The sequence below is a fragment of the Lactuca sativa genome, chromosome 2 (genome assembly GCF_002870075.4).
Source record: "Lactuca sativa cultivar Salinas chromosome 2, Lsat_Salinas_v11, whole genome shotgun sequence".
Lineage (NCBI taxonomy): Eukaryota > Viridiplantae > Streptophyta > Magnoliopsida > Asterales > Asteraceae > Lactuca > Lactuca sativa.
Window position 1 is genome coordinate 103,264,237 of NC_056624.2, and position 72,089 is coordinate 103,336,325.

The 72,089-nt window shown below is 37.6% G+C and overlaps 3 protein-coding genes across 3 annotated transcripts; 2 read left to right on the forward strand and 1 right to left on the reverse strand.

Moving 5' to 3' along the window:
* Positions 1–32,695: 32,695 nt before the first annotated feature.
* Positions 32,696–37,497, forward strand: LOC111886298 (uncharacterized). The gene is made up of 12 exons (XM_023882532.3): positions 32,696–33,092; positions 33,713–33,859; positions 33,972–34,086; positions 34,192–34,286; positions 34,372–34,475; positions 34,618–34,655; positions 35,203–35,438; positions 36,045–36,138; positions 36,225–36,415; positions 36,499–36,718; positions 36,815–36,982; positions 37,064–37,497. The coding sequence occupies exons 1-12, from the start codon at positions 32,874–32,876 to the stop codon at positions 37,213–37,215; spliced, it is 1,779 nt and encodes a 592-aa protein (XP_023738300.1). The 5' UTR covers positions 32,696–32,873; the 3' UTR covers positions 37,216–37,497.
* A 3,622-nt stretch (positions 37,498–41,119) lies between these two features.
* Positions 41,120–42,034, forward strand: LOC111886282 (protein RTF1 homolog). The gene has a single exon (XM_023882518.1). The coding sequence runs from the start codon at positions 41,120–41,122 to the stop codon at positions 42,032–42,034; it is 915 nt and encodes a 304-aa protein (XP_023738286.1).
* A 1,713-nt stretch (positions 42,035–43,747) lies between these two features.
* On the reverse strand, positions 43,748–44,221 carry LOC111886281 (uncharacterized). Its single transcript, XM_023882517.1, has one exon. It carries the CDS (start codon positions 44,219–44,221, stop codon positions 43,748–43,750), a length of 474 nt encoding a protein of 157 aa, XP_023738285.1.
* Between the last annotated feature and the right edge of the window lie 27,868 nt (positions 44,222–72,089).

The following is a 72,089-nucleotide window of genomic DNA, read 5'->3' on the forward strand; positions in this document are numbered from 1 at the left end:
CAAATAGAAATATTATGACGATGTTATAGTACGAAACTGGTAAAGTGTCATGTTTTATTATGAATTGCATCACATACGCTTCGGATATACAATCAATTGCATATGCTATAATATTCAACCGTTCTAAAATTTTCCAAATGTCTGGGGAATTTAGAGGGAAAAAGGAAATAGAACCGGTTTTGACTAAAATAATTAAACAACTGCCAAGGACAATTTAAGGTTCGCCAAGGATTAATCGCTTGTGGACAGTTGAAAGTATAGTCATGGATGGACCATATTGACATTATTATGAATGGATAAGATTCTATTTAGAATGAGTTGTCATATGGAAAATATGGAAATATTTCCATATTGAGAGTTGGATATCGAAAATAAATGTCTAGATTAGAAACTTTTATGCAAGAAGGATGTTCAAAGGAATGTACTTTGAATATGAGACTTCATGACTATGAAATTGTCTTGTAACAATCTCCAATAGAGCATTTTGTAATTTTGTTGGCCGAGTCATGGTGACTTTTGTGTCGTGACATTACGAAATGACCGTTGCATAAAATGTTAGAATCTAACATATTCTAGTAGTGGCGAGAATTTTATATTCTTAAATTAACGGATTAGGAATTGTGAAATGAGTGTGATTGAAAATGTTATTCAATTATACTATTTCACAAAGTAAGGACCATAGGTAAAGATAGTGTGCATGCTAAGAGCATGGGACAATTGTTGTTATAATTCAAGTAAGAAGTTGATTACCCGAAACAACAAATAATGAGTAATCAATATGATGATTAAATAAAATGTTTTATTTATACCCAGAGTTTGGGGCTATATGAGATTAGTATTATTCTTGTGTTTCACTTTGCATGTTTTGACTTCCTGAATAATCAAATTATTTCAGAATAATCAAATTATTCAAACGGTCCACAGTCGTTCATATGTTGGAAGTAGGTATGAATGAAGATTGTCGTGAATTGGTGTGTGGATTGTCTAAAGTGTATTAGACATAAGCAAATGTTTGCTGCAACGTTCATGAGTGCTTATGAATATGATTTGAGCATTGGATTAAACCCACGCTCACTTGGATCACTTCATGGATTTTATCACGAGTGATTAGTGAGACGATAACATCTTATATTCTTGAAACCGAGATATGTGAGTTGTATCTTGCAAGTCGGTTACACATTGATAATATGTAAACGCACCAGTAACTTGGTGTTATAAAACATATTGTTGTGTGTGATTCGGTGAGTGAGTGCAAGCAAGCATTGAATCAAAGTTTATTCGTTCCTTTTATCCAAAGTGGGATGAAAGCGATATCTGTGGGCCCCTCGATGATTTAGTGATGACACCTAAGCGCTTGGCCAAGTCGAGACTAATTTGATGTGTTCAATTGTAGTCTATTGTCAGTCGTCATAAATCGGAAATCAGGAAACAACGCATAGACAGAGAGAATGATTTAGATCCATGTCTCAGTCTATACGATATCTAGAATGGAGGAATATATGATCCCTTATCTAAAGAATGAGCTTCTGATAGGATCAGAGTTGACAACGGCTTTTGAAAGCTACGATTGCGGATTAGGATCTGAAGTCATATGCATAATAGTTACTAGACTTATCCAAGTGGGAGACAGTTTGATTAGTGTCTAAGTCCATAACTACTTTGGTATGTACTTGACCCGATGGTTCATGGTCCTTTTGGGTTGCCTTCACCAAACCAACTTGATAGGATGAATTATTGAGAGAGAGGATTAATTATGATTTATTAATATATTATGAGAATAATATATTAAAGGAGAAATCATATTGTTTAATTAATATTAGTCAATAATTAATTTTGTGGCTAAAAGACATTAATTAAACAAAGGGGACTGGAACTATTAATTGTGTGATAGTTGAATATTGGGCTAATGGACTCCATAGAGGATGGAGTGGACGAATTCTATGGGGAAACCCATTAGAAATCGTCCAAGCCTCTAAGGAAGGAGTCCATGGGTTGCTTAGGGCCTAAGCAGTCAAATTAGGGTTTCCTTGTTAGATAACCCTAATAGCCTCGCTATTTTAAGGACCCTTGAGACTAAAAAATGGGATGAACTGATTCCTTAGGGTTTCAACACATTTTTGGGTGCCTCCTCTCTTCTCATTCTTCATCCTCTTGCTCTTGGTGTTTGTGAGCCACTAGAGGAGTGACACTTGTGACTCTATGCTTTCTAAAGCCATTATAAGGAGGATTTGAGATTGTTATTGCTACATAACAATCAAGGTAAGATCTAAACCCCATTCTTATGTTAATATTGATTATCACATGCTAGATCTAGGGTTTAAAGTCTTGGATGAATTGCATGTACAGTAGAGAAACCTAGATCCAAGCATTAGGGTTTGCATGAGCACATAGGATGTTCTTATGGCCAAAACCCATCAGCATCATCATCTGATCCTGAAGACTAGATTTGATACACACCTTCTTCCTCCTGGTCTCATTTGGCAACCAATGACATACCTTTCGCTTTCGCTTTAACTTCCTCCAGCTTCTCTGAATAATATGCTTCATCCTTCACCTTGTTCTTCTTCTCATCTTTCTTACAAAGCATACAATCATTCGCAAGATGATTGGCCCGTTACAATAGTGACAATCTATTCCAGAATCTCCTTTCAATTTTTTCTCTCTCTTCTCCTCAAAAACTTTCATTTCCTTCTTTTCTATCTTCTTCTTCTCCTCACCACCAGCCTTGATCAGAAAATTTCCTCTTCCTTCACTCTGCCTTGTCTTCGAAGTAAATGGTTTCTTAAAGAACTTTTTGACTTTACTATTGGAGTAGAATGCAATTGCTTCATCATCCGAATTCATTAAAAGTCCTTCTTCAGCATATGAATGACCACTTTCAACAGTTTCTTTTTCAGTAACTTTCGAGACAAGAGCCAAAGGACTACCTATAGTAAGCTTCGACTCCTCATCCATCTCATTGACCTCACTTTCGTGAGTTTTGAGTTGATTATACAAATCATTCAATGAAGATGTATTGAAACTTTGCTGATTTTTAATCATCATACTAACGCTTCTCCACTCTTTTTGGAGTCCCATCACAAACGTAAGATTGAATTCCATTGTATAACGAGTGATACCATATCGATTGCATCGATATATCAACTCATTGAAGCGATCATAGTAGACTTCGATTGTCTCGTTTTCCTTCTGTCAAAATTCCTTCTACTCCCCCAAACATTGCTTCACTGAGTTAATTTTCGTCTTTTCGCTTCCTTGATACTTTTCCTTAAGAGTGTTCCATATCTCCTTTGCACTTTTTCTACCACGAACATAGTTGTAAACCACTGGTGGCAATGCACCTCTCAGCTCCCTCAGACATCGTTTCTCATTTTTCTTCATTATGTCAGCACGTTCATCAACAACATCAGTTGAATTTGACGAACCAATGTTTTGAACATTTGCAAGAGGTTGTGTTGTTCCGGAGATGCAACTCCATAATTCTTCATCTTGACCGTTTAGATAATCCTCCATTCTGTCAGCCCTTTGATCGTAATATTCTGGAATCAACATAGGAATTTTTGTAGAAGATCCTAAGAGATGCGAGAAAGAGGTCATCGTGTTCATATATGAAGAAATTTGATTTTGACTGAATGAATTAAACAGAATTTCAAGAACAAACACTCGATTAAGCAGATTCAATGTAGAATCGAATCAAAACTTTTGATCCTTGATGATTTTCTGAATCTAATTGTCCGGAAACTTTTGAATCAAATTTTTCGATTCAAATACAACAGATTCAATAGAAAATCAGATCGCAGTTATGAATATTGCTCTGATACCAATTGATGAATCGTTAATCATGTAAATGTGAATAAAATCAGAGTGAAAATGATATGAAAGAACATGAGATGTAAATATGATCTTGTTTCAGCTCTATTATACTTTCACAGTTTTATAAAGAGTACAAAGACAAGTTATGTAAAGACTTCTTATCTAACTCTAAGTAAATTTCCTATTTATAGGAAACAGGAAAGTATACAAAAAATACTAAGACATTACATTTAAGCTTCGAACATACAGACGTCTTAGTAAATACATTACAAGTACACGAAGAGTATAGTCTTCGACTCATTACAAAATGTCTTCGACCCTAACAGGATGGGAACTGTTCAGGTACAAATCAGAAATGGATCGTGCTTCAGAACTACCTCCAAAGTTGGAATCGTCACCCCGTGCTTCGAAACACAAACTGGATAACTAGGGGCCATGTCGTGGTAATGGTCAATCCACAGGTTGGTTCCTGCAATTCAGCTTGTTCTTGTTCTACATCTGACCCTTCTGCCAATAACCTTTCCATCTCCTCCAAATATCTTTCTGGATTAAATTCTTCATCTTGTAACTTTAGCTCTTGTGACTCATATTGTTCATGTTCGTTAGACAAGATGTTATCTAACCATCTTCCAAATTTCTTCAAATCATCATCTGAGTCATACTCCTCATCGTCTTGCTCCATTTCTTGTACTACTTACTCAAGAAAAGCATCAAAAGCATCGAGATTTGGAAAATACATAATAAATAAAAATTAAACTAAATTAAAAAAATACAATAAATTAAAAACGATAACAATTAGCAAATAAAATTAACTATTAGAACCGTTCCTCGACAACGGCGCCAAACACTTGATGTGTGTGAAATGCACTAGTTTTAATCCTACTTTTTTATATAAATTAGACACACAAAAGGCAGTGTACCTGTCGATTGGTGGTATAGTTTATAAAGTAGGGTATCAAAGACAAGGAACGACAATTAAGCTAATTACTAATATTATCTAAAAAACAAGCAATAAAAGAAAGGGTTTTCTCTAGTTTTGCAAGACTAGAAACTTAAATACTTAACTAATACTCAACTAAGCAACTAACAGCTAAGCAAACGAAAATCAACTAAATTCAATAATGGAAAAGACTTTTGTTTAGGTTTTGAATCATTTATTCCTATGGTTGATTTTATGACAGGTGCAACGGATTAATTAGCATTAGCTACCGATTAATGTGATTAGGTTCACGTTCGCTATTACTAATCCTTAGAAAACATTTAAATTTAAACAATGTCCAAGTGATTAAACTAATAGATTTCCTAGTTTATTTATTCGGGTTAAGTAAGACTTGTAGTAGCTAATTAAATTGCTAATTCAATTAACCTCTTGTTGATGGTTCGTCACACAAGCTCACACATTAATTTATCTATTTTCTAGTTAACCCTAGTTTCACGTTCGCTATTCCTAGGCATATAACAATGTTTTCACATAAATCATATGAGATTAGCAATTAAGAGATGTTCATGCAACTTAATATGTTGGTTAATTAATAGAAAATAGTTGTAATTAACACATAAGGTTCTTTAGCAAGCTTAACAAAACAAAATCACCAAATTAAATTAATCCAATCATAAAATCAAACCATATTCATAAAGTTATCTATCCTAAATAGAAGTTATGAGTTTTTAGCTCATAATTAAAGTAGAAAACAACTCAAAAACGAAATCAATTGGTGCAAACATAGTTTAGACAAAATATTAAGTAAAGAGTACACTTGAATTGCCTTGATCTCCCCAAAATCGAATGCTTGGACTTGATCTTCAGGTTCCAGAGCCCTAGCAGCAACTTGATTTGCAAATTAACCTTCAAGGGTTCCAGAGAGAAGTTCCAAATTCATGAATTAAAGTCCTTTATATAGTTTCTGAAAACAAGGGCTACTCGTCGAGTCCATAGACCGACTCGACGAGTCCCCCACTTAAAATCCGTATGCAGCAAGGATTCTTACTTGTTCACGAATCTTCGAACCTACTCGGCGAGTAGGCACCCAACTCGTCGAGTCTTTAGGTTTTTTTTCTTTCTTTCTTCTTTCTTCAATTCCCGAGCTTCCTATCGCTTTTTCTGCTTCCTTTTGCTCCCCAGCTCATCTTTTAGGCTACAAATACATTTTAAACATATTTAAGTACCTTTTGTTCATAATTTGCAATAAAATAGCCAAAAAGTATTAAGATTTAACACAAAATATATGACTAATTATGCACATATCAGTATCAGAGCCTTGGTTTGAGGGATTCGGATGCACCTCCGGGTGTGTTTGGACTCAAACTGAGGATTTGAGAAAAAATTTTCAAAAAAGAGATAATTTTTCTAAAATGAGAAAGAGTTTAAGAGAAAACAAGTTGGAGCAGTGTGTGCAATCAGCCAGAGCCCGAACGGTGATTTCCCAAAATACCCTTACATTTGTGTTCTGAGATATTATATGAAATATTATGTATGTTAGAGGGTAGGCTAGGCATTTCATATTTTAAGACTAGAGTTGCCTGATTTGTTATGCCTTAGCCTAGGAGTTGCTACTATCTGTGATTTGCTTTTGAGTATAAGCTGAGTAAGAGTATTTAGCAAAGATCACATAGTGAGGGTTTTTAAGTTGAGAGAAAATCTAGGAGAGACACCTAGATAAGCTTGAGAGGGGTCTATTGAGAGAGCAGTCTGTGATTCATGAGATATAGAGTATTTATGAATTGGGATCCTATGAGGAGGACTTGGGGTGACTACATGTTGGTGTGGAAGGTAGTATTGGGCCCGTACTACTAAAAGCACCAGATTCATAGGCAATCCAAGTAAGAATCCTGAGGATGATAAGGAGCAAGTAGGGGCGAGTGATCGAGTGTGAGTATACTCGAGCGAGTCTCTGATGATTTTGTGTTGTGTTTCAGAGACATCATGGTGGGTACACGCCACAACCCAGAGAGCAGTGGAGTTAATGATGATGAGATTTGCAGGATGATTCACGACGAGGTGGGCGAAGCCATATGAGAGGCTATTCCAGAGATGTTTGGGTCTATTAAGACCACTTTGATCGAGACATTTGACGAGCGATATGCTGCAGTTACTGAGGCAGTTGTCGCTGCTGCCAGGCCACAGGGAGGTTACTCATACCAGGAGTTCAGCAACACAAAGCCACCAGAGTTTGATGGGACTCAGGATCCGATTACTGTGATGAGATGGATCTCTGATATCGAGGGGTGTTTCTACACTTGTTCATGTCCAGAGCATTTGAGAGTACGGTTCGTGCTGAACCAGCTTCGCTTGGGAGCGAAGGACTGGTGGAAGTTTTTGACGGGTAGTTTTGATCTTGCAGAGCACACTGCAGTGACATGGGAGAGGTTTACATTGATGTTCCGAGATGAGTATGTTCCCCCGGTGGAGAGGGAACGACTGGCCTAGGATTTTCTGTCTCTCAAGCAGAAGACAAAGTCAGTGACAAAGATTACTAGGATGTTTCTATTGGGTTTTGAGCAATCTAACACTCCTAAGTGTACATGCAACCCTAAATACCTTGGATCTATGTTTTCTCTATTATACATGAAAATATCAACTTTCCAAGGTATTGTTCTATTCTAGCATACAAAACTTTGAATAACACAAGTTAGAATAACATACCTTTTGTTGGTGCTTGTCTTCATGAAGCTTGAGTGCCTAGTGCCCCAAGTGTGACACCTCAAATGGTTCACACAACACCATAAGCACTTGGAATAACTTAGAGAGAAATTAGAACACTTCAAGAATCGGCTTTCCCTCCAGGCATATCTAGTGGCCGATTTCTCACATCAATAAGATGCTTATATAGTTGTTACAATTAGGGTAAACCCTAATTGTCATGGCTTTCCATTTCCTTGGATCCATGGGTTAAAATACACCATGGAGCATCCATGGAGCATCCAATGGGTTTGAGCCCAACTTGATAATCTATGGAGCATTAGCCCACTATATAAGTATGGATGATTTACACAATCAACCCGTATATTTAATTAGTCTTCTTTTGATCACATAATTAATTCTAAATCAATTATTGATCAATACTAATTAAATAATCTTATTAATATATTAGAACTTATAATATATTAATAAACCTTAAGTGTTATTTCTCTCATTTTAGTCTATCCAAGTGCATGATGCCATGTAACCCAAATGGACCATGCCGGGTCGGGTCAAGTCTTACCAATTATAGTTATGGACTTAGACATTAATCCAATAGCCTCCCACTTGGATAAGTCTAAAACTATTATTGCAAGTATGACTTCAGAACCCGACTAGCAATCATAGCTCTCAAAAGCTTCTGTCGATCTCTGACCTTGTCGATGAACTCCGACCTTTGTCAATGACTTGTCCATTAGATAAGTGATCATATATTCCTCCATTCTAGATATCATATGGACTGAGACATGGATTATAATCATTCTCTCTGTCCATTTGTTGTTTCCCGATTTCTGATTTATGAAGACTGACTAATTGAACAAATCAAATCAGTCCAGGCCCGGCCGAGCACTTACTTTTGTCATCACTAAATCATCGAGGGGCCCACAGATATCGCTTTTATCCCGAAGGTAAAAGGAATGGATAAACTTCGACTCATATGCTTGTACTAACTATTTGTTGAATCATACATAAAGGCACGTTTTATAACATCGAGTTACCAATGCGTTTACGTGCAATCAATGTATAACCAACTCATAGTCAACAACTCATATCTCTAGGTTTGAAGAATATAAGATATTATCGTCTCATGATTCACTCGTGATAAAATCCATGAAGTGAATCCAAATGAGCGTGGGTTGAATCCAATACTCAGCCCTTATGAGTACTCATGAATGTTGTAGCAACTATTGCATTGTCTAAAGCACTTTAGACAAATCATACAAGCCAAATTCACGACAGTCTTGATTCATATCTACTTCCAACATATGACCGACTGTGGATGGTTTGAATAACTTGGTCATTCGGGAGAATGACCTAGTTATTCTGGAAGTCAAAACATGCAAAGTGAAACACAAAATAATACCAGTCCTATATGGCCTCAACACTTTGAGCATAAATAAAACACCTTTTATCTAAGCACCATATTGATCACTCATTATTCATGTTTCGATTAATCAACTTAATACTTGAATTGAAACAGTAGTGATGCCATGCTCCAAGCATGCATACTATGTTTCTCTAAACAATAGCTATGCCATACTCCAAGTATGCACACTATGTTTACATATGGTCATCTCTTTGTGAAATGTATATCAATTGAACATGACTTCAATGATTCTCATTTCACAATCCTAATCCTTATTATAAATGTAAGAATACCAAGTTCTTGTCATTTACCGTAATCTATGCAATGATCCTCTTGTAATGATATTCACACAAGTCACAAAGACTTGGCAACAAACATTACAAAGTATTCCAATGGAAAGCAATTCCATGGAGATGAAGTCTCAAATTCAAAGTACATTCCTTTGAACATCCTTCTTTGCATTAAGTTCTTTAATCTTACACAGATTCAAAGAATAACTTCCACCTATGGAAACGATTCCATATTCCCATCTTGACCATCACTTTTGAACAAGAGTTGCCTCTTTCCAAAATATGTCAATACGATCCTTACTCTATACTTCCAATTGTCCATGAGTAACCAAACTTTGGAAAACCCCAAATTGTTCTCGACAATTGCTTAATCATCTTAGTCATATCCAGTTCTAATCCCTTTTCCCTTCTTAACGCCCTAAGCATTAGGAAAATTTAGAATGGATGAATATTATAACACATGCAATCGATCCTATATCCGAAGCATATGGGATACGATTCATGCTATAAAATTTTTATTTGCCATGTTCTCATAATTCGAACTATGAAGAGGGATGCCGTAATCATAATCGAATTTTGAGACAGCAACATATATAGAAATTCCTTATGTTGAACCATTCCAACATAACATTCATATATATTATTGACTAAAGTTGATTAAAATCTCAATCTAAGCTTGTAGAATTGGAATGAAGTATAAATTTCTCTCCCTTAATTATAGTAAAACAACGTTTTCAAAGCGAGTTGAAACTTTTGTTTTCTATAATTAACATTGCTAGCTTGCAACATAATCATCATGCTCCCACTAGCATAATGATTATTATATATCTAGCATAACACTTTATGCTCCCACTAGCTTTGACATGTACCTAGAAATCAGTCAGATTTCTGATACTAGATTGCCTTGATAAGACTTTATCAAATCATACACCTGGAGTCTAATCCTTTCCTTACATAGCTCACATGTGAGTCTAAACCTTTTCCATTCTCATTAGTTAGTGTGCCGGTTAACCACACACGCTCCACTAACGACATGAGAATGCAAACTTCACACTTGCTATCCACTTAAATCTACCTAGTGAAAGAGTTTCCTCACTATCATTTTCATGAATCGGAGAGAAACCTTATGACACTTAGATTTTGATGGTGTATGTGTTCCTATCCATGTGAATTTGACATAACCATAATCACACGGCAAGGTTAATGACAAATCTAAATTCATATGGACTGAACTTGTGCAGTCTTAATTTCTTGCCACCTAGTAGCACAAGGGCCTGCCATTGCTTCCAAGTTGTTATGCAACCAGTTGAGAACTCTCAGAACTCCAATGCAAAATTAACTTTAACTGGAATGGGCACAGAATATGTCAACATGATAGGTTACAAACCTCAAGTCGTGGTCTAGTGATTAACAAAACTCTTGATTAGTTCTTGAATCTATCTTAAGATCCTTTTAAGACTCCCACTGACCTCTTGACATATAAGATTCTCTTTGTCAAGGACCATTCCTTGACAAAAATGAATATTCAAGAGTTAGTGCAGATTCTTATCAAGTTAAACACTTCTCACAACTGGTCTTAGTTGGTCTTTGTTTTATCCAAAACATCACAACTTACCAATTTCAAATGTACAAGAGTAAGAACACATTTTACTCTACATTTAACAAGTGTTTTAAACCTTTCTTAAGATTATGTCACTCAAGGCTTAATCTTGGAGTATGACTCTAAGATTTAATTTTGGAACGAAGTATAATTTATCTTTTGATCTAACCATTTCAACAATTCACGATTCCTCTCCTTAAGTCAAACAAAATGAACTAAGGTGTCCTTAGAGGATTAATTGTGACATGGTTTCATAATCACTAAGATAATCCACTACTAGAAAAACAGCCTTTTACGACGCGTAATGCGTGTCGTAAAACGCTCAGACGACACGCAAATGCGTGTCAAGGAAGGCCCTGTCATAACGAGAGACAACACGCATTTATGACGCGCATTTATGACGCTCATTTACGACACGCAATGCGTATCAAGGAAGGCCCTGTAATAAAGAAAGATGACACGCATTTGCGTGTCGTAACCTTACGACGCACATTTAGCACACACATTGCGTATCATTAAAACCCCTGTCATAAATGAAGATGACACGCATTTGCGTGTCATAAACTTCAACAACCATTTACGATATGCATTTACGACGGGTCTTTACGATACTCATTTACGCATAATACAAAAATGTGGAAACAAATATATAGCAAAACAATTAATTTCATTCAATAACATCATGACAAAAAATTGTAATACATTGGTATTATGAGGATTTGATTGTACATTGTCATTAAGAGGTTTTCCCTAACTATATAACCTAATACTACATTGCTATTAAGGGAGACCTTGTTTCAGATATCATGTCAAAAAAATCCTCTATGTCACAAAATTGGTTGTTGTCCACCGGATGTAGATGGCAAGTAATGCCTTGAACATTAGCTAAAACAAAAAAGATTTTATTAATCACACAATCAACAGCCTTTAGAAGTAATTGAAACTCAGATAAAAGAAAAACAGATAATGCAAATCTGGACCTGGTTTATCTCCTCTTTATTGTTATTGAAACTCTCCAAAGGCTTCCATGAGGCAAGTTGCAAGATGAAGCTCAACATTGTCACCTCTAAAGAATAACCATGGAACAAGTAAGTTCTTTCTTTATGTAAATCAACCAAACAAGTATGGGTGTCAAATAAAGCCTAACAACTCAAAAATCTTGGTGTACTTTTGGACATTAGATTTTGTATAGTAGTAGTGCATGTAAAACTTACATTAAGGGATCCGATTCAAGAATGGACTCTAATTGATATAGAAGAGAATAAGGGTACGAGTAGCAGGATGGAATTGCTTCACTTATGATTTGAAGGACTAACAACTTGGCTCTAATATTAGGTACACAGGGTCATTTTTGTCTGCAAAAAAAGTCTCAAAAATAAAAAAAATGGCCCTTTTTTGTTTGTGTGTGTGAGAGAGACACTTTATTAAATTTCAGTAACACTTACAGTTCATAGTTCATAACTGGTTGATACTTGAAGTTATTATAACCTTACAATTACCAGGCTTCATGAATAGACATGTGTTCCTCACTCTTATATAACTCCTCGTGTGGGAATTCCTTCCTTTTACCCTACAATTAATTACATACCATCATCATCAGTAGAAATTAGAAAACTTTATTACAAGGGAGGCGGCAGAGGCTGGTGGTGGCCAGCTAAAAAAAGCACCCCATGCTCTAGCCTCTCACCATTACACAAAAAAAATTAATCAACCCTCCGCTGCAAATGCAAGATATATAATAAACCTCAATTAGAACATGACACTTCTATATGCACTCTTCATTACTTTATTTGTGTCAAGGAAAGATAAGGATATACATAGATCACATACATAATACATTAATATGTATAATTACCATCTAACAAGACAATTCAAGTTAATTAGGATATATATTTGTGGAGATATGCCAGCCATAGCCATCTGCAGAGAAGCATGTGAAGGAAGTTAAGATATATGAATATTAAAATGTAAAAGTAATTAATGAAAATCAATTTAGATATTTCAATTTGCAACAATATACTGAATAAAATATTTTAACGGAAAACCAATTACAAACTTATAGCAACTTAAGAGCTTAATGATTCCACCCACCCCAATGGAATTGAATCCCGTCATTTGGCAACTAAACATGCCATGGAATTGAATCTCTAATTCCAATTCCGCTGGATTCCATCAGAATCCACAAACCAATTACAAACTTATAGCAACTTAACTTGAATATGAAGCAATAGAATAAATTCCCTCACCTACGTAAGCTAAGCTATTACCACTTAGGGATCATTTGACACCAAAGGCCCAGCAAAATGAGAGATCAAGTTGAACAATTAGCTACTCAAACATAACAATAAATAAACTTATTTCTCTTAAGGAAAAAGAGGATAGCATTTTAATTGACATATGTTATAAGTATCAATTAGAAAGTGCACGAATACAAGGCAAATACAATTAGGGTTATATGGTAGCATATATGTATTCCTTTAGGTTAATTAGGGTCATTCACTTGATTTTTTTCTCCATGATTTCATAGCACAAACTCTAGGTTAATTCAGAAATATAATAAAGCCAAACCTCTCCAAATTTTGCATCTAATGAGGATCCACTTCCAGATTTCCTTAGTTTACTGCCAACCATCATCACATATGTCATTGAGAATGTTGTGGTAAAAGTAAAGATGTGAAATGTAGGAAAAGATGAAGCCTAATACCCTGCATCAACCCCTTTAATAAAAGTCGAGAATACCCTGCATTTTCCATCGGTAGATGTTGTAGCAATGAGAACCTGTCAAAAATAACTAATTATGTCAAAATAATAATATTTTCTAACATATAATTGTCTAAGTAACAGAAAAAGAAACTTATAGTTATATTCATTCCCTAATATATGTGGTTAAAAAATCCTAGAGATGGGATGGTCAGAAGAACAATGAATGTATAGAAAGAAAGCTTAATATTAAATTTAAAGTGGCAAACTGGAAAAAAAATAATAATAATAGTCATGTGAAATAAGAGAAAATACAAACAGTATTAGGATGCCAGGCAACTCTGGTCACAGAAGAATCATGCTTTTTCCTGATTAGCTTACTAACCCACCTAAGGAAATAAATATTGTATGTGGTTTGTCAGCAACTAAAGAAGTTAAAAACCCAAATAGTCAGCTATTAGTACCAGTTATTCTCCTAACCTCCACACCAGTTATTCTCCTGCTCATAGTAACATATACAAACAGTTTTAGCTCCACTTCCCACAACAAATTTGTTTCCTGTGAACCATAATTAGTGACTAAGTATAATGAAGCAGAGAAGGGCTCTACAAATAAGGACATATTATTGAGAGTTGAGACATGCAGGAGTTGGCTCTTTTCAAGGACATGATCTCAAATAGGAGGGTGTGGAGGTTAGAAATCAATGTAGTGGAGTAGTATATTCCTTTTTATATGTTTGTAATTTCCAATTAAAACATGTCACCTGTCCACTCGTTGTATTTGATGAGATAAATCCCAATAATGAGCTGGTATTTTATATGTTTGTAATTTCCAATTAAAAACAAACTGATATCAAGACTCTTTTTGCTGTTTAATTTTTTTTTTCTAAATGCAAACATGATCCTAACACTATGTAGAATTTTTCTAGAAAATAATATACACGACATAAACCATGTCACACAAAAGATGATCAGTTACTAAATTCAATCACCTTGATGCATAATATACAGCAGGAACCAGTTCCCTTCAGTTAAATGACTACAGTAAGTATATAAGCTTTGGTTGGTTAGCAAATAAGCACAAGATTACAAGAATAGTACCTCTGGGAAGAACCAATAGCAGCAATAACACAGAACATAAAAACAGCCTGCATGAAATTAAAATAGGTCAACAGAAGCATAAAGATCCCCACCAAATCAAATTGAGTCCAAAAACTTGATGAATGTTACACAACTTCTACATAAATTTTCCTTTGTAATGCCATTAAAAATTTAAACCTGTCAGAAGAGAAAAAAGAGCACATGGTTGACATATATAAAATTATATTCAAGTAGAGTATTAAACAAAATATAAATTAAACTACACCAACATGTATAGATAAGTTTACTCACTTGAACATAATTCATAAGTGGAACTGTCTTCCGCAACATGAGGCATATCACAACCTATAACACAGCAGAACATATATATAATAGTTACCCAAAATGCCCTTTCTCCAATTGATCTTACAATAAATGATAATACGTATATTCAGGAGCCAGATAGTTAGTCAGGAGTCCCAACAACGGACTGTTTTTGACATTCTCTTCCTAGTGTAGTATTAAAATCATTTTCCCCATAAATAGAGGTCATGTTTTCTGATGCACCCCTGATAAGTCCTCTGTACTGTTAATCAGACCTACCTTCGATAGCCCAAAATCTGACACCTGTAACAAATAATCATTTTATAATTATTAGTAATTGGTTGCTTATTTAGAAATTTAATTTTATTTACCTTGATATGGCCATCTGGACCAATTAACAAGTTGTCTGGCTTTAGGTCTCGGTGAATGATATTAAATACTCCCGTGCAAGAACCTAAAAACAATCAATGAAATCATATCACTTCTATGGGCGAATATCTAGTTTAGTGTAAGTACATGGATATCATGGGTAAAGAATTGTTACATGTACATCCTATACATAGTAATAAACTAGGAGTAGGTTATTTCCTATGGTTTACTCAGAAAAGAAAGGGGAAAAAACTTACAGGTTCTGCAATATAGATACGTGCTAGGTTCTTCAAAAGGTGAATTGAGAGAGACACATACTTTTGCAACATTCATGAGAGAGAGAGAGAGAATACTTACTCCAGCTTTGGGTTCCTGAATAAGAACATCTTCAGGTGAAAATCCTGTCTCCTCTAGAAACATGGGAAATGTTTTTTTTGGAGAAATGCCAACAAAGAGTCGACAAATCCAATAGATATTTAAGCTCAAAAACTATTTCAGGACCTGTAAGTTGCAGGCTTTCTTCACCTCCGTATACACTACTAACATGCAAATAAATAGTTTCAACATATGGAGCAAATAAATCTATTAAAGAAATTACAGAAGAGCTGGAAAAGTATCAGCAGAATACTGATGCATCAGGTAAGAATACAAGGCAATAAAGTTGTTTCCTTTTGACTTACTAGGCTTAATAGGGGCAAATTCGTAAAAAGAAATACCCTATTGTGTGCAGTTTCACATTGGGCAAAAGATGCTCTTGTGGGGATTAAGAAAGGAGCTCCATTTTTTCTTTTCTTGACACAAATGTATTTCTCTAAAGTTGCATCTGTATGCAGAAACAGACAAACATGAATTATTCACAATGAGTAAAATCCCACACTAAATCAAATTTTTGTCTGAACCAACTTCTTTGTTATCCTGTGATTTGTGTAAGTATATTATTATTTATATTTCTCATATATATTTTGACAAAATCATAAAAGCATATACCTTTAAGGCTTTGAGAAACTTTGTTAGTGTATTATTTATAATTCTCAAAATAAAATATTTATATATGTTGACAAAATCATAAAAGCATAAAAGCATATACCTTTGGCTTTGAGAAACTTTCAGTTCCACTGTGGGCAATTGTTCCAAGAGAGTCAACTAGTTCTTGGTGAGTCATACCAATACCAGAGTCCCTGAATACACATATGGAAATTAGTAATTTTTCAATTAAATTTTATTTTAATTAAGATTCTTAACTTACTGAATGGTAATTATTCCATTTTCTTGATCGGTTTTAATACATATGTCATGTTCTGAAGCACCCTCCAAAGCTGTTGATATGTAACACTAAGGAATCGAAGCTTATCCAAGGAATCACTTTCATTGCTGAAAGTATGAAAGATTTTGATTTATGTAAATGTTAGATGAATAAATGATCAACATAAGGGCTTAAAAGTAAACTAGAAATTTGCAAAAGTTTGAAACTTGCCTGATAAGTTCACGAAGGAAGACCTCTTTGTTGCTGTATAATCGTGTATGAAATTGTTGTGAATAAAAGGTTAAAGGATTCGGTTTACCAGAGGACCATCGGGGGGGGGGGGGGAGCTTGAGGGATAAATTTGCAGTCATCGGGCCCACCTTGACCTAATAATGAAGCGATGCAAGCACCAATGTGAACAGTGGCCCTTTTATTCCCTAAATCCAGATCTACAACCACAACTCCTATGCTTCCAACGATCAATAATTACAATTTTCATGAATATGATTTTCTTTAAAATAAAAGGTGAAATGAGGAGTATAAAAAATCCCCTAACAGAAACACAAACTAAAACTATACGCACCTTTCTTCTTGATTTATGGTCTCATGGCTGATGGATCGTACCTGTAAACAATGTGAAAGAAGGGGGAGGTGGAAGCGGCCGGAGGAGGAGACTTCGTTCGGTGTCGTCGACTAGAGACCGGTGGCGGAGGCATCGTCGTCCATATCAATGACTTTGTGACGAATGAACATTCGATTCAATTTTGACTTTATGGTCAAATGAAAACTCGATTTAAACTCTCAGAATAGTGAGGCTGTGTAAATGGTGACCTAAAATAGTGATGAGGGTTTTTTTTATCGATGTAGTGCGACAGGAAAGAATTTTTGGAGAAGATGGTCAGAGACACTTGGCGCTGCGAGATCGGAGGTTGGGTGGTGGTGCGACACTGATATGAAGATGAAGGCCTAGGGCTTTTTGGAAGAGGCTTGGGGGGTTTAATTTTGGGGATTCAATAGGCGGGTGAAATCCTGCCTTAAAAACATGTGTTTCATTAAAATGTTATAAAGCGACACATTTAGACGACACACATTTTATGAAAGGCGCCCTCCGCATTTCCTTTTTTTCTTTTCTGACAATAATTTTAGGGTACGCACAAAATGCGTGTCCTTGATCCTTCAAATTTTACAAAACTGACATTATTTTTTAGGGCACACACAAATGCGCGTCCTCTATCAGCGAGTATCATTGTTTGCGCGTCATTAAAGGGCTGTTTTCTACTAGTGATCATAAAACAAGATACTCAAGTACTCTCCCATCTCTTCAGATTAGAGAAACTTTTATCTTTCTGCCTTATTTGATTCTTCTTACTCATTATGTCAACTTCTCCAATGATCCAGAACTATACTTAAACTTGTAAGTATAACCACATTTACTAAACTTTAGTAAATCATAATGAATAATCTTATCAACTTTGTGGTGGACCTGATCAGCGCACACCCAATTGTATCCGATCCCTTTGTCCTTCACTTGATTCACATATACATGTGAACAAGGAATTAGACTTAATTTCCCAAATATATAAAAAAATTCTCATGATCATACAATACAAGTTGCATGATTCCAAGTTTCTATCCAACTGAAACTTGGGTGATGAGAATCTTTCCTTATTTGGTAAATTATGACACTTCCACTAATGAAAGAATCAAATCCATTTACCTATATTGCTTATCAATGGAAACATATAATCAACAATTTTTCACAAATGCCATTGTAAGGATACTTAAAATAAATAAAATCAAAACCATTTTTCTTTTATTTTAAAACATTGCGGAAAAATTTATCCTTACAATCCATATGGAAAACTTGTTGTTATCTATTCCTAGGCAATATATATCATAACTCTTAAGTAACAACTCAAAATTCTGATCACCGAACCATGCGATCGAAATCCATCTTCGCGATCAGAATCAGCATATACTTCCTTTAAGTTTCTTCACTTTTTCTTTGATTCTTAAAACATCAACATATGACCTCATCACATTATGCAATAAGAATCTCAGAATAGAAACCTAATAGAGTTAGACAACGGACTTTACCTGAAGTAGAGTCAAACCTATTGACTTTACCATCCTTAAGATGTTTCATGTAAATTTAGCAGCTTCGCAACCAATGTCTTTCCTTTGGCAACAGAATCATATGGACTCTTTGGAAACGGTACATGAGACTATCACAGACTTAACCTTTCTCTTTACCATTTGGTCAACCGAGTTGACTATGGCCGATCCCTTTCCATTGGGAAGAGAAAGTTTTTCCTGGACCTCCAATGTCACCATTTTCAATGTCCAAATAGGTTTGGAAAGTAGATCTTCCAATCCAATTTTCTTTACTAATGCTCCAAATCATTGTTGATTTAGCATCATCAAGCAAATAGGTAAGATCATTAAGGGTCTTGTCGCGACCTGTCATCAGGGAGTGACTGAAGAACCAAGTCAGCAGCCAGCTACCTCAAGACTTCGACACCCGACTCTCCCGACTTGTCAATATGTGGCTTAATCCCCAAGATCTAAGCACATATGGACTTTGCTTGCCAATAGGGATTGAGTGACTTAGAACTTATCAAGTCTTAAAACTTGTGGGATAGGGAGATTTATTGGAGGAGGTGGATGAAGTGAAGTATGATTTCTAGTCCCACAAATGCCAACAAAGGGATTGATCTTTCACCTTGATTGCCATTTGGGATATCATCTTCATTTGGAAGCTTGTTCCTAAAGATTTGGGAAGACCATAGCTGTCTAAAATAGACATCTATAATGGGAGAAATTCAAGTTAGTTGATTTAAAGTCATTAATATAACACCCAATATGAAATATTAAGGCTAGGACCCAACAACCTATTTATAACTGGAAGAGGGATGCCGTAATCCAAATTATAAAATAGTTGAAGGTAGGTAAATGACGATTTACCAATTTCCACCATGAAAACGAAATATTTTATTATTAGGTTTTATTGGTTTTGAAACTCCTAGATCTTTTGAGATACATTGAACTTTCAATGGCATGTTTGAATCTCGATTGTGCCCTCCCAAGTTTGTGACTGGGATGCCGAGGATCACAAACAAGGTGTGAATAACCATACAAATTGACTTGGTACCCTCAATAATATTACCTAATCGATGTGCCGGTTAACCACACACGCTCCACCGATCTATAATAAAGTCAAGTTACCCTTTGCCACTCTTACTAGTCCATGTTAGTGTGCCGGTTAACCACACACGCTCCACTAACGACTTGGTAAGGTACAAAGTGTAATTTTATGGGCTAGCACCTTTTCACATTTTTCTAAGTAACTAAGATTGGGAATTTATAAGTTTTAGTTACTTAGTATTTTTCATTATACTTTTAATGAAGGGAGAATTATAGTCCATTCCTACCCGTTCGGCTAACGACCCTCTACTAGTCAAGGAAACGGTGGGTGAGAGTGGACACCCATTAAACTGCCATTTTATAGGCAGTAACCTTATACCCCCTTATAGACCGGCTTCGTGAATGAGGCCTACTAACGGTAAGATTGACTTCCTCTTATACATATGTATATAATTAAAATTATAATAATAGTATAAGGGTTGAATTTTAAACCTTTTAAAATTTCAATGTTCAATTTGGAATTAAAGTATACATGAGGAGTAACTTTTCAAATTCCAAAACTTGAGGGCAAGTTTTGAAACTATTTCAAGACTCTTTAAATCATAACTTATGAGTTTAATGGTTCATTAAAATGAAGACTCTTCATTTTAATGTAACCCCTTATTCTTTAAAAACACTTTAAAGAAGTGTCTCTTCAACATCCATAACTTGAGGACAAGTTATGGAGTCATTAAACTATTTAATGGAAAAAACTCTTACATTTTATGTAACCTACAAAACTTTATGAGTTTTTAAGATTCATAAATATGACTTTTCACAAAACTTGAAGACAAGTTACAAAAACATATTTTATGAACTTCTTTTAGACTAATATGGATTGAAAACAACTAAAACATAATTTTTTCATTATCAATCTAAACTAACTCATAAATCAAGGAAACATAAAATTCTTGAAAATTCATAACTTGAGGACAAGTTATGAACTCCATACAATTTTCAACAAGATCACGAATTATATCACCAAACAATTTGCACACAATTCCTATGATCTAGCAAAACTCATAAGCATGATCATTCATAATCAACAATTTTCAAGAATAACATGAACACATGTAAACTTGAAAATTTTATTTATAGCATTGAAATTGGTTTAACATAATCATTACCACATTCAAAACAAGTTTTATAAGCCCAAAACAGTCAAAGGTAATGATTCTAGATCAATTCCAGCACCAAAACTCGAAAATATGCTGTCTGGGGGGTCCAACTCGTCGAGTGCATGAACAAACTCGGCGAGTTGGATGCATTTTGCCGTGGACTCGTCGAGTCCCTTCATGGACTCGGCAAGTCTGCTGGGCAGACAGCACCAAAAGTCGATTTTTAAGCAGTTTAAGCAAGTACAACAAGAAAACAAGCCTAGGCTCTGATACCACTGTTGGGTTTTGAGCAATCTAACACTCCTAAGTGTACATGCAACCCTAAATACCTTGGATCTATGTTTTATCTACTATACATGCAAATATCAACTTTCCAAGGTATTGTTCTATTCTAGCATAAAAAACTTTGAATAACACAAGTTAGAATAACATACCTTTTGTTGGTGTTTGTCTTCATGAAGCTTGAGTGCCTAGTGCCCCAAGTGTGACACCTCAAATGGTTCACACAACACCATAAGCACTTGGAATAACTTAGAGAGAAATTAGAACACTTCAAGAATCAGCTTGCCCTCCATGCATATCTAGTGGCTGATTTCTCACATCAATAAGATGCTTATATAATTGTTACAATTAGGGTAAACCCTAATTGTCATGGCTTTCCATTTCCTTGGATCCATGGGTTCAAATACACCATGGAGCATCCATGGAGCATCCAATGGGTTTGAGCCCAACTTGATAATCCATGGAGCATTAGCCCACTATATAAGTATGGATGATTTACACAATCAACCCGTATATTTAATTAGTCTTCTTTTGATCACATAATTAATTCTAAATCAATTATTAATCAATACTAATTAAATAATCTTATTAATATATTAGAACTTATAATATATTAATAAACCTTAAGTGTTATTTCTCTCATTTTAGTCTATCCAAGTGCATGATGCCATGCAACCCAAATGGACCATGTCGGGTCGGGTCAAGTCTTACCAATTATAGTTATGGACTTAGACATTAATCCAACAGTTTCACGAGAGGGCGTTGTTCTGCCCTAAGCACGTGTCTACTGAGTAGGCACGTATGAGCCAATATTTGAGCATTCCGAGGAGGGATATCCGAGAGTTCGTGGCGAACTCGTCTTATCAGACATTTGATGAGCTTCGGGAAAATGCCCGGAAGAGGGAGATTAAGTTGCAGACTCAGGCCAGGGAGGAGGCAGAGTCTCAGGGGAGAGATCGGTGGCCGGCATAGTCGCAGTCGGCAGCCAAGCGGGCTAAGCCCACTGATTCAAGATTAGGGGGCCAGAAAGGCCGCACTTGTGGGAAGTGCGGCAAGAGTCATGACGGATGATGTCGAGCGGGTATTTGCTACGAATATGGCAAAGAAGGGCATATGACGAGGGATTGCCCCAAGGGGTTTGTAGTCTGCTTTCACTACAACCAGACCAGCCATTGGAAGGCTGAGTGCCCCCAGCTGCTTCAGGGATCAGCACATGAATTTTCATGAGCTACCGAGAGTTGACCAGCGAAGGTCGAGACACCAATAGTTTGTGGGAGAGCCTTTCAGCTAACAGCGGAGGAGGTCCACGCAGCACCAGAAGTCATGGCCGATATGTGTTCTTTTACTTATTCTATTTTGAGTTATATTGTGCTTATATTCTGTAGTGTATAGGTACTTTTCTTGTAAGTTCTGTACCTGCCTTGGTGTTATTTGACTCGGGTGCGAGTCGATCCTTCGTGTCATTAGCATTTAGTCACCACATCAGTATCCGAGTGAGGCATTGAGTCGACCTTTGAGAGTATCTATAGCCGATGAGCATGAGATGTTTGCTACTGATGTGATCCGGGGATGTGTGCTCGAGATTTTTGGTGTTGAGTTTCCGATAGATCTAGTGCCGATCGCGATGGGTGATGTATGTGTCGTTGTGGGCATGGAATGGTTGAGTCGGTTCGGAGTTGTAATCGACTCCAAGCGTTAGATGGTGACCATATGAGACCCTAGTGGGGGAGTGCTTACAGTTTATGGCGAGGGTACCAGATATGGGTCTGCTTTCTGCTTGACTGCCAGAGCGAGACAGAGTCTATAGCAGGGTTGCAGGGGCTTTTAGCGTATGTGATGGATACGCGGGGTAGCTACTAAGAGACCGAGTTCTATCGCTGAGTTTCTGGTAGTGAGTGAGTTTCCGGATGTTTTTCTCGAGGAGTTACCGAGTGTGTCTCCCGAGAGGCAAGTGGAGTTCGGATTGATTTGGTTCCGAGAGCGGCGCATATCGCCAGGCACCTAATCGCCTTGCATTACCAGAGATGCATGAGTTATCCTTACAGCTTTAGGAGCTGCTGGGGAAAGGATTTATCAAACCGAGTACTTCGCCGTGGGGAGCGTCGATCCTTTTTGTCAAGAAAAAGAATGGTTCACACCGGATGTGCATTGATTACCGAGAGTTGAACAAGCTGACGGTCAAAAACCATTATCCACTTCCGAGGATCGACGATTTGTTCGATTGGTTACAGGGGGCGTCTTGATTTTCCAAGATTGGGTATCATCAGATGAGAGTCTGCACGGAGGATATCCAGAAGACAGCCTTTATGACTCGTTATGGGCACTACGAGTTTGTGGTGACACCTTTCGGGCTCACCAATGCACCGGCATCATTCATGGACCTCATGAACCGGGTGTGCAGGCTTATGTTGAATCGATTGGTGGTCGTGTTCATCGACGATATCTTGGTATATTTGAGATCCACAAAGCAGCACAAGGAGCATATGAGAGAGATTCTTGTAGTTTTGAGGTCGGAGAGGCTCTATGCCAAATTCTCCAAGTGTGATTTCTTGTTACGAAAGGTCCAGTTCCTGGGGCACCTCATTAGCCAGAATGGGATATTGGTCGACCCGGCCAAGATTGAGGCGGTTATGAGATGGGAGGTGTCAAGATCCCCCACCGAGATCAGGAGTTTTCTAGGATTGGCCGGCTACTATAGGAGATTTATCAGAGATTTCTCCAAGATCGTCGTCCCTCTCACCAGGTTGACCCAAAAGGGTGTTACTTTTATTTGGAGTCCCGAGCAGCATGCCTCATTTGAGACTCTTCACCAGAGATTGTGCGAAGCCCCGGTGTTAGCCCTCCCTGAGGGAGTGGAGGACTTTGTGGTTTACTGCGATGCATCTTGTAGCACCCTTAAAATTCATGCCAAATTTACTTTTAAAACATCTCAAACTAAGATTTATTACAAATTTGTTTTCAAAATAGTTTCGTATCAGAGTATCCGAGAAATCCAATTCAAAATATGAGGAAGTGTATGGTCACGCCTTCGCCTTCCCGCAGTCATCCACTGCACCTGAAACAATAATCGATAAACGTAAGCTCAAAGGCTTAGTGAGTTACCCCCCAAAATACCAACCTCATACAACCATAACATATCATATAACAAACACAGAACATCCATGCATCTCGAGTCTACAGTGTGACTGGTCCGTCCGGACCGGTCCTTCAATCCACCTTGTCCACTCTCTGAGTCTACAGTATGACTAGACCGCCGACACCGGGCCTTCAGTCTACCTGGCCCACTCTCCGAGCCTCGGTACGTGGACCGCCCTCTCGGGGCCTTCAACCTATCCAGAGCACTCGCTGGGCCTTCGGCCTGACCATGTGCCCTCCTGGGCTTGCAATCTATCCAAGCCGCCCTAGGTATGTTGGTCTACAGCACGAAGCAAGACCTGCCTCAACCCAACCCCCATACTAATCAATCATATGAACATAAATATCATACGCTAACATGTATATAATAAATAATCATACCGAACTAACATATTACTAACACAACAACCATCCTATAAACAGGATACCGACCTAACTGGTCACTAACATAACATCATCCCATATACCAAGCTACTGACCTAAATCAGGTCACTAAATGTAATACCATCCTAACTACCAGGATGCAGATCTAGCAAGTCAATAAACATATCAAGCAAATATCCGAACACAAATCAGACAAAGGGTCGACCTTGGTGCCTTATACCATGTTGATATAGTGATGATAACTCACCTTGCAATGTCGAACTGAACCATAAAATCATGCTCCCGAAACACTGCCCCAAACTCCAACACCTATAACCACCAATGATCAATTTTCATAAATACTCATTTACCAAATACCCTCAACATTCAAACATGGCCAACCCTGGTCAAAGTCCAAGTCAACAGTCAAGGTCAACAGTCCATGTTGACCCAACTCGTCGAGTCCAACTATTGACTCGTCGAGTTCCTCTAAAACTCAGAAAATCGTGAAATCCCTGAGTCAACTCGCCGATTTTCCCCACCAACTCGTCGATTCTACACGTGTCCAAATATCAGGAAGAACCCTAACTAACTCGTTGAGTCTTCCTACTGACTCGCCGAGTCCATGAAAAACCAATACGGGCAATCTTCAACCGACTCGTCGATTCAACCATGCAACTTGTCGAGTCCCATTCAGTCCATCACTCATTCAGACAATTTTAAGCTGCTCCAAAGCTCCAAATAGAAGATCTATGCTCCTAGGGTGTTGTTATTCCGTAAAGTTGCTAACTTTACGTGCATGCAAGGTTTTATGAAGCTAAAACACTCATAACTAGCATTAAGAAGAGGTTTTGGACATGAAGGAGGGCTAGGGATACATAAAGCTTGAGGCTTTATGTCCATAAGGCCTTGGGAAGTCAAGATCTGAAACTATGCCCGTGTGACAAGCTCAAATCCGAGTGTGACCCCAAAATGCCCTAGAAATGACCATTTCTTTTACCCAAAAAGGGAGATCTAAGCAATGAAATGTAAAGGTGGTAGCTTTATACCTCAATCTTGTTGTCACAACACTGGAAAGGCTGGATCTACAAGCTCTTCCTTGTTCCAAGCTCTTAACTCCTCAAGAAATGCTCCAATACATGCTCTTTTGGTCTTACACACTAAAGAATAGAGACTAGCTAGCTATTAGGGTTTCTCTGGACGTGAAGGTGACAAGGGAGGCTGAGGAGGAAAGTTAAGGACCTTTAAATAGGGTGCAAACCCTAAAAATTAGGGTTTTCACTTTCCAGCACCTACTCTTCGAGTTGGGTCCTCCAACTGATCGAGTAGGGTCTAAAATTCATGCGACTTATTTGATTACTGATCAACAAGTTGGCCTATCCACTCGTCGACTGTCACACCCCCGAACCAGACGACTGAAACGTTCAAGGGCTCGCGTGAGTTAAATTGAATATCATCACAATGATTATACATGAAACATAACATAAACATCACCATGCATTAATACATTACAACTGACATTGTTCACATCAAGTACATTGTTTAAATATTACATTTTCGTAGCATAAATTGTTTGAAAGTTTTCAAAACATACCATCCTAACATACTTGGTATTACTCTTCAGCTTACCTGTTACCTGAGAATACAAGTTATTTTCAAAACGTTAACATACGGAATGTTGGTGAGTTCATAAGCAGGTTTGGTATGGAAATGCTTTGTATAGTTTATAAAACCCAAAAAATCCGATATTTTCTGAAACCGCAAATGTTTATACAAAAAGTGTGAAGATCCATAGGTTTATGCAAGAATGATTTCAAAACGTGAATATATATGAGGAGTTTGGCGTTGTAGTTATTAAAAGTACAAGTGATTAATGTTGATTACCCCGGAAAACCCGATGTTTTCCAATAAATAGTATGATCGTTTTGAATTATTATACCGTCACAACTAATGATTACGAATTACCTTAATTACTCGGATGGTATTGGATTTATTTATGTGAGTCGTTATAATCATGCATAATAATGACTACTTCGCCTATCATGGGATTTTCTAAACGTCGGTTTTGATCAAGATTTTTTCACCCTAGACTGGCCAAGTCTAATTGTAGCGAACAGCTGAGGTGTGGGCGAGTCACCCCCGTATAGATTTATACACAAACTCTCGCTCTCCCTCCAGGAGACTTTGATTATAACTACAGACTATGACCGACACTTGTTGGTGTCGCCCGTTATTACTCACTTAATCCAAATGAATTTGATTAACTTTGATTAACGATCTGGATTTTGTTTACTTGAATAGCCGGTAAGCCTAACAGACGAAGAGAAGAGGACCGCGATGTCCTACTAATCACGCTTGTTATAAGGGTGTCGAGTATACGAAGGACGCGTTGGCCCATTTCGCATATGATTTACTTGGACCTTACTAGCAATGCTAATGGGCCACTGAGGCCCAATAGCACGTAAAAGCCATTGAGGGTCCCTTAAGCATGTAATTGAGTCACAGGAGGCCCAATAAACATTTATTATTATTGTTGGGCCCAAAAGTCATGTTAATGGGTCACGAAGGCCCAATAAGCATGTTTAAAATCTTTCAAGCCCAAAAATTTGAATATTGACTTGTTTTATGTATAGTATAATTGTCGGAAGTTTGATTGAACAATTGTTAAATCGCAAAGGCACAAAGCTTGTCGATTGTTTATAACGATATTTGAAAATATATGTATATTCTTCATTCTATTTTCATAAGTTGTAGTTTGGTATTTTTGACCCAAATATCTTAGTAATAAAATAATTGACTCAAAAATATTGGTTGACCTATTCGGCCCTTCTTTAATAAAAATGACAATCTTAGTCCCTTTTTATAAAAAAAATATGACATTTTAGGCCCTTAAACTATTTTCTTGCATTTTTGGCCCATAGACTTATTTAAATAATGTTTTTAGCCCAAAATTTACTCTTTGGCAGTTTCAGCCCCTTTGGTAAAGGATTTTCAGTTAAAGTCCAAACTTTTCGCAAATTTTACAATTTTTACCCAAAATCCAAAAACTTTGCATTTTTGATCCTTTTTGGAAAAGAGGGTCATTTTAAACCCTGAAATAGATTTATTTACCCCTTTTACCCCCTGTTTTGGAAAATTTACCATTTCAGCCCCTTAAAACTCATTTTTTTTTGCAATTTTGGGCCTATGGGCCGAAAAGCCCAAAGTTTGGCCCAATAGACTAAAATTTTCGTTTCTAGTCCTTTGAAAAGCATAATATTCATAAAAACTTCTATTTCAACTGTTTGGACTCTTTTTGGTCATTATAAAAACCGTGAATGATAATTTTCCCCAAACTTTTGCTCATTTGACAAAAATAGCCCAATAATGAGTTTTATGTTGTAACTTGTTTATTTTAACCCTTATATGGTAGATTTTCTTAACTTGTTAAGTGTAATACTTCCTAGATCACATATTTTTCCTCCTTGAACTATAGATCTCGAAATCCCTTTCATTTTTGGCACACACATATCACATAAACACAAAAATCACACATAGCATACAAACACACATAGATCTACACATTTTACTTGTATTCTCCCCCATAAATAATGTGAAACCGAAAATAGAGGGGTATGAACTCACCTTAGCTTTGATGTTTCGGTTTTTGAAGAAGAAAGGATGAAAATGATGAGATCTTTCGGCCTAACAAGCTTCCTTAGAAGTCTTTGGGCTTAGATTGCTTCTAAGGAGTATGATCATGAATTTGAATGATTGAAAAGATGATTTTTGATGAGATGTAGAGGTTAAACTTTGGATTTAAGTAAAAACTTACCAAGGATGGTGGTATAAGTGAAAGATTCTCTTGAAGCCCTTCTAAGTTTTCGAGATTTTTGAGAAAGGTAAGGAGATGTTCTTAAAGACTTAGAGAGAGTTGAAGTAATTTGCAATGGTGATGTGTGTGTGTGTGTGGGTAGCCTCGGCCGAGAGGAAGAAAAAGAGAGGGAAGAAGAGAGAGAGGTGAAGGGATGGGTGCATGGAGGTATGTGAACTTTGCATGGAAGTCCATTATTTAATAAGGAGGTGGCTAACCCTCCTTAATCCCTTAATTTCCCCTTTTTTTATATAGTTGAGCCGAGAGAAGGGCTAGAAGGAGGAAGTGGATTAATTTGGGCCATTACTTGCCTTGGCTCGAAATTATGAGGCCCAAATAAATACTTTTCAGCCCATTGGGCCTTTAGAGTAGTTCACGACCCAATTTTTGTATAAGAGAATGGATATGAGTCCATTAGAGCTAATTAAATTAGTTATGGCCCAATAAGGCCCATTAAGATAAACTAGTTCATTTTAGGTTTATAAGGCCCAAAAAGGTTAAGTCTCATGAATGTGGGTCCAATTAGAGCCCATTTAAGAGTTCGAAGTCTAAAATAATCAAATTGGAAGCATATTGGCCCATTAGGCCCAATAAGGAAATCCTAATCCAAAATGGACTTAAACCAGGATTTATAATGTTTCCAATCTTTACTGGACTATTTGAAGTGTCTGTATGAAGTATTTGATGAAACTGTGGTTGTTATTGAATAATCATCATACATGCTTTCGCATTTTTGGTTCACAAATGTTATCATTGTTGTTGTTACAAAGCATAGAATTCCTAGTTGTGACATCGACTCTCCCTTGAAACATGACTCTTAGAGATTTAAACTGATATCGGGAAATTAGGATGCTACACATCTATATTAGGGATGGGTGCAGTGCTGATGCACAGGGGGCACGTGATAGCATACGCATCGAGCCAGTTGAAGCCTCATGAGACGATATATCCCACCCACGATCTAGAGCTGGGGGCGGTGGTCTTCACCCTCAAGATCTGGCGTCATTATTTATACATGGTTTGGTATACCATATACACGGACCACAAGAGCCTGAAGTATCTCATGGATAAGCCCAACCCGAATATGAGATAGAAGAGGTGGTTGGATGTAGTGAAAGACTATAACTGCGAGGTTGTGTATCATCCGGGAAAGGCTAATGTGGTAACCGACGCCCTGAGTCGTAGAGCAACGAGTGCTCCGATCCGAGATGTGTGTATGAGGATGACGGTGATGACTCCAGTCTTAGATACCATTCGAGAGGCACATGTGGAGGCTGTGAAACCGGAGAACCACAAGAGGGAGCGAGTAATTGGGCAGGTGTCTGAGTTTGTGACGGATAGTCGAGGGCTTATGCCTTTCCGAGGGCAGATTTGGGTGCCCTATACAGGCGGAGCTCGGCATATACTAATGGAGGAGGCGCATAGATCGAGATTATCGATCTATCCAGGGGCCACTAAGATGTATTTGGACCTGAAGAGAGATTATTGGTGGCCCTATATGAAGAGGGATGTGACATGGGTAGTTGAGAGGTGCCTGACTTGCCGTTGGGTTAAGGCAGAGCACCAACGTCCACATGACCCATTGCAGCCTCTGGAGATTCCCCAGTGGAAGTGGGAACATATCTCTATGGACTTTATCACTAAATTATTGAGGACGGCGCGTGGAGTTGACGCGATTTAGGTGATTATGGATCGGCCGACGAGGAGCGCTCACTTCCTCGCTATGAGTGAGAGTTCTTCTGTAGAGAGAATGGCCAAGATTTATGTGAGAGAGGTGGTAGCACGACATGGAGTGCCAGCCTCGATAGTGTCAAATTGAGACATGCGTTTTACTTTCAGGTTTTGGAAGAAATTTCATGAGGAGTTGGGCTTGTATTTGCATTTCAGTACCTCATACCACCCACAGACGGACAAGGCTTCCTTGATTTGCGAGGGCAGATGGGATTGAATGGTTATTGAAAGAGTTTTCACACGACGATTTGAGTATTCTTTCTAACTCAAGGCATCAGCTACCACGTTAGCCTTGCCTGGGTGGTACTTGATTTCACACTCGTAATCGTTTAGCAGCTCAACCCATCTTCGCTGCCTCATGTTTAACTCCTTTTGATTTAAAATGTGTTGGAGACTCTTGTGGTCAGTGAAAATGGTGCACTTTGTACCATAAAGGTAGTGCCCCCAAATCTTCAAGGTGAAGACCACTGCTCCCAATTCGAGATCTTGGGTGGTATAATTAACCTCATGTGTCTTTAGTTTTCGGGATGCATAAGCGATTACCTTACCACGCTGCATGAGTACACAACCTAACCCTTGATTTGAAGCATCGCAGTAAACTACGAAGTCCTCCGTTCCCTCTAGTAATGATAGTACTGGTGCACTACAAAGAGCCCGTTTCAGAGTTTGGAAGGCAACTTCTTGCTTCTCTGTCCATTCAAATGGCACACCCTTTTGTGTAAGCATGGTAAGTGGCTTGGCGGTCTTAGAGAAATTCTGAATGAACTTTTGTAATATCCCGTGAGACCTAAAAATTGACGAATCTCCGTGGGTGTCGTTGGAATCTCCCATCCTTCAATGGCTTTAACCTTAGAAGGATCCACATGTATCCCTTCTTGACTAACAACATGACCCAAAAATTTCACACTACGGAGCCAGAACTCACACTTAGAGAGTTTTGCGTATAACTTTTCGGTTCGTAGGGGTTCCAAGATTTGTCGGAGATGTTGGCCATGCTCCTCTTCGCTTCGAGAAGACTAGGATATCGTCAATGAAAACAATGACAAAATTGTCGAGGAATGGTCGACAAATTCGATTAATCAGGTCCATGAGTGCGGCAGGGCATTCGTTAGACCGAAGGGCATTACAACAAATTCGTAATGTCCGTAACGATTTTGGAAAGCAGTTTTGGGGATATCCTCTTCCCGGACCTTGAGTTGGTGGTATCCGGATCGCAGGTCTATCTTAGTGAAGCAACTTGCTCCTTGGAGTTGGTCAAATAGATTGTCGATTCGCGAAAGTGGATAACGATTTTTGATGGTGAGCTTGTTTAATTCCCCAGTAGTCAATACATATCCTAAAGGAACCGTCCTTTTCTTGACAAAGAGAACCGGAGCTCCCCAAGGTGAGAAGCTGGGTCGGATAAATCGTTTGTTCAAAAGCTCACTGAGTTGGCTGGACAGTTCTTGCATCTCCGCAGGAGCCAACCTATAGGGCGATTTGGCGATGGGTGTAGCTCCTGGCATAAGGTCAATTCGGAACTCGACTTGTCTTTTTTGGGGGTATCCCTAGAAGATCTTCGGGAAAGACATCCGGGAAATCGCAAGCCACGGGGATGTCCCGAATATTGACCTCCTCCTTGGACTTATCCACTATGTGAGCCAGAAACGTCAAGTCTTTCTTTCCTAGATACTTTTGTGCCTTAATGCACGAGATAAGACAAAGGTTCGCACTGGATTTCTCTCCGTATATAATTAGGGTTTCGCGATTTGGGAGGTGAAGGCGAACGACCTTCTTGTGACACATAATTTCAGCATGGTGGGGGCTTAACCAGTCCATGCCGATAATCACATAGAAACTACTAATGTTTACATGCATAAAGTTTATTTAGAAGACGTGATGATTTAAGGTCAAGGGTACATCCTACGTAGATTTCCCCAGTTGATTCTGTTTTTCCATTAGCCATTTCCACCGTAAAGGTTTCATTAAGCTTCTGGGGTTGTTGTTTTAGCAAGTGCTTAAATTTATTACTCACAGAGCTTCGTTCTGCCCCGGTATCAAATAGGATGCATGCATATGTTTGGTTTAGGAGAAACGTACCAGTGACAACAGCGGGATCCTGAACCGCTTCTCCTTGACCCATGGTTAGCACTCTCCCTGCTCCTCCATTCCCGGGGTTGTTGATGTTGGGGCAGTTTCGACGAAAATGCCTAGTCTTTCCACATCCATAACAGGTGTGGTTTGGCCCCGCGTTGTTGCCGATGTTGTCGGTGTTGTTGTTGTAGTTGCGGTTGTTGTTTCCCTGCTGCTGGTTCTGGGGAGGATAGGTCGTACAGTACTTTGTCGTGTGAGCCTTTCGATTGCAACTATTCTTAAATAATAAAATTTGTAACTAACTTTGAATTTGTCGTCGTATATTATTCGATATGGTTTAAAACTTGAAAACAGTGAGCATTTATCTTTTTTTGTTATATGACTTAAATATCCTAATTCTAATAATAAGAGAATTAGGTTAAAAGTACATATCCAAAGACTCATAATGATATTTTATATGCAATTTTAACGTGATCAAGAGGAAGCCTGATATTTATCATCATAGAAGGCTGACGTGCGACTCCACAGTTGTTTAAAGGCACACGATGGCATAATCGGAGTCCCCAATAACCCACCCCCTTGCCTTTCCATTCAATTCCTACTCCTGTCTCTGCTAGATTGCATCTCTCTTTCTCTCTCTAAACTATACAACCGGCGGACTGTGATAACAAGATGGCGCCGCCGGCTGCGGTGGAGGGCGGTGACGCTGGTGGTGGAGGAGGACAACCACAGCAACAGCAGGGTTTTGGTCAGATGTTTACCGGAATCATAAGGGTAGCTGTCATATATTACTTCGCATCCAAGTTTTTCTCTCCCGGTGGTAAACCCTCGTCTTCTGGCTCCGAACCTGCTCTTCAGATCTCCAATCTATTCCACAAGGCTGAACTTTTGGTCCGTTTCTATTTCTCCCTCTGCTTTTCACACACACTCCGTTATTCGTGATTCATTGTGTAAATCACTTTACTTTTAAATCTGGATCGCAAATGATACACGCTAACCTAATTCTTATTTGTTTCACTTTTATTTATGTCACTACGTTTTGATTAACATGTCAACGAATTACACCATCCGTTCGGATGTAAAGTGTTTAGTGTTTGTTGCTCTTAAAACTAATTGCTGTTGTTTCTTTTGCTGACCGCATTGAATTACATATCTAGTGATACATGAAGGAATGATTTGTCGTATTTCAAGTGAAGTAACTAACATTTTTGCATTTTAAACCGATTAGGTTTGACCTAAATCATCAAAGTGTCATTTTTGTTGGGAAAAATTGGAAATTTTTTGAGAATGTTAATTGAATTGTTAAGTACTCACCTACAAGTTTCTGTGGTTGGTTATGGCTACCAGAAAGTCATATGGAGAAAAATCAAATGTTCTCTAATAGTCTAATTTATTTGTTGATTGTTGACTCTGATCATGTTGTTTTTCTTCTATCATGTTTACGTTACTTTATTGGGCTTTTTTTTTTGTATGTAACCTGAAACTTATTTTTCCATGAATCTTTTCTCCAGGATATGTGGTTCTATGTCTCTGAACATGAGAAGTTTAATGATTTTGGGAATGAAGATGCACTTATATGGCATGAATCAAACATACCTTACGCAGTTTGGGGCCCAGAAAGCACCAGGACTCTTTCCTTAAAGTATTATCCATCAGAGGTGATAATAATCTTCAAAACATTTGATGCTTCACCCTTATTTCAACACACAATATATGTTGGTTTTTAACGTTTTATACTATCACTTAATGTAAATTGCATTTCAATTTCAGGCTTTGAAGCATAATGGGAGTCTATATTCTCATGTGTTCTTTGCACGTTCAGGGTATCCAGCAGACCCAAATGACCCTGAGTATCAGCCTTTAGCTGCCTTTGGGCTGACTCATCGTAATACTTTGTATCTCATCAAGTCAACTTTGACCAAATGGACAATATAGTCAATATATAATTAATTCTGCATATGTATCTAATGAATCATATCTTTATTTGCAGCTGTTGTTGCATACTTACCAAAGTCAAAAGCAAACAAAAAGAAGAGCTTATTGGGGAACTCTAAAGGCACTAGTGATGATGAAGCAGTGTCTGAGGTTTGTTTGTTCAAGTGTTCAACTTGGTTGTTTATGGCTAATAATGTGAAATTTGAATGTATGTGTATGTTATGTTGTTACTCAGGGTGTTGAAGAACCTCAAGGTGATTTAAAGGATGAAGGTCCTGTGGAATATATCTCATATTGGAAACCAAATATCACTATTAACTTAGTTGATGATTTTACAAAGTATGTTGCTTCCTAATATCACTATTAACTCTCCAATCACATTTTGCTACTTGGTTGGCTTGTTTTATAGTTTTGAGGCTTAAATTTTTGTTCCAAAAATGGAGTTTTTTTATGACGTGTGATTTTTTATCCCATTTTTCAGGTACTCACAGCGTGCTATTCCACCCAATGTTGCTCCTCGTATCCTTTTCTGATTCAGTTTTCTAATGCATTTATTGTCTTAAAACTATTTTATATATTATTTAACTATAAGGAGAAGGTATGGTTTTAAAACTATCCTGTATGTTATTAACTTGTAAATATAGAATTTATTGTTTACAAAACTAAAAAACTGAAGGCTTTATAAATGAAGATAAAATTAAAATTTACTTAAATTCATGAAATTCTCAAAAAGAGATGTGCTGTTGCAGGCTTTATAAATGAAGTGGGTAGTATCACAAGTTTTCATTTCATTCCATGATGGAATGAAGAAAAACCCTGCCTAAGATTCTAATTTAATTAAGATCATAAACTTTAAAAAAAGATTTGTCATGAAAACATTTATAAATCAAAATGTGTTATTAAGAATTGGAAGGAATCAGATTCCCTTGTGTCTTTGATATTTCAAAAGTATGTATTTTTCTTGGTGTGCATATACCAACAATATTTTCATCAACACCCTCCAACTTCTAACAACTTGTCATTCTTTCACTTCATAACAATTTGAGTTTCTTGACTTTAGTTACAGACATGAAATTTGAGCCTACAACAGGGAACTATTATCCAACCGTATTCTTCAATGAATTCTGGTTACTTAGAGATAAGCTCATAGCCCTCAATGATACAGTGACCGAATTGCCCCTTCATCTAGAGGTGGCACCAATAAGCATGACCAAATGGCAGCTTTTCCTGCAGATTGATCAGTCATTCCAGATTCATCGCAGTTATGGAAGTATGCTCGAAGGAGAAGCTGATGAGCTTAAGGTATTCTGTTTCATAATCCTCTTAAAAGACCAAAATACCCCTAGTGTATATAAAATGCAGGCATAGAGGGTATTTTGGTCTTTTAATAGTAAACATAAGTATGGAATTGAATTCCTTACCACCCATCCCTAGTTATGTTAGGAATCAGCTGGATTTAAAAGACCAAAATACCCCTAGTGTATATAAAATGCAGGCACAGGGGTATTTTGGTCTTTTAATAGTAGACGTAAGTATGGAATTGAATTCCTTACCACCCATCCCTAGTAATGGTGAGATCCATCATACATGGAATTTGAAGGAATCAGCTGGATTTGAAAGACCAAAATACCCCTAGTGTATAAAATGCAGGCATAGGGGTATTTTGGTCTTTTAATTGCAAAAGAAAGTATCGCATTGAATTCCTTCCACCCATATCCCTAGGAATGGTGAAATTCATCAAACATGGAATTTGATGAATTGAATTCCTTCCGTAGTTCCATTTGGCTAGCAAAAACGCCCTTAGAAGGTTGTTACATGTATAAAATACATATGGAGGGGTATTTTGGTCTTTTAATAGCAAAAAAAACACCATAATAATAATAATGTATGATATTGTTGTTAATACAGAGAGTGTTTGTGGAAGGAAACCCCTATCTCCTGGGAATCACCATGGTTGTTTCACTGCTTCATTCCGTCTTTGACTTTTTGGCATTCAAAAACGGTAAATATGATATCAAAAATCATATATTATTTATTTATTTTTTTATTCTGGGAAGCATTTCTCAATAAATTGTTGTTATTGTGTAGACATACAGTTCTGGAACAAAAACAAATCCATGGAAGGACTTTCAGCAAAATCAGTTGTTGTGAGTTTCTTTTGTCAGCTAGTTGTCTTCCTTTACCTTCTGGACAACGACACCTCATGGATGATTCTTGCAAGTTCTGGAGTCGGTTGCTGCATTGAGTTTTGGAAAATAGGGAAAGCAATGCACATTGAGGTATATATGCACATTTAAAAATAGATACAAATATATAATCCCTCTCAACTAATTATGTTTTCTTTTTATTTTTTTGTTAAAAGATCGATAGAAGTGGGACCATACCTAAATTGAAATTCAGTGATCGTGATACCTACTCTGGAAACAAGACAAAAGAATACGATGATCTTGCAATGAAGTATTTGTCTTACGTACTTTTTGTACTTGTTGCCTGTTCTTCTGTTTATTCACTCATGTATGAAACCCATAAGAGCTGGTATTCATGGATTCTCTCTTCCCTTACAAGCTGTGTATACATGTTTGGTAAGCCTCTAAACACAAAAAAAAAAAAACAATTTTCACTTCTTCTTTTTACAACATTAATCTACTACCCGATTTAATTATATGTTGTTGTTGTAGGTTTCATTATGATGTGTCCACAGCTGTTCATCAATTATAAGCTGAAATCAGTTGCTCATATGCCATGGAGGCAGATGACATACAAGTTTTTGAATACGATTATTGATGATCTCTTTGCATTTGTCATCAAAATGCCAATTCTACATCGACTTTCTGTCTTCCGTGATGGTAAGTAACTCCATGAACAAGCAATTAAAGTTTTTGAATAATAATTGCGACAAACAACTTAATTTGATTTTGTTATTGCAGATGTGATATTTTTGATATATTTGTATCAAAGATGGGCTTATCCGGTAGACAAAAAGAGAGTGAACGAATTTGGATTTGGTGGAGAGGATGAGGATGAATCCACGGTAGCCTTGGCATCAACTAGTAATGCGGAAGACAAGAAAACCAATTAAGACCCAATCTGACTTAAATTAATAATACCATCAAGTTTTGAGAAGACAAAAAAAACACCATAGTTTCAAGATTTATTTATTTTTGTTTGATTGTGATTTACATTTACTTTTTTTTTTTTTTTTTTTTTTTTTTTTTTTTGTTTTGTTTTAATCTAAACATGTTGACGATGATAGAGTATTAAGTTGTTTGCTTAGATGAGTAGAAAGGAAGGTAGTTTCTGAGTACTTAATGCAGTGCGTGTTACTAGATTTTTCTTACTTTTACTTGCCTTGTTCTTATCATGTGCAACTCCTTTTTTCTATGCAACATTTTTTTTTGATAAGAGTTGTATGCGACATACTTGTTTGAATTCAAATAAAATGGTAAATCTTACTTATACTTGAAACATTGTCCTAAAAATTATAAAACTGTATATGAAATTTGAATTTAAGATCAAAAATTATATACTTGGAAAGGGAAGATTTCGAAAAATCAAATATATTATTCCTAGTGTTTAAAAGAAGTTGTGATGTTTTTGTATTTATTAAAATCAATACGTTTTCTAGTTTTTGTTAAATTAATGTTTTGTAACTAGATAACTTAATGAAGCCGGTTATATATATATATATATATATATATATATATATATATATATATATATATATATATATATATATATATATATATATATATATATATATATCCATTTTAGATAAACTATATAATTTTCTTTTTGATAATTGAGGACCTCAACCGATTTGTTTTTTGACAACCTGGTTGTTGCAAGCTCGAGGCCCATGCATGCCTGACAAAGGGAGAAGTGTCACTTGTTTTACCCGTTAGGCCATCAATGGATGATTAATATCCTTTATAATTTAAATCAATAATGCCATGTAAAATGAATATGTTTTTGTTTACTGTGCTCTTTAGACTAGTCAAACTTTAATTATTTATACTTTATACCATTTGTTTGAAAGATTGTAACTTATTAAATATAATACCAAAAACAACAAAATTAGAATCTAAAATCATCTACAAACTATAAATAACAAGTTAAAAAAATCGCATTTTAGTCCGACTTAAAACAAATGATATATGTTTGTTTAAAAATTTTCACAGAATACAAAAGTTTAAAATTCTTGCTGAAAAGCTGAAATATTTTAGCTTTGATATTTCATTTTTGAAGGTTTGTAACTCATCAAATATAACACTAAAAACAACAAAATTATAGTCTAAAATCATTTACCAACTCTAAATTACACTTTGGAAAAAACTGTATGTTAATCCGACTTAAAACGAATGATATATGTTTTTTAAATAATTTCATAAAATACAATTTTTTAAAAAAACCGATTTTTACCCGGAACCGGCCGGACCGGACAGGTAAAAAGACCAAACAGGTTTTGCTGAAATCCTAGAAACGAGAACTGGACCGGGGGTCCAAAAAACGGTTCGATCTGGCCCGTTCCGGTCTGATTCACCGGTCCGGTCCGATCAATAGGTCCAAATGCTCACCTAGGGATGACAAAAATCCCCATACCCAATGGGGAACCCGAAACCCGCACCTGTTTTGATTGGGGAATCCCCAAGTTGACCGGGGATGAGGACGGGGATGGGGAATCCACGAATAAAAAAGTGGGGATGGGGATACCCCTAATCCCCGACCCTGGACCCGCCCCCGGTATATATTAATATATAAAAATAATACAAAACATATATTTATAGTAAAATTTACAATACATAAAATTTGATCCAAATAACCTAACTCATTAGTAATTACTCGATTGAAATTATATTTTTTCTTTTTCTTTTATCTAACTTAAACTCGTGTATAATTTTTTTTTTGTTTGGTTTATCTATTTTACCTCAAATATCACTCTGATAATTTTTTCTACGTGATTTTCATGTATATATTAAAATTTGGTAGAAAATTTGTTTATATTTTTTATGCAATCTAAGGATATTTTTATATTGTGAAAAATATCTTTAAACTTGTGCTAGAAAAATTGAAATTAAGAGTTTTTCTTTACGAAAAAGTTTCATATTAAAAGAGGAAAAGAAATCCCCGATTCCCCGTTGGGGATCCCCAGTCCCCAGTGGGGATGAGGATGAGGGTTTATTTATATTCCCCGATGGGGATGAGATGAGAATGAAGATTGGAATGATAATTCAGGGATAGGGATGGAGATTGGGGTCCCCTGTATTTAGGGGTGACAACTCTCGACCCAACCCGTAACCCGACACGAACCCGACACAAAAATAAGCGGGTTAGGGTTGAGATTTTTGACCCGCTAACCCGTTTATTTAATGGGTTGGGTTGGGTTACCTTTTTGGGTTCGCAGGTCATCCCACCAACCCGCCTAATATATCTATTTATTTTAGTTTTTAACAATCTAAGATCATATTATACTCATATTGGTTCATAAAATTTAATTTGGTAATTGGTATTCGTAATTTCATATATTCCGCCATATAGTCGTATGTATGTGGCAATGCGGCATTGAGGGCTTGTAGGCTTGTGGCTCATGATCCAGTCATCCATCCTTGACTAGTTGACTCCTTGTGGAGTTTATTTGAATGTGGCTATTGACAACCTAACTCAAAATGAAATGAATTTGAACATCAATGAAGACGATACGCGAATTACAAATTCGAACATACTTTAAGGTGTCACTTGGTGAGTTCTTTTTAGTACAAATATTTATGTAGCTTTCAAAAGGTCATAAATTTGATTTTTCATATTGTTTCTATTTGAAGGTCATCTTGAAGAAGTTGGTGTTGGAGGAAGAAATGAGAATTTTAGCATGAATGAATTATCACATTTGTTTTTGGATATGTTTGAACTTTATGAATGTTTTGATTTTTAGTTTATTTGGATGTTTATGACTTTATGTTTAATGTTTATGACTTTTAGACTTCATTTTATTTGGATTTTTTAATTTCATCTTAAATGTGTTACTTATTAAATGGGTTATACGGGATGAGTTTGACCACACGTGAACCCGCCAACCTGTATATTTATACGGGTTATGCGCGTTGGGTTGGGTTGATGTTTCCAACCCATCAATCCGTGACCTGCCAACCCGCCAACCCATATATTATATGGGTTGGGTAGAGTTTCTGGATTCCAACCCGCCAACCCGTAACCCGCCAACCCAAACCCAACCAAATTGCCAAGCCTACCTGTATTCCCCACCCCCGTTGTCATCTCTATGCTCACCCCTATGTAAAGGTGGGTGGGTGGGAGTGGGTGTGCGTTTATATTTTAGAAAAATTATGGAATGAGAAAAATATGGAAAACAATGATTATCGGTTTTCCAAAAATTTTGAAATTTTAGAAAATGGAAAATTTTCATTTTGTGTGAAAAATTTAACTTTTTAACCTAAAAGTCTTTCAAATGCACTTAATATGAAACACTCCAAGATGGAAACTGTTGTGGGTTATGTACGAATGTGAGTTTTTATTACACTTGCTAAATAATTTGCTGCAAACCATGCAGGATATTGGAAAACTGTTGGTGTTTGTATTTGATCAAGAATCATGGTGGATTTGGATGTGATGCTTCTTGAAGCAGCAAGAAGAACAGGAAGAAACCAGCATTCAACACCACCATCTGGAATGGATTTGGATGAGATGCTTCTTGAAGCAGCAGGAAGAACAGGAAGAAACCTGCATTCAACACCAGCATCTAGAAGACAAGGAAAGGGTTCATATTCTGATGATGGAAGTGATACTAGAGATGATGATCATGGGTCAGCTGACCGGGCAGATGAAAAAGATGGAGCATTGAACGAACTCCTTGCCCGGAAAAGACTCATCCTGCAAGATCCAGATTCTCATTATAATCATGAAGACACAGACTCTGTTGGAAGTGATCTTTACAAGTTGAAGAAGACAGACAAATGTCAGAGCTTCATAGAGAAATGATACTTGCTGAACGTGCTAACAGAAAACTGTATAAAAAGTTGAAAAACAGTATAAAGAAACAGAAAGAAAAGTCAAATCAGAGAGAAGACACGGTCAACCGGGCAGCACGGTCATCTGCTCGGTCAGCTGACAGTGATGATGACTCTTTTGGAAGTGATCTTTACAAAGGGAAAGAAGATAGACAAAGGGTTTCAAAAATGTCAGAGCTTGATAGAGCAATGATACTTGCTGAACGTGCTAACAGAAAAATGTATAATAAGTTTAAAATTTGTATAAAGAAACATAAAGAAAAGTCAAATCAAGGAAAAGCCAGACCCTCACCTCACACTGTCAACTGGGCAGGACAGTCATCTGACCGGGCAGATGCAAAAGATGTTGTCCCTGCCCGGAAAAGACTCCGCCTGCATGATCCAGAATCTCATTATAAGGCCATCCAGTATACTCTCGGTCGTGGAGAGCTTCCAAGTCAGCCACCTTACGCCACCATGAACCACTCGTATACTCACCACTACAGGAAAGAAGAGAGAGAAGAGAAAGACAGAGGAGAGAGAAGAGGAAGTTGGGAGAGAAGAAGACGACCATTGGTCGTTTACACTCGTGATGCCCACCACGAAACACCACAACCACGAACGGCCGGGCTGGTGTGCACGGCCGTTGTTCGTTGCCACCTCAACCACGGATCCGTTCGTGGAGAGCATACCGGTAGGTCTAATCGTAAAGACGCAGACAGACGAAACATCACATCACCTCCTTTAAACAACTCAAACCATAGTGACAGTGGGTCCCATAGTGAAGATGAAGACTCAACGGGTGATAGTGATGATGAGAAAATGTCCAAAGAGTCCTCGGTTCTTAAGTATGAAGTCGTGTTCCGAACGTCAAAACTGGCAAAATGGTTCTCGGAAAGTTGATCGTTTTTGCTTTGTGAGTGTCGGAATCGGAAAGTTCAAATCCGTCCCGAGTCGGAAACGTGGATTCCGCCGACCTCGGCAGGCAATAGAAGTTAGAAAAACAATAATCATAAATACGTTAATCTCATATGGGGAAACGAAAGCTTCTCCGCCAGGTGGTGGCAGATGGCTGACTTAAGACCCCGCCTCTTAAAAATCTAATTTTGTCTTATCTGAAAAAAATGGAAATGTAATATATTGTGATTTTACTTTTACCTAAAAATGTCCATGATGATACAATTATTAACTTGTTTGCTTAGATGAGTAGAGAGGAAGGTAGTTTTTCAATACTTAATGCATGTTACTAGATATTTCTTACTTTTACTTGCCTTAACCTCACTGGCTTAGGAGTTGATCCTTTTTTATTTAATGAGCTTAATGGGTTAAGCAATTAATCTGGACAGCTATGTATGATTATTTCTTTTCTTTATTTAATTTCAAAAAAAAAAAAAAAACTTGGCTTAGGGCTTGTTTGAGTCAAATTACAATTGCATAACTAATGGGAATTGTTTTTTTTTTTAGTTAATTGTTCCTTCTCTTAATCGTTTATACCACTGTTAGTTTTGTATATCTTAGTTAAATTTGTATATAGTCATGAACCTTGTTGGAATTTCCATAGAATGAAGAAATTGCTAGTCTTAAGTATCTTTCTGGCTTTTCCTGTTTCATGACACTCATTACATCCCATCTACCACTGTTGAGCCTATTCACCATGGTGATTGAAAACTGAAATCAAATTATCTTTGTTTCAGTTTTTGGGCAAATTGACGGGGAAACATGCTTTGGTGTGTTCTTGTTATCTATGTATTGAATTGATTTGGGCAAAAATAAACTCTATATGTGAATTTGATGTGGTTTGGACCTTAAAAGAAATAAAAAAAGGTGTTTTTTGTTTAGCCTACATGGTTTAGTGGAAATTTGACACTGAACTGTTCAAGAATAATGTATGAACAATGTCTTATGGTTCACTTTTTGCATTACAGGTGTTTGATTTATCATTTATTTAGAGGTATTTTCGTATCTTAGAGAGAAGGGTGTGGGTAATTTAATCAACATATAATAATATGTAGGCTGCAAAGTGAAAGCTTACTTTTACAACATCATTCACCAGTTTAGAAATTTATTATTATTATTATTATTATTATTATTATTATTATTATTGTTATTACGTTCTTCAAGGATACCGGTGGCGGCCAGTTATTGGATGATTGTGTAGTAAAACAACTTTTGATTGATGGCACACCTTTCGGATGTGCTTTTAATGGAGCCGAAAGGGTCTTAGGTTGGTGGGTGTGGTGCCACACTTGTCACAGTCCACCTAGGCGCCACATCACACTTTGCACATTCTTACAAAAAGTTGTCATTTGGTAGGCACGAGCTGCCATACTTGCCATGCTACCTATTTTTTTTTTTTTTTAAATATACAAAATAAATCTTTCAAACATAACAATTTTTAAAAACTAAAAATTCATTAAACTTAAAATAAAAACATAGAAATTCAAAATAACAACAAACACACAGAGAAAAAAAAAGAATTTAAAATTAAAAACATACAAACTAGAATTATCAAACCTAGATAGACCTAGAGAACATCTTCATTGGAAAATTGACGTTCCAAATCGTCGACCGATTTCGTGTTAAGATCGATGTGGTTGACGTTTAAAATATGTTCCGTTAAGTCCCACGAAGAACATGATGTGTCTCAACATCATTAACTAGTGCCCTCCTCGACATGTACTCCGCACTTCCAACCTCAAAAACTTGTGTCGATGGAACGGTCTCGTTTTCGTTATACTCACATACTGCATTTCCTTCGTCTTCCAGAATCATATTATGCAATATGATACAAGTATACATCACATCGCTCATTTTCTTCTCCTCCATATACGGCGCAAGATATTTAAGAATATAACAACGTTTTTTCAAAGCTCCAAATGCTCGTTCAACATCCTTTCTCGCCCGCTCTTGAGCTCTCTTAAACTTCAACCTTTTCCGATCATTTGGACAAGACAATGACTTCACAAAACAAGCACGCTCTAGATAGATTTCATCCACCAGATAATACTCGTTCCTATACGATGTTCCGGCTACTTGAAAAGAGTAGTCTGGTGCAGTCTCGCTGTACATATCGACAAGTAATGGAGACATGTTAAGAACATTGATGTCATTAAGGGAGCCGACTGAGCCAAATAATGCATGTCGCATCTCAAAGATCTTGTATGCCCAAGAGTCATTATAGAATGATATTACTAATAATATATGATCCTATAGGGTCACACCATATATCAAGTTACTGTCAATTGATTATTTATTACTCCCTCCGTCCCAAAATTATTGTCCACGTTTGACTTTTTAAGTCTCTTTTGTTCAACTTTGACCTTAAATAATTTATTTTTTGTTGTATAACTTTTTATGCAAGATATATGAATAGATTGTTTTTTAAATGTATTTTCATTGTTATAAGTTTTATCAAAAATTATATAACACAAATAAAGTTATTTATGGTCAGTGTTGACATGGAAAGACTTCAAAATTCCAACGTGGATAAAGTTCACAAAAACTATTTGTGTTTGACTTGTATTCCCCCCTAAAAACGTAAAATAGTAAAACCATAGGGGTATGAACTCACAGTTGGTTGCGCGAATGTGCCGGACAATGAGACTGAAAATGAGGACCCTCGAGTTGGTGTACGCTTCAATTAACGGGATCCTAATAATAATTATATACATATTTGCATTTACGTTAGCGAACCCATTAGTTAAAGTGTTAGAAAAACACTTACTTTTGAGTTAGGAATAGTTACCGTGAGTGTTGAAGTGAAACGAGGGTTTTTGGTTTCCAAAGTCTTCACTGCTGGAAGGAGTTCATAGTCGTACACGGTTCACGGCCATGAACGATTCTTGGTGCTCTTCGTGAAATATGAAGATTTGAAGGGTTCACGGTCGTAAACCCTTCAACGGAGGTTTGTTGATTCAGCGAAAAATGGACTTTTGAAGCTTCCCAACAACACCCTAAGGCCGATTTGATGATTTTTGGAAGAAAAAGAGTAGAAATATGAGTTTGCAGTCAGAGGGTTTGAGAGAGAATAAGTGTGTTCCCGGCCAGAAAAGTAGAAATGGGGGTAAAATCTATATATATATATATATATATATATATATATATATATATATATATATATATATATATATATATATATATATATATATATATATATATATATATAGGCCGAGTTCACACGACCGGAAACGGGTTCACGGCCGTGAACGTGCTGATGAACGATTTTTCTGATTTTTGAGGTTAAGCTGGGTTTTTCAAGTGCTTTTGGTTTCGAGTTTTATGTAACTTTTGGATATACATATAAGTCGTTTACTAAACCTTACGAATTAACGAAAGCAAATAAAAATTGACATTTTATTAGACGGCAACTGACTTTTGTCGACTAAAAAGGTTCGGGTTGTTACATATGAATGCCATATGAAGATTTGTAGGCATAGTGTTCTTGAAGGAAATTATGAAGATTTGAAAGCGTAAGCACTCGAAGATTGAGAAAATTTGAAACTGTTCACAGAGACAATTTTGAGGGTGTTTATGGTTGGAAGTGTGTGAAATGAATAAATCAGAGTGTATATATATATATATATATATATATATATATATATATATATATATATATATAGGAGGTGTTTACGGTTGAAATGAGATTGGGCCTAAGGTGTTTACGGATGGCTTATTGGGCTTGAATTGAAAGTTAGCCCATTAAGGGGTGTTTATAGATGAATTGAACCGTAAACACATGTTTCCTTTTCCACTTGGCTGTAAACAACAATTCTCTTTTTGGCATGGACCGTGAACTCCATGGGAGGTTCACTTTTGGACCGTGAACTCCTATCTAGGAGTGATATTTGGCCGTAAACCCCATTTTGGGGTGTTTTCATGACTTTTACTTTGCATTAATTCCAAACTAACCCCTTTAACTTTGAACTTGTGTGTGTTAGGCCTAATCATATGTGATTTTATGTTAAGTATGAAGGTCATACCATACTATTTCAACATGATATTCCATAACTTTGGATATATATTGAATAAACATACTTGGAGATTAGAGCTTTATTAAAAAGACACAACGGATTGTCACATAATCCCCCCGTTAGAGGGAATTTCATCCTGAAATTATTTCTATAAAGTACAATCATGGACTAGGAAAAAGAAGCGGGTACTTTTGTTTCATCTGATCTTCTCGCTCCCAAGTGAATTCAGGTCCCTGCTTGGCATTCCAGTGAACCTTCACTATGGGGATGCAACTTTGTTTGGTTCTTTTGACCTCCCTATCCATGATCTCTACTAGTTCTTCCACGAAGTTAAAACTCTTATTTATCTCGATTTCATCGAGTGGAATTACAAGAGTCTCGTCAGATAAGCTTTTCTTAAGGTTTGACACGTGGAAGACGGGATGAATGTTGCTAAGCTCTTGGGGTAACCAGAGTTTGTAAGCTACGAGGCCGATCCTAGCGAGGATATCGAATGGCCCGATATACCTTGGATTGAGCTTTCCGCACTTTCCGAAGCATATCATACCCTTCCAAGGTGAAACCTTCAACAGAACGTGGTCCCCATCCTGAAATTCCAAAGGTTTTCGCCTTCTGTTTGCATAGCTCTTTTGTCGATCTCTGCAGCCATAAGAGATCAAAGATTAATGATGAAGGAACATCAAGTCATGATGAAAGAACAACAAGCTATGATGATTGACCAGCAAGCTTCATTAAGAAATCATCAAGCATCGATCCACAATCTCGAAGCCCAACTCGGTCAACTAACGACTTTGATGAATGAAAAATTATCTCCACGAATTCCTGAGAAGAAGACACAAACACATGTCATGGTGATTGATACTGAAGAAGAAGCTATTTCTGAGTTCCTAGAAGCTTTAGAAGTGGAGCCAAAGACGTCCGAACCAACGCCAAAAAAGTCGAAGCTCGAAAATCAAAATGTTGTTGAACAATCGAACTCACGACGTGGGACCAGTCTGAACAGAAATATTCAGCAACTGTTACGACTTGTCGTCCTCCCTTGCCTTTCCCATCTCGAGCTAATCTTCATCCACTGGAACAGGAGCATCTGGAATTTATAAAGCAAGTAAAGGGTATCCCAATAAATACTCCTTTTATTAAGTCGTTATCTAAAATTCCCGAATACGCGAAACTCCTATAAGATTTGATAGACACTCTTCAGAAATTGAAGAAAAAATCCAAGATTATTCTTGGTGAGAAAAGTTCAAAAGTTGTATTAGGAGAGTTACCTGAAAAGATGGAAGATCCTAAACGCTTCACTCTTCCGTGTGAATTTGGAAATAATTTGAAGACATATGCTTTAGCCGATTCTGGAGCTAGCATAAGTTTGATGCCTTTCTCATTTTATAAGAAGCTCAATATTCCAAAATTAAAGGCTACAAGAATGACTATTCACATGGCCAACCGTTCAGTGACACAACCCAGGGGCATTGTAGAAGACATCTTGGTAAAGATTGGGAAATTTGTTTTTTGTCACACCCCCAAACCGGAACGACGGAAACGTTCGAGGGTGGAGGACGTCATGTTCAATATCATAACCATAGTGAAGAAAGTAAACACAACCATCATAAATATAATTTAAAAGGTTACATCGTTGCAAAATACATGTTTCCAAATAAATTACATATGATGTCAAAACAGTTCAAAAGAAATCTACGCCTTAGCGTCTTGCCTTCAAAGGTCTTGTGGTTACCTGTATTACTGATTACCTAAGAATACAAGTTGTTTTTGAAAGAGTATCAACATTAAAGCTGGTGAGTTCATAAGCAATTTATAAATGAAAAATGCATGTTGTTCCTTAAAGTTTGTTACAAGTTTGTTTCCAGAAAATCCAATATTTTCTAAAAGTTTTATTGTAGTCTTAACTGAACCAAGACTTAGTATATGTAAGTAAATCATCATACTTCTATGTGGTTTTATATCTAAATAAAACTCCTTTTTGTGAAGTCCTTAAATTCCCGTGAACGGTGTGTTTGTTAATTTGTAACACCCAAAGTCAGAAAGGACAAGAAAGGAAAGGAAACCCTAAGTTTAGGGGACGACTCGGCGAGTCCAAGGATGAAATCTGCGAGTCCAAGCGGGATCCGGGTCGAGGAGTAAGTGACCGACTCGACGAGTCGGCCAAGGAGACTCGGCGAGTCTGGTCTGTACGAGGAAAACCCTAAATTCAGGACTTGGAGCCTATTTAAGCGTCTCATTCTCTTCCCTAGGGCTCCTTTGCTGTCTCTCTCTCCCAGGAAACGAACCCTAAGCCTCCATTGTTGTGCATTCAAGCTTCCAAGCCATTTTTTTGGGTGATTTGAAGGAAGAAGAAAGAGGGGAATCATTGAAGCTTCAAGGATTGGATTTAGATCTGGAGTTGTGGAACCTTTCAGAGATATTGAAGGTATTGAGTCGTTTCCTTCATTTAGATCTTCTATGGTTGTAAGATTTGGGGCTTTTTAAGCCATGGTTAGTCACCCATTTGAGTTAGAAGCCGGATCTGGAGTTGCTACTCTAGATCTAAGCATATTATGGTCTTGAGAAGCATAAAGTATCTGCCCTTGAGTTGATTATGGAACCTCCTTGCCTTAAACCCTAGTTTATGGTGTATTTTGCCTAGATCTCCTTCTCTACACGTAAAGTTTGCAACTTTACGTGATGAATAGGCTTGGGAAGGGTAGATCTACAGTTTGGAGTCCATGCATGACTCAAACGTCCTCTGCATGTATGTAGATCTGAATGGACTCGGCGAGTCCTTTAAGTGGACTCGGCGAGTAGCATGAAGTTTAGGAGGAACTCGACGAGTGGGATGAACAGCTCGTCGAGTCAGATGAAGTTGGGCAGGAACTCGATGAGTTGGATGAACAACTCGACGAGTTGGATGAACAACTCGGCGAGTATGTTGAAGGTTGTATTGGACTCGGCGAGTCAGGTTGCGAAACCCCCAAACCCTTCGAGTTGAGACTCGAATCAGTGAGTCGAATGGAGACTCAGTGAGTTGGACAGGTCAGGACTCGGAAATCGATAGACTCGGCGAGTCATGGACTGACTCGGCGAGTCGATTCGCGAATAGAATGACTCTGAACATATGAACTCGGCGAGTCAATAGGGTGACTCGGCGAGTAGGATTGACCTGGAAGGTTGACTTGGACCAGAACTTTGACTTTGACCAGAGTTGACTTGGTTGACTGTCGGGGGTCAGTTAGACTAAGTGTTGCATTGATATTGGTAGCTCGGGGAGCTAGTGGAGTAGGAGTTCAGAGAGTTGCCGGACAGCAACTAGTGGGATCATCAGTGAGTTCAACTAGTGCAGGCGAGTTTCCCTTTTGTGTGAATGGGTCTACAGCCACAATACCAGCCCATGTAGTTATGAGTAGAAGACCCGGGGGTTAGCCCTAGGCACAGTATGCTAGTATGATATTCGGGACAAGGTCCAATGATAGCGGGTGGGTGCCCAAGGATTGGTTTATGTGATAGTTTATACTTGTTGTCTATGTGATACTTGTATGTGTCGGGTAGGGAGGTGAGTGGGGGCGAGGTCCCGTATCTCACCAATAGCAGAGTTTGGATGGTGTTCCACATCTCATTAGCAGCAGATCAGGGGCGAGGCCCAAGTTAGGGAAAGAGTGAGTGTGGGCTGGGCCCGTATCTCACTATCAGTAGGAGCATGGACGGGGTTCCATGACTCATCAGTAGAGTTCGGTTGTTAGGACCGGAGGGTAGTCAGACACCCCAGTTACGTCTGACAGTATGTGATGATATGTTTACATGATAGCATGATCTGTTATATGAGCTAGAGGTAGTAGGAGGGGAGTAGTCCCCAAGTTCAGTTGTTAGGGCCGAAGGGTAGTCCAGACACCCCAGATATGTCTGATAATCTGTTACGTTATAATATGTGATAGTAGTAGTAGTAGTAGTAGTAGTAGTATGGGGTGAAATAGTCCCCGAGGTTCGGTCGTTAGGACCGAAGGGTAGTCAGCACCCCAGAATGGCTTGACAGGGTAGTCAGCACCCCAGAATGGTTGACATGGGTAGTCAGCACCCCAGAATGGCTTGACACGGGTAGGTCTGATGGGTTTTGGCTATAAGACATCCTATGTGCTCATACAAACCCTAATGCTTGGATCTAGGTTTCTCTATTGTACATGCAAGTTATCCAAGACTATAAACCCTAATTCTAGCATTCAAGTAATCATATTAACATGAGAATAGGTTTATAATGTTACCTTGATTGTTATGTAGCAACAACAATCCTAATTCCTCCTTGAATTGACTTTGGAAGGCTTAGAGTCACAAGTGTCACTCCTCTAATGGTTCACAAACACCATAAGCAAGAGGATGAAGATGAGAGAAGATGGAGGCTACCAAAACTCGTGTAAAACCCTAGCAAGAAGCTTAGCCACGTTTTTGGTCCTTAAGGGATCTATATATAGTGAGGCTATTAGGGTTATCTAACAAGGAAACCCTAATTTGGATGCTTAATCCCTAAGCAACCCATAGACTCCTTTAATCAAGCCCTTGGACGATTTCCTTATGGGTTTCCCCATAGAATTCGTCCACCCCTTGATACAAGGCAATCCATGGCCCAAATTGCAATTATCTTATAATTACAATTCCAGTCCCTTAAGTTTAATTAATCTCTTTTAGTCACAAACTTAATTCTTATTAATTCTTGACTAATATTAATTAAACAATATGATTTCTCCTTTAATATATTATTCCCATAATATATTAATAAATCATATTTAATCCTTTCTCTCCATAATTCATCCTATCAAGTTGCTTTGGTGAAGGCAACCCAAAAGGACCATGCACCATCGGGTCAAGTACATACCAAAATAGTTATGGACTTAGACACTAATCCAACAGTCTCCCACTTCGATAAGTCTAATAACTATTCTGCGTATGACTTCAGATCCTGATCTGCAATCGTAGCTTTCCAAAGCCGCTGACAACTCTGATCATATCAGATACGCGTGTCCTTTAGATAAGGGATCATATATTCCTCCATTCTAGATATCGTATGAGATATGATTTCAAATCATTCTCTTTGTACTATATCTCGATTTCCGATTTATGACGACTGACTAATTGAACAAATCAAATTAGCTCTAGCCCGGCCGAACATTTACGTTTGTCATCACTAAACCATCGAGGGGCCCAAAGATATCGCTTTTATCCTATGTTGGATAAAAGGAACGGATAAACTTTGATACAATGCTTGCTTGCACTCACTCACCGAATCACACACAACAATATGTTTTATAACACCAAGTTACTAGTGCGTTTACATATTATCAATGTGCAACCGATTCGCAAGATACAACTCACACATCTCGGTTTCAAGAATATAAGATGTTATCGTCTCACTAATCACTCATGATACAATTCATGGAGTGATCCAAGTGAGCGTGGGTTTAATCCAATGCTCAAATCATATTCGTAAGCACTCATGATCGTTGCAGCAAACATTTGCTTATGTCTGATGCTCTTAAGACAATCCACACACCAATTCACGACAGTCTTCATTCATATCTACTTCCAACATATGAACGACTGTGGCCCGTTCGAATAATTCGATTATTCTTAATAAACTCAATTATTCTGGAAGTCAAAACATGCAAAGTGAAACACAAGAATAATACTAATCCCATATGGCCTCAAACCTTTGAGTATAAATAAAACTCTTATATTTATCACCATACCGATTACTCATTATTTGTCGTTTCAGGTAATCAACTTCTTACTTGAATTATTACACTTGTCCCATGCTCTTAGCATGCACACAATGTTTACCTATGGTTCTTACTTCTGTGAAATAGACCAAATCAAATACATTTCCAATCATTCTCATTTCACAACTCCAAATCCATTTCATAAGTGTAAGAATATCAAATTCTTGTTACTTATAAAATATGCTAGATTCTAACACTTTATGCAATGATCCTTCCGTAATGTCACTGCACCAAAGTCACAAAGACTATTGCCAATGATATTACAAAGTCCTCTATCGGAGATTGTTACAAGACAATTCCTTAGATATGATGTCTCTCACTCAAAGTACATTCCTTTGAATATCCTTTTGCATAAAAGTTTCTAATCTAGACATAGATTTTCAATATTCAATTCCCAATATGGATACGCTTCCATATTTTCCATATGACAACTCATTCTAAATAGAATCTTATCTATTTGTAATGATGTCGATATGGTCCATCCAATATGGAAACATTTCCATATTTTCCATATGACAACTTATTCTTAATAGAATCTTTTCTATTCATAATAATGTCGATATGGTCCATCAAATACCATGCTTCCAACTACTCACAAGCAACCAATCCTCGTCGAACTTGGATTGTCCTTTGATAGTTGTTTAATTATTTTATTGAAAACCAATTCTAGTCCCTTTTCCCTCTAAATGCGCTAGACATTTGGAAAATTTTAGAATGGTCAAATATTAAAGCATTTGCAATCGATCCTCTACCCGAAGCGTATGGGACACGATGCATGATGTTTTATTTGCTATGTTCTCAAAATTCGAATTGTGAAAAGGAATGCCGTAATCATAATTGAAATTTTAAGAACACACTATGTACCTTTGACTAAACTTATTAACATTCCACAACCTAATCCTTTAGATTTGAAATGAAGCATAATATTCTCTCCCTTAATTATAGTAAAACAACTTTACAACCCTTACGACTTTGCAATGAATGACTTTTGTTTTCTATAATTAATATTGCCAACTTGCAATACTTTCCATAATAATCATACAATCATAACTTTTATGCTCCCACTATCATGATGATTACTATAAAACATAACACTTATGCTCCCACTAGCTTCGACATGTATTCAAAACATCTTAACTTCCAGAAAAACAATACCTATTGAATTTCTTAAGTCCATGTTTCTAATACTTAATGATTTGATAATCTTTTATCAAGGCCTCTTAAACTTATACACCTTTGCCTTAGATAGTTCATATGTGTGTCTAAACATTTAAGACTAATTGCCAAACCTCACAATTCAAATTATGGAAAGGGATACCGTAACCATAATCGAATTAGAGAATGCAATTTTACAATCACTATCTTCTTAAAATCTTTCTTAGTGAAAGCATTTCCTCACAATCATTTTCATGAAGGAGGAAATCTTATGACACTTAGATTTTTAACGGTGTGTGTGTTCTTGTCCATGTGAATTTGTTAAAACCAAAGTTTACGACAAATTCAAACTCATATGGACCGAATTTTCTTAATTTTGATTTCTTGCCTTATGGTAGCACAGCTGCCCACCACGTCTTCCAAGTAGTTAAGCAGCTCACCCTTTCCTATCAATGTACCTTTCATTGATTAAGGTGCTTTGCCTTTTATGCGTTCAAAATGAGAACTCATAGAACTCACATGCATAATTAACTCAATTGGAACAACACAGAAACAAGATAATGTCAACACGATGGGTTGTAAACCTCAACTCGTGTGCTAGTGATGATTGTTAAGGTTTATTTGATTTGTTCTTGAACCCTTTCAAGACCATTAAGACTCCCACTGACTCCTTGACATATAATATTCTTTTGTCAATAACCATTTCTTGACAAACAAATATTCAAGAATTAGTGTAGCTTTTATCAAAACACTTCATAAATTGGTCCTAGTTGGTCTTTGTCTTATTCAAGACATCACAAATTTCCACATTTGATGAATGTTATAAACCTTTAATACTTTTCATTCATTATCACAATCTTAACTTTAAGACTTGTTTTGGAACGAAGTATGATTGACTTCTTGATTTAACCATTTATTCAATCCTTGATTCCTCTTCTTAAACATACAATTGTACTAAGACTCACTTAGAGGATCAATTGAGATATGGTTCTTAATCATTAAGACCTATCATAAAGCATAAAAGATACTCTACCTTCTTCTTAGAATGGAGAAACTTTTATCTTTCTGCCTACTTGATTCTTCTTATTCGTTCTGCTATTGATCTAAACCCTTTAATCAATTTAGAATTACACTTAATCTTGTAAGTATAATCACATTTACTAAACCTTTAGTAAATCATGATGAATATCTTTGTTACTCTTATGGTGAACTTGATCGACACACAACTTTGTGTGCTTGATCTCCTAGTCCTTCACTTGACACTTTGTCAACGAATTAGTCTAATTTCCAAATATGAAATTTCTCATTCATCATGCAACCAAGTTGCGTGATTCCAAATTTCTGTCCAATTGGAATTTGGGCGATGAGAAACTCTCCCTATTTGGTAAATTCTTGACATTTCCATAAATAACATAAACAAGAATCATATCCATTTGTTGTAGAAATATGCAAACATTAATTTTAATAACGATTTTATTGCATGGAAGTAAACAAATAAATAAATGAGTCAAACAAAATTTATTTTATTTATAAAAGCAGCGGAAAAATTTGTCCTTACAATGCAAAATCAATTAAAAACTATGTAAAAGGAAAATTTCTAACAAATCTATCATAACTATCTAAGCTCAAAATCTAATCTTCAAATCCATGTGATCAAGATCCATTTCTTGTGATTAGATTCATCTTGCTCTTTCACCAAGCTTCCTTTCTTTTCACCGATCCTGCAAAACATTCAAATGCAATCTTATCACATCATGTATTAAAAAATCAATGAATAGGAACTTAACAGAGTTAGTGGATTTTACCTGAAGCGCAGTCATACTTTTGACTCTCCCATCTCTTAGATCTCTTAGGTAAGCAGGGCAACTTCATCTCCAATGCCCCTTCTCTTGGCAATAGAAGCAAATTGACTCTCTTGGAACAGGACATGGAACTACTTCAGACATTGCCTTTCTCTTATGATCAGACTTTTCGATCATAACATGTCTTTCTTTGCCATTGTCTATTTCCATAGAGGTCTTGAAGGCAGATTCACCAATAAACTTTGCTTTTCTATTGCGCCAAACCATTGCTGATTCAGCAGCAATAAGCATATAGGTGAGATCTATAAGGGTCACATCGTGGTTCATCATATAGTACTCTCTTACGAACTCACTATACGAGTTAGGAAGTGACTGAAGAACCCAATCGACAGCCATTTCCTCACCGACAACGGATCCTATCATTCTTAACCTATCAATGTGTGACTACATCCCTAGGACGTGTGCACACACCGACTTTCCTTCTTTATGTTTACTTGCCAAAAGGGCTTGAGTGATATTGAACCTTTCAATTTTTTCGATCTTGTGGGTTAGGGAGAACAATTAGAGGAGGAGGAGGAGGAAGTGAAGCATGATTTCTTGTTCCTCGATCGAATCGTGGAATATCATCTTCATGTGGAATGCTTGTTCCACGGGATTTGGGAAGATCATAGTTGTCGAACTTTGACATCTATAAAATGGGAGAAACAAATTCAAGTTAGTTGATTGATTGAGTCATTGGTAAATCACCCAAATGAAATTCCAAGGCTAGGACCCAACACAATACGCTACAACCTAGAAAAGGGATGCCGTAATCTAGTTGCAGAATATTTGAAGGTAAGTGAATGACGATTCACTAATTTCCACTATGAAAAACGAAAAATAAATTTAAGTTTTAAATCTATGAAAACTCCTAGATCCTTTGAGATTCATTGAACATTTCAATGGCATGTTTAAATCTCGATATGCCCCTTTAGTTTGTGACTGAGATGCCGAGGATCACAAAGCGGGTGTGAATAACCATGCAAACTACATGGTGCCCTCACATGTTACAGTCACCTATTCGATGTGCCGGTAAACCACACACGCTCCACCAAACTCTGACAAACATCGAGTCACCCTTTGCTACCTTTGCTTAGAACCATTTAGTGTGCCGGTAAACCACACACGCTCCACTAATGTCTTCGCAACGGCACAAAGTGTAATTTCATGGAATTGCATCAATTCACTTTTGCCTAAGTAACTAAGATTGGGAATTTGAAAAACATTTAGTTACTTTTGTACTTCATTATACTTATAATGGAAGGTTTTGTCCTATCCTACCCGTTCAGCTAACGACCCTCCACTAGTCAAGAGTGCGGTGGGTAAGAGTGGATACCCATTCAATTTCCATATTATAGGCAATTTCCTTAAACACCCCTTATAGACCAGCTTCGTGAATGAGGCCTACTAACGGTAAGACTGACTTTTACTTATACATATATATAGTATAGGGTGTATTTTACACTTTTAAAATACTAGGTGGTTAAATTTAACAATTATACTTTTAATTCAATTAAACTGTAAACCAAAACTTATATGGATTTATTAAACTTCCTTTAATTATACACCTTAATTAATTAATAAAACCATAAGGGTGTGATTTGAACTTTTCAAAAAACAATACTAGGGTTTTAGAATTTAACATTCCTAATTAAACTTTTAACCAACTTTTAAATTCCAAAATTTGAGGGCAAGTTTTGAAACATTTCAAAACATTAGGGTTTTAACTATTTAAATTTCAAAACAACAAAACTTTTGGGTTCAAATTTAAATTATAAAACCTAAAGGGGAAAATGTGAAACTTTTCATAACAACAAGGATCAAATAACAAATAATCTAAATTAACATTTAATCACATAATTATCCATATTTGATTTATTTAATGATTTCTTGCAAAACAATTTATCAATTTAGTCAAAATAATTAATTAATTATCACATAAGGAAACAATTATCTTATTAATTTATAAATATCTTCAATTAGATCAAGAATATAGTCAAATATATCATAAAATCGGATTTATATTGATCTAATATGATAAGGTACCTATCCCAATGCAAAAACAACAAGAAATCCCGAGATATGCTCCATCTGACGAGTTGACTCGTCGAGTCACCTTGGACTCGGCGAGTCCAGCCTCCAGAAACACAAAATTCGAAATTTTCAAACATATCAAGCATCAATACAATAGAAACCAGTCTAGGCTCTGATACCACTGATGGGTTTTGGCTATAAGACATCCTATGTGCTCATACAAGCCCTAATGCTTGGATCTAGGTTTCTCTATTGTACATGCAAGTTATCCAAGACTATAAACCCTAATTCTAGCATTCAAGTAATCATATTAACATGAGAATAGGTTTATAATGTTACCTTGATTGTTATGTAGCAATAACAATCCCAATTCCTCCTTGAATTGACTTTGGAAGGCTTAGAGTCACAAGTGTCACTCCTCTAATGGTTCACAAACACCATAAGCAAGAGGATGAAGAGGAGAGAAGATGGAGGCTACCAAAACTCGTGTGAAACCCTAGCAAGAAGCTTAGCCACGTTTTTGGTCCTTAAGGGATCTATATATAGTGAGGCTATTAACCCTAATTTGGATGCTTAAGCCCTAAGCAACCCATAGACTCCTTTAATCAAGCCCTTGGACGATTTCCTTATGGGTTTCCCCATAGAATTCGTCCACCCCTTGATACAAGGCAATCCATGGCCCAAATTGCAATTATCTTATAATTACAATTCCATTCCCTTAAGTTTAATTAATCTCTTTTAGTCACAAACTTAATTCTTATTAATTCTTGACTAATATTAATTAAACAATATGATTTCTCCTTTAATATATTATTTCCATAATATATTAATAAATCATATTTAATCCTTTCTCTCCATAATTCATCCTATCAAGTTGCTTTGGTGAAGGCAACCCAAAAGGACCATGCACCATCGGGTCAAGTACATACCAATATAGTTATGGACTTAGACACTAATCCAACAGTCGGCACCCTAGAATGGCCGTACCGGGTAGGTCGGGCACCCCAGAATTACCCGACAGTATGTGTGATATATGATTGTATGGTATGATGGGGGGGGGGGAACTCACTAAGCTTCGTGCTTACGGTTTTCAGTTTTGGTTTCAGGTACTTCCGGTAGCGGATGATGGAGCTCGGGGTGATCGCATGGCACACACCATAGATTAGTCAGCCTGGGAATGTTTTACTCTGATAACGAACATGTGTTTTGGAAACTATTACTCTGATTATGTTTTAAATCGATGATTTTGTTTTAAGTGATGTTTTATTAAAAGAAATTTTTAGTCTTGAATTTTGGGACGTTACATAATTCCCATGTGAGTTGTTATAACCATACTATGACTCGAAGACCTCGTACTCGACATTCTTCAAGCGTCGGAATGTTATGACACTTGTCACCCCAGACCTGCCGGTCTAGCTGTTGCAAGCAGCTCAGGTGCGGGTTGTCAAACCCAATATAGATCTATACACAACTATCACGTTCTCCCTACAAGAGATTCTGGCTATAACTACAGGACTTTTCTGTTGTACTAAAGAGTACTCCGAAGATGAATGTCTCACAAATTTATTCATTAACATGTTCATGTAGTTTGTAATAAAATACTTGCTTTGTAAATCGATAGTAGTACCATTTGAGGTGTCCAAACTATACCTATTATAGTTTTATCAAAATGTTTTATGTTGTAAATGAAACCCTGTTATGTATGACCTTGTATTTCAATAAAATGACATTGAAAAATGATAAGTATAAAATCTTACACACCTTGCTCAGCATGTTACAAGCTGTGAATAACTCTTAAACTTGTTTTAACAATTTAACTCTTAACTGTCACTATTTTAGATTATTTATAGAAAAATCATCGTAAGTAGAAAACTAAATCTGTAAACTTGGAGAGTTTGGAAAAAGAGTCTACTATGTCCAAAAATTTTCTTATAATTTTTGGTGGTCTCAAACCAGTGTGAAAATGTTCATTTTCACAACCTGGTCCGATTTCGTTACTGCAGTGATAGACAGTTTTGTAACCATAAATTGTAGAAAAATCGTATGGAGATGAGAAAGTAGTCATTTTAAAGGTATAAACCTGAACCATTTTCATATTCAGCAGTTTTGAAAAATATTAAGTTTAAGTTGGGTAAAACAGTTCGTGAACAGGTCACAACTTTTCTATTGTAAGCTGTCAAGTCAAGTTTCAAATATGTTTTGGTGTTTTAACTTGTATACCCCCCCCCCCCCCCCCCCCGCAGAGAAAACTATAGAAAACTATAAAATTTAGGGGTATGAACTCACCTTGAGTGATTCTTGGAAGATTGGAAGATCGAAGGCGAGGAGTATCAAGTCAAGAACACTTGATGAACACGTGAAAGTTTGGATGATCCTAAGAACGATTTGTTTGGTGTTAAAACGGGTGTACATGATTCAATGATGTTATGGAAACATGGAATAACACTTGAGTTTAGATGAAATACTTACCAAAAGTGAATTAGTAGCTGAAGAACACTAGCACAAAGTGGTGGGAAGTAGAGAGAAAAGAGTTTTCTTGAGGTGGTTTGAGAAGTGTGTAAGTGAAGGATTTATCAAACTGAATCAAGAAATCCTCCAGGGATTTCTTTATATAAATGTTGTTGGAGCAACTTGAAAGATTGAAGTGATTTTTTCCTTGGTTTGTGTGATGTGGATAGGGTTGGGTTAATGGGGAAGTGACACATGGAGGCAAGTGGGCACACTTGACCCACTTGTGGGGTAAAATATCCTTAGATATTTCTATTAATGAAATAATGATTTTTAATTAATAAATCCTTAAGAAATAAATAAAATATGAGTTTTGGGAGTTTAAAATGGTAAAAATATGAATTTGGTGGAAAAAATCCCGTAAAAAAGGGCTTAGGAGGCGAAAGTAGGCGAAAATCGAAAGAAGGAAGCGAACCTGCGAGGGGTTCGGTGCTTAAGGCTAAGGACCGAGAGTGGCACTAGGAGGAACTGAAGGCGGAGGTTCGGGCTCGAAGGTCAAGTTTGGTTCGCAGGGTTTCAGTCCGAGAGGTAGCTTCGCTTCTGACAAGCTCACCCCTGACAACTTCGGTTCTTAAGAGAGGTCTCGGCCCTAATTAGCCGTTTTTCAATATAACTTCTCGTTTTGAGTGATTTTTTGGACAAGTTAAGTGTGACAACCCGGAATTTTCATTCTGTACAAACATATCAATTCAATAGATGATGTAACAGTCACAGTTAATTTTCAGACTTTTCCGTTTAAGTTTGAATACGTCAGGGTTTATACTTCAGGAGATATTAGGAGAGTGGATGCACTAGGGTTTTGTGCAACACTGTTAATCCAACACTCTAATATATTAGAGATCATATCGGGAATAAAAATATTTTATTTCAAAAATATCTCAGGACTATAAATAGAATTCTAAACCAAATTCCTTTATTATTCACATTTCCGACTAGAGAAAAGCCATTTTCTCTCTGACGGATCTTCAGGTTTTTATCCCAAAATGTGAGTACCCCTTTCTAGTAGTGTTAGAAAGACTTATATGTGTTTCTAACATGATTTAGAAGGCTAAATCATGAGATCTAGGAGTTTACAACCCAAGGTGTTCTTGGGCGGTAAACTCCCGAAACGAAGCCAAAACCGACCCTTTTGTTATGCTAAAGCCTTAGACTCATATGTATGGATGTTAGGAACAAGAAAACAACCAAAAATCCACCCAAGATTGGGAGTTTACGGCCCAAGATTATCATAGGCCGTAAACTCCAATTTCAAACACTAAATGGTACTTTTAAGGCTCCTAAAGCCTTAGACAATTACCTAGCCTTGTTCCCATTAAATCTAGGGCATTAAACACATCAAAGAAACACAAACAAATGAGAGTTTACGGCCCAAGTGTATCTTAGGCCGTAAACTCCATTGAAATGGACAAAAGGGGTGTTTTTATGACACCTAAAGCCCTAAACCTTTACAAGAAATTGTTACCCACTTAATGGAGGGACCAAACCACATCAAAATCACTTAACAAAGTGAGTTTACGGCCAAGACATGGTTCTTGGGCCGTAAACTCCTAAAAGGGGCACCAAGGTGTGCCTAATGCCTTCATATGCTTGGAATAAAAGTCTAGAACCTATACCACAAGTGCAAAGGACTTAAAAGCAACAAAAACACACCATACTTAGAGTTTACGGTTGTAAACTCTAAGGGAAATGGCCTCAGGGCCGTAAACTCCTAAATGGAGTGTTTCTAGACCTTAAACCCTTTCAAGAATTGAACCATCAAGTTGTAATAAATCTAGAAGCCATTTGGAACTTCAAAACACACAAATACCCCATGCTTGGGAGTTTAAGGCCGGAAACTCAAGAGTTTACAACCTTAAACTCCATGTGTGTTAGTATATGAGGAGTAAACTCATATATGGGGTCCTTTGGAACCCTAAACACAAGTACCTTGTCCCACAATAGCTTAGATGCAATCCTTAGGGCTTAAAACACTTATATAAAGTGTTTATTTTGTCTAGGATGTCTTAACATTATCAATTAGTCCTTTGAGGCTAATTGAGTACATATATGTGTGATTATATGTTCATTAGGATCGTAGTGTGTGCACAAGGCCTCACTTGACACCTAGCAATCCTATACCGTTCAGTTCATTCCAATCACCAACTACAGGTGAGTTCATACCCCTAATCAATGTTTTAAATGATTTTAAATGTTTTAAAGGGGGGGAATACAAGTAGAAGCAAACATGTTGTTAAATCATTGATATGTATTTTATAACTGTGTTTGTCGTTTAACAGATTTCACATACTACAAAATGTGATGCATGAAATGGTTTTTATCTTTAAAATTACTTTGTTATCAAATGTAATGATTTTGACATGTTTATCAAAATGACATCTTTTGTTGTTCAAACCCTTGGATGTCTTACAAAACCATTTTACCTCTTTCACTTAGTTTTCCACACTCCTGATTAGTAAGAGTGTATAAATCTACTTGAACAACCAAGTACATTCCAGTAAATTATCATAGGGATAGTTAGAGGATAACAAAACATTATTCCTATTACAAGGAATCACACAAGAGTCAGTTCATTCATGAGTCTTTACTAATACCTTACCTGATACATGAGTACCTTTATATATGCTTACATGATACATGAATACATTACATGAGTACCTTTACGTAGATACATTACCTGTGTATAATTATTTGAATATTCGTATCTCGAATTGCGAGGATAATTTATTAGTACCTTCTGTGTAAATTATCCTGCCTATCCCTAGTACCTCGGGATATCTAGACAGGACCCTATCCCTAGTACCTCGGGATATATGTACGGGACTAACCCTTCCGAAACTCAACTGTAGCACCAGTGAGTAATGAACATCTACGGATGCCTAAGGTTATTACTTATATTAGGATTCAATTACGGGGCTAACGCTTCCTCCACCCTGCTGTTGCTACAGAGGGCAATTGGACAATCTTCGGATGTTCATTAGGTTATATATATGTTGGTTAGCCCCAGTACCTCGGGATAACAACCCCTTTAGTACCTTTTTCCTACTCACTTCATTTTGTGATAGGTTATACTTTTCGCTTCGTGTGATGTCGTGTTACTCCTAGTATCCAGCGACAACACTTACAGTAGTACATTTTCCTGTTTACTTTATTTTGTGATACACTCACATAAACGATGAGTTAGACTAAGCACTTTTAGTACTAGTCAAAACAAAGGAAAAACTATCTTTTTACAAACAAAACATTCGGGTCTTGGTAGAAGACTACATCTCAAACTGATAGAAAATAAGGGATTTTCTAGGGTTTTCATACTTACATTAACATTTTCATTTAACGATTTTACATGGCCTTCATAACAGATTTTCACAAAACAAGGCAATGACACTTAAATACTTATGAATTCACCAGCTTTAAAGCTGATACTCTCTTTCAAAATAACTTGTATTCTCAGGTCATCAGTAGACAGGTACAGTGATCAGGTTTTGAGAAGACGGAGCAGACAAGACTCGTCTTTTATTTTGATTGTTTATTTTTGGTGTCTTATTACAATGAAAGAACACACATGTATTAAAACTTTACTTATAATGCAATGGATGATGTTGTTACTTGTTTATTATATTACACTGTTGTGATACTGTACATGACATCCTCCACTCCTGAACGTTTCCGCCGTTCGTGGTTTTGGGGTGTGACAGATTGGTATCAGAGCATTGTTTATAGTGAATAAAGTATATCAACCCATAAAAGATATACTAACTATAAATACATTGGGATTAAAACACTCTGTCTAAGAGTTATACTTTTAAATAATAAAATATTTAACAAAGTATACGTGCCTGCATTCATACTAAAACCAGTGTCGCAATGACAAGAACAAAAGTATTATGATTGTTGAATATCACAAGTGAGCCTGGGGATATATGGTCAGTCTTGGGAATGGCATAGCCTGATCAACTATGCTGGTCCGAGGAGTGATTAGTATATGCCCAAGAATGATTGTGATATGGCAACAAGTCTAAAAACTTACCAACACAACCATAAAGAAATACCATATGGGTATTTGTTCTTACTGTATTTACCTTAGTCGGTTAGTCTATTTAGCTATCTCTTATATCCCTTTTCTCGCGTAGTTTAAGATGGTTGGATTTCACCATGGCGATCCGTACTTCCCGAACCAAGGCAATGCTGGTTGGCTAGAGGCTGAACCAGAAGATGATCACCAAATCCCTTTGGATGATCACCATGCTGAAGGTTTCTCCGACGGATCTGACTCGGAGCTTGAAGTCAACAACCTACCCCCAGATGTTCAAAACCCGAACCCCCGCCCTGTGTTTCAAGGACCCATGCCACTGTGGGCCACAAACTTGACTGAATGGAGTCAGGAACAAGGTCAACCCATTCCCTACAATGGAGACCGAAGTTTCTACAACCTCACTGAAGGAGGTTCTGCTGATAGGGTCCTACCAATCATGGTGCGTAGGATTTCTCGGAACATGATCATGGCTCAGGCGACTACCAATCAAGTTTTGGAAGTTGACGCCAACTCTGGTGTTAACACTGTCCACATTCGCCAACTAGAGTCTGCTCATGAAAGGACTCTGGTCCGCAATGCAAATCTGCAGAGGGAACTTGCTGAAACCCAAACTGAAGTTAGAGAACTTCGAGCTCAGCAAGTAAGGTCGGACAGGCGTATAAGGGACATTAAACGTCTACTGTCGGGATCAAGGGCTCATGTAAGCAGTTCTCGTCGCCAATAGAAGCTCGTTGACTCATCTTTTGGATATAACCTAGTTTATGTAAAACTTTGGTCTAATTTCCTGTCTTTATGAATCTTAGACCTGTTAGGTCTTGATCTAGTCTTAAATCTGTCAAACATTTTCCATCTTGGTTAATGTAAGGCCTACTTCTAGGTCATTTTTCCCGAACTTGTTACATCTGTAATTCCAATATTACTGACAGATATCTAATCTTATGGAAATTAGTATCCAAATGCTATATTTTCACTTAGTCATTCTATTCATTCTGTTGTTGGACTATGAGGAGTTAGTCCATGAGACACATTCATAAATCATTATTTCTTATCCATGTCGTCATCTTTTAAATGTATAGTTAAAGATGCCGCCACGCAGAAGTACAAGGCGTAATCCAAACAACGAAACACCGATACCACTACCTCCACCACCACCTGTACCTCTTCCACCACCTACTCCTTTTGATGCCAACATGTTCCAGACAGCTTTCACGGCGGTAGTTGCAGCTGCTGTGTCAGCAATCAACGCTCCTGTCCCTAGTGGATCGGGATCAGGTGCACCTCCCTCGAACCACGGCGAAAGCCATGGGCACACTCGGGAATGCACCTACAAGGATTTCACAAATGCCAAACCCCGCAGCTTTAATGGTACTGGTGGGGTTATGGTGTTAAGGCAGTGGATTGAGAAGATGGAATCTGTCTTCGAAATCTGCGGATGCCAAGAAGACAACAAGGTCAAATTCGCATCTTGTACCTTCTCTGATAGAGCATTATCATGGTGGAACGGCCATGTTAAATATCTGACCTTGGTGGTGGCATATTCCATCGGCTGGGAAAAGCTAAAGGACATGCTGATGAAAGAATACTGTCGTCGGGGTGAAGTAAAAAAAATCGAGCAGGAATTCTGGAATCTACAAATGGTTGGATCCGACATCACAACCTACACAAACATGTTTTGTGATCTGGCGAAATTATGCCCTGACATGGTTGCTCTCTAGAGCAAAAAGATAGAGAGAGATATATCTGGGGACTGTCTCCCCAAATCCAGTCAAGCGTGATAGCTTCTAGGCCTATTACTTTCGATAGCGCCAAGGAACTAGCACAATCTCTCATAGATCACCGGAAACCTCAGAACCCAAAAATCCCTGCATCTTTACCACCAAAGGCCAACAACAACAAGAAAGGATGGAATAAGAGGAAGAGAGGGGCCTCACAAGGATCCTCCAAGGAACAACAACTTGTGGCGATCAATGCTGCCACAGTGACTCCCGTTGTCCCTGCGAACCCCTTACCAGCAAAAACTTATGCTGGAACACTCCCGAAGTGCAACAAATGCAGCTTCCACCACCACAGACCTTGCAAGGAGATGTTCTGCTCTAACTGCAACAGGAAGGGGCACACCGCCCGTTACTGCAAGACTCCAACGGCTCAAGCCGCCCAGCTTCCTAACGCCGGTATGGGCCAAAATTGCTACGGTTGTGGCGAGGTGGGTCACTATAAGAGGAACTGCCCTAAAGCGGGGACGGCTGGCGGAGTAGGAAGAGTTATGGCCCTAGGCCACGAGGAAGCAGTAGCTAATTCCACGATAGTTACTGGTACGTTCCTCCTCGATAACTCATATGCTTGCATACTTTTCGACAGTGGAGCGGAGAGAAGTTTCGTAAGTCAAAAATTTGCACACCTGCTTAAACAAAAACCATGTGCATTAGATAATTCATTCACGGTAGAAATGGCCAACGGTAAAACAGAGAATACAAACTGCATCTATGTAGGTTGTACCTTAACTTTAGATAGCCATACTTTCAAGATAGATCTCATGCCAGTTCCAATTAAATGCTTCGACATTATCATCGGAATGGATTGGTTGAGTCTTCTTCGCGCCGACATCATGTGTTTCGAAAAAACAGTTTGTCTTAACCTTCCTAACAAAGAAACCTTAATTATCTACGACGACAAACCTAGTACGAGCCTTCGCATCATTTCGTGCATTCAAGCCCAGAAGTGTTTGCGAAAGGAGTACCATGCATTCCTCGCACACGTCGTTGATACAAGTCAAGAAACGAAAAGCATTCAGAACATTCCCGAAGTGCGCGACTTCCCCGACATTTTCCCAGAAGAACTTCCCGGTTTACCACCACAACGCCAAGTTGAGTTCAGAATCGACCTAGTGCCAGGAGCTACCCCAGTAGCCAAATCCCCGTATCGTCTGGCACCAACTGAAATGCAGGAACTTTCCAGTCAGCTTAACGAACTTCTCAAGAAGGGATTCATTCGACCAAGCTTCTCACCCTGGGGAGCACCGGTCTTGTTCGTCAAGAAGAAAGATGGATCGTTTCGCATGTGCATCGACTACTGAGAGCTCAACAAGCTTACATTTAAAAATCGTTATCCTTTGCCCCGTATTGACGATTTGTTTGATCAACTTCAAGGAGCCAACTACTTCTCGAAGATAGATCTGCGATCCAGATACCACCAACTACGAGTGCTAGAGGAGGATGTTCCCAAGACAGCCTTCCGAACTCGTTATGGGCACTACGAGTTTGTAGTGATGCCATTCGAATTAACTAACGCGCCCGCAGTATTCATGGATCTGATGAATAAGGTGTGTCGTCCTTACTTGGATCAGTTCGTCATCATCTTCATTGATGACATACTCATCTACTCTCGAAGTAAGGAGGAACATAGCCAACATCTCCATAAAATCTTAGAAACATTGCGGTCGGAGAAGCTCTACGCGAAGTTCTCCAAGTGCGAATTTTGGATTCGACGAGTCGAATTTTTGGGTCATGTGGTTAGCAAAGAAGGTATACATGTGGACCCTTCCAAAATTAAGGCCATGGAGAACTGGTCAACACCAAAGACACCTACTGAAATTCGTCAATTTCTAGGTCTGGCTGGCTACTATCGCAGATTCATTCAGAACTTCTCCCGCATAGCAAAACCTCTTACAACACTGACCCAGAAGGGCGTAGCCTTTGATTGGGAAGAGAAACAGGAGAGAGCGTTCCAAACGCTCAAACGAGCCTTATGCACCGCACCAATACTGTCCCTCCCCGAAGGGATAGAAGACTTCGTGGTCTATTGCGATGCATCAAACCAGGGGCTCGGATGTGTTCTGATGCAGCGAGGTAAAGTTATAGCCTATGCCTCAAGACAGCTGAAGACACATGAGGTTAATTACACCACCCACGATCTTGAACTTGGAGCAGTTGTGTTTGCTCTGAAGATCTGGCGACATTACCTATACGGGACCAAAAGCACGATCTTTATAGACCATAAGAGTCTGCAACACATTTTCGACCAGAAAGAGCTCAACATGAGACAACGACGGTGGGTCGAGCTACTCAGTGATTACGAGTGCGATATTCGTTATCATCCGGGTAAAGCCAATGTAGTAGCCGATGCCCTAAGTCAGAAAGAATATTCTGGTCGCAGAGTCAAATCTTTGACTCTAACTATCCATTCACACTTGTCCACGCAAATAAAGGAGGCTCAGCTCGACGCTTTGAAACCTGAAAACATGACTGGTGAATCCCTTAGAGGGATGGACAAAAACTTGGAAGTCAAGGGTGGTGGAGCCTTGTACCTCATGGATCGGATCTGGACACCGAAACACGGTGGCTACAGAGACTTGGTCATGACGGAAGCTCACAACACTCGTTATTCCGTCCACCCAGGTTCAGATAAGATGTATATGGATCTTAAAAAGTTATACTGGTGGCCTAACATGAAAGCATATATTGCTACCTTCGTGAGTAAGTGCCTTACTTGCGCAAAGGTCAAGGTCGAATACTAGAAACCCTCCGGCCTCCTGCAGCAACCGGAGATACCAGAATGGAAATGGGAGCGGATCACTATGGACTTCATAACCAAGTTGCCCAAGACGACGGGTGGACTTGATTCCATATGGGTCATCGTCGATAGACTGACCAAGTCTCCACATTTCCTACCGATCAAAGAAACAGATAAGATGGATAAACTTACCAGAACTTACATTAAGGAGATTGTAAGGCTGCACGGTGTTCCTTTATCTATCATCTCAGACAGAGATAGTAGATTCACTTCGAGGTTCTGGCAGTCATTACAAAGTTCGCTAGGAACTAGGTTGGACATGAGTACAGCCTACCATCCACAGACCGACGGACAAAGTGAGAGAACTATCCAAACCTTGGAAGATATGTTGCGTGCCTGTGTGATTGACTTTGGGAAAGCTTGGGATACCCATTTACCCCTTGTCGAGTTTTCTTACAACAACAGTTATCACACAAGCATAAAGGCAGCTCCGTTCGAGGCCCTCTATGGCCGAAAGTGCAGATCCCCTCTGTGCTGGGCTGAAGTGGGTGATACCCAGTTAGCTAAGGGACTAGTTCCTGAAAGCACTCTCACGGGTCCGGAGATCATTCGGGAAACGACAGAGAAGATTGTTCAAATTCGCGAACGATTGAAAGCCTCTACAGACCGACAGAAAAGCTACACTGACAAGCGTAGGAAACCATTGGAATTCCAGGTGGGCGACCGAGTCCTACTGAAGGTCTCACCCTGGAAGGGCTTGATACGCTTTGGAAAGCGTGGGAAGCTCAATCCAAGATACATAGGGCCTTTCGAGATTCTTGCGAGAGTCGGCCCTATGGCTTACAAACTCAATCTACCTCAAGAACTCAGTAACGTACATCCTACCTTCCACGTCTCGAACTTGAAAAAGTGCCTATCCGACGGGACTCTTGTTATTCCACTCGACGAAATCAAGATCAACGAGAGCCTCAACTTCGTGGAGGAACCAGTAGAGATCATGGACTGAGAGGTCAAGCAAACAAAGCAGAGCCGTATCCCGATAGTGAAGGTGCGTTGGAATGGAAAGCGTGGACCGGAATTCACTTGGGAACGTGAGGATCAGATGAAACTGAAATACCCTCACCTTTTTGCTTAGTTATTTGTAACTTCTTATTTGTTTAAATTCTAATTTCGGGACGAAATTCCTTCTAACGGGGGGATGATGTGACAACCCAGAATTTTCATTCTGTACAAACATATCAATTCAATAGATGATGTAACAGTCACAGTTAATTTTCAGACTTTTCCGTTTAAGTTTGAATACGTCAGGGTTTATACTTCAGGAGATATTAGGAGAGTGGATGCACTAGGGTTTTGTGCAACACTGTTATTCCAACACTCTAATATATTAGAGATCATATCGGGAATAAAAATATTTTATTTCAAAAATATTTCAGGACTATAAATAGAATTCTAAACCAAATTCATTCATTATTCACATTTCCGACTAGAGAAAAGCCATTTTCTCTCTGACTGATCTTCGAGTTTTTATCCCAAAACATCAGTATCCCTTTCTAGTAGTGTTAGAAAGACTTATATGTGTTTATAACATGATTTAGAAGGCTAAATCATGAATCTAGGAGTTTACAACCCAAGGTGTTCTTGGGCGGTAAACTCCCGAAACGAAGCCAAAACCGACCCTTTTGTTATGCTAAAGCCTTAGACTCATATGTATGCATGTTAGGAACAAGAAAACAACCAAAAATCCACCCAAGATTGGGAGTTTACGGCCCAAGATTATCATAGGCCGTAAACTCCAATTTCAAACACTAAATGGTACTTTTAAGGCTCCTAAAGCCTTAGACAATTACCTAGCCTTGTTCCCATTAAATCTAGGGCATTAAACACATCAAAGAAACACAAACAAATGAGAGTTTACGGCCCAAGTGTATCTTAGGCCGTAAACTCCATTGAAATGGACAAAAGGGGTGTTTTTATGACACCTAAAGCCTTAGACCTTTACAAGAAATTGTTACCCACTTAATGGAGGGACCAAACCACATCAAAATCACTTAACAAAGTGAGTTTACGGCCAAGACATGGTTCTTGGGCCGTAAACTCCTAAAAGGGGCACCAAGGTGTGCCTAATGCCTTCATATGCTTGGAATAAAAGTCTAGAACCTATACCACAAGTGCAAAGGACTTAAAAGCAACAAAAACACACCATACTTAGAGTTTACGGTTGTAAACTCTAAGGGAAATGGCCTCAGGGCCGTAAACTCCTAAATGGAGTGTTTCTAGACCTTAAACCCTTTCAAGAATTGAACCATCAAGTTGTAATAAATCTAGAAGCCATTTGGAACTTCAAAACACACAAATACCCCATGCTTGGGAGTTTAAGGCCGGAAACTCAAGAGTTTACAACCTTAAACTCCATGTGTGTTAGTATATGAGGAGTAAACTCATATATGGGGTCCTTTGGAACCCTAAACACAAGTACCTTGTCCCACAATAGCTTAGATGCAATCCTTAGGGCTTAAAACACTTATATAAAGTGTTTATTTTGTCTAGGATGTCTTAACATTATCAATTAGTCCTTTGAGGCTAATTGAGTACATATATGTGTGATTATATGTTCATTAGGATCGTAGTGTGTGCACAAGGCCTCACTTGACACCTAGCAATCCTATACCGTTCAGTTCATTCCAATCACCAACTACAGGTGAGTTCATACCCCTAATCAATGTTTTAAATGATTTTAAATGTTTTAAAGGGGGGGAATACAAGTAGAAGCAAACATGTTGTTAAATCATTGATATGTATTTTATAACTGTGTTTGTCGTTTAACAGATTTCACATACTACAAAATGTGATGCATGAAATGGTTTTTATCTTTAAAATTACTTTGTTATCAAATGTAATGATTTTGACATGTTTATCAAAATGACATCTTTTGTTGTTCAAACCCTTGGATGTCTTACAAAACCATTTTACCTCTTTCACTTAGTTTTCCACACTCCTGATTAGTAAGAGTGTATAAATCTACTTGAACAACCAAGTACATTCCAGTAAATTATCATAGGGATAGTTAGAGGATAACAAAACATTATTCCTATTACAAGGAATCACACAAGAGTCAGTTCATTCATGAGTCTTTACTAATACCTTACCTGATACATGAGTACCTTTATATATGCTTACATGATACATGAATACATTACATGAGTACCTTTACGTAGATACATTACCTGTGTATAATTATTTGAATATTCGTATCTCGAATTGCGAGGATAATTTATTAGTACCTTCTGTGTAAATTATCCTGCCTATCCCTAGTACCTCGGGATATCTAGACAGGACCCTATCCCTAGTACCTCGGGATATATGTACGGGACTAACCCTTCCGAAACTCAACTGTAGCACCAGTGAGTAATGAACATCTACGGATGCCTAAGGTTATTACTTATATTAGGATTCAATTACGGGGCTAACGCTTCCTCCACCCTGCTGTTGCTACAGAGGGCAATTGGACAATCTTCGGATGTTCATTAGGTTATATATATGTTGGTTAGCCCCAATACCTCGGGATAACAACCCCTTTAGTACCTTTTTCCTACTCACTTCTTTTTGTGATAGGTTATACTTTTCGCTTCGTGTGATGTCGTGTTACTCCTAGTATCCAGCGACAACACTTACAGTAGTACATTTTCCTGTTTACTTTATTTTGTGATACACTCACATAAACGATGAGTTAGACTAAGCACTTTTAGTACTAGTCAAAACAAAGGAAAAACTATCTTTTTACAAACAAAACATTCGGGTCTTGGTAGAAGACTACATCTCAAACTGATAGAAAATAAGGGATTTTCTAGGGTTTTCATACTTACATTAACATTTTCATTTAACGATTTTACATGGCCTTCATAACAGATTTTCACAAAACAAGGCAATGACACTTAAATACTTATGAATTCACCAGCTTTAAAGCTGATACTCTCTTTCAAAATAACTTGTATTCTCAGGTCATCAGTAGATAGGTACGGTGATCAGGTTTTGAGAAGACGGAGCAGACAAGACTCGTCTTTTATTTTGATTGTTTATTTTTGGTGTCTTATTACAATGAAAGAACACACATGTATTAAAACTTTACTTATAATGCAATGGATGATGTTGTTA

Coding starts and splice junctions, on each gene's coding strand:
- LOC111886281 (XM_023882517.1), bottom strand. CDS start 44,221: ATGTCTCCATTACTTGTCGATATGTACAGCGAGACTGCACCAGACTAC.
- LOC111886282 (XM_023882518.1), top strand. CDS start 41,120: ATGATACTTGCTGAACGTGCTAACAGAAAACTGTATAAAAAGTTGAAA.
- LOC111886298 (XM_023882532.3), top strand. CDS start 32,874: ATGGCGCCGCCGGCTGCGGTGGAGGGCGGTGACGCTGGTGGTGGAGGA. Junction 34,287..34,371: donor ATGATGAAGCAGTGTCTGAG/GTTTGTTTGTTC, acceptor GTTGTTACTCAG/GGTGTTGAAGAACCTCAAGG. Junction 35,439..36,044: donor GAGAAGCTGATGAGCTTAAG/GTATTCTGTTTC, acceptor TTGTTAATACAG/AGAGTGTTTGTGGAAGGAAA.